The sequence below is a fragment of the Podarcis pityusensis genome (assembly GCF_964106645.2).
Source record: "Podarcis pityusensis genome assembly, chromosome: 1".
NCBI classification, from domain to species: domain Eukaryota; kingdom Metazoa; phylum Chordata; class Lepidosauria; order Squamata; family Lacertidae; genus Podarcis; species Podarcis pityusensis.
The window spans coordinates 132,892,372-132,964,460 of NC_138028.1; the positions used below are offsets into that span (position 1 = coordinate 132,892,372).

Genomic DNA, 72,089 nt, shown 5'->3' on the forward strand with positions numbered 1-72,089 from the left:
TCTGTCCTTCCAGTGAGCACTCAGGGCTGATTTCCTTCAGAATGGATAGGTTTGATCTTCTTGCAGTCCATGGGACTCTCAAGAGTCTCCTCCAGCACCATAATTCAAAAGCATCAATTCTTTGGCAATCAGCCTTTTTTATGGTCCAGCTTTCACTTCCATACATCACTACTGGGAAAACCATAGCTTGAACTATACGGAGCTTTGTTGGCAAGGTGATGTCTCTACTTTTTAAGATATTTTTATCTTAAATCATTGAAGGCAATGAACACAACAAAGTGGTTGCCGTCATTAGGCACCCTTGAAGGCGAACAGTGCTGGTGACAGCAGGTGGGGAGGAGGACCTTTGGGGATCCGGGAGGGGCTTCTGAATGGAGTCAAAGTTCCCTCCACCATTTTAAAAATCTTAGAAGGTATGTTTAAATATTTTGCATGGGCAGCCCCAGGGCTGGCCCAAGACATTTTGGCACCCGAGATGGACTCCCAAATGTTGCCCTCTTCCCCACCAGAGAAGAAGGGGACAGGGAAGATTTACAACAGGAACAAGCAGGGAAGAAAGATGGACAGTGGAATCCGCTGCCCTGGTGGATCCTGCTCCTGAGGAGGCTGCCTCACCTTCCCTTGTGCTTGGGCTGGCCCTGGGCAGCCCTTTCAGAGCTTCTTCTGGAAATGTTTTGTTATATGGGGGTGGGGTGGGGGGGAATCACCTGCATTCAATTTTTATGCAGTGCACAATTTACAGTCCTAGTTTGGTAATGCACAAAGTAGAGAGCTGATTCCTGGCAATTTTTACTATCTTTCATAGCAGCATATCAGGTTTGGTCCACACAAGTCACTTGTAGAATGAGAAATTGCAGCATGTTTGTGACTTTCCAATATCATGTTGGAATATCATGTTTATAAAAGCATCCCTTGGGTTCAAAGTCTCATTATTGCACTGTGTTTCTACTTTGGCTGATGTTATGAGAACTGCATTATAAAAGGTATTCCTAAGACAGAGACTAGTGCTATGGAAAGAAACATGGCCAAAGAGATTCTACAATGAAAAACAATATGTATTTTATCGTCATCTTTCTTTTTTGAAATAATATTTAATAAAGGTTTTCATGAATTATAACAGACCGTGCGATGTCTCTCCCCCAGGTCATAAAGTCATTTGGTTACATTCAATGTGGTTTCCAGAAGGCCTGAACTTTGTCTGAATGCCATTGATACTGAGGGAAAGATTCCTGTCTGAAACTCTTAAGGGCCGTTGCAAATCAGTAAACAATGCAAAGTTCAGTGGAACTCCACCCACATTTCCCAGTGAATTTTCCTCTCATTTTCATTCCCTCAGAAAATCCAGTCTTTTGGGTTTGTTGTACAACACTTCCCAATCCGCTATTACTGTGTGACCTGAATTTTCCAGTATATGATCAAAACACAACAGTCTGGAAGCATCCTCACATCTCCTTCGCTGCAAATCTTTAATCCCCTCTCCCAACATTTACAAGTTACCAGCAAAATATGCCAATAAAAAGTATCCAAGCACTTGCTTATAAAGGAAATCTGTTAAATAATATATATCTGTAACTGTCTAGCAAGACTCCCCTTCCAAGAAAAGAAATCTTAATTATGTATCTTCACACTTTACTCCCAATAGCAAATTGTTCAATCAAGGTCAATATTTCCTGCGACTGTTTTTAAAGCAAGTTGCTTGGCCATTACAGAACCTCTTCTGCAACCTTGCTGCTTCTTCTTTCAGCAGTTCTCATTAAGAACTCTTTGCTTGTCTTCTGTTCTGTGTGCTCAGCTTCCCAATGGCCTCTAGACTTTTCTCAAAAGCTGTGCTCTGACTATTTCATCATCTTTTATCGCTCTGCTTTTTCAGCTTGCTTTCTGCATGTTGTAGAATCTTTGCTAGGTTCCTCTTGGGGTGCACATAGCCTGAGCATTTGTGTATTCCTTTAGAATGTTCTGGTCTATATTCAGAAGAGACCAGCTGACAACCTTGGTTAATGGGCAGTCATATGGAGAATATGTAAGAAAGTCTGAAGAGATTTGATGCTCTCCCAATATGGATATCTTTGCCACCTAATCCTATCTGGAACTCTTTTGTGTGTGTTATTTTCCTACTGGATAAAGACACAGTTCACACTTAACAGGGGACAGGAGTGCTTGGAAAATGAAATGCTTTCTCTGACAGAATGAATTCCAGCATGAAGTGAGTTTGTCATACATAAAGCTCTTGATGGCCTGTGTTTGTTACCATGATGCACTTGCAGATGTCGGCACAAATCCTCAGGAGGTTAGTCAAAGGCTAAAGGCATTTCAAAATAGGGAGAAGAGTCGGTGGAAGAAAAAATAGGGAGAAGAGTCGGTGGAAGAAGATTGGAAGAAATTTAAAGACTATCTACAGAAATATTGTAAAATTAATGAATGTTAGAATGATGTTGGATAGAAATTAGGTGGTTTTCAGCTGTAATACTATAAGGGAATATGAAAAACGGATTATTAATAGGTAAAAATTTAACGTTACAATATTTTAAGATTAAGGACTAGGATAAACAAAGAGGGTAAGGATTTGCTGAACCAACAAACTGAACTGGAATACAAAAAAGGGAGGCGTGAGGAGGTCCGGAAAACAAGCTAATGAAATATAAGTAATGGAAAGATTGAGTTGTTTTTAACCATTTTTATTTTGTATTTTTTCTTTTTTTATTTTTATTTTGTAACATTTTGAAAATCTCAATAAATATCTTATAAAAAAAAAACAAAATAGGGAGGTAAAACATGGATAATATTGTCCTGGCTTTGACTGCTGTCATCTCACCGATTTCTGCAGCTTTACTTAATTAAACAGCTTCATTTTTTTTTCTAAAACAACAGAAGAAATGTTCTTAATGTTGTAGAATATTTGCCCTCAATACGCACACAGAGAGATTTCCAGAGATACATTCCGTTAATGAACCAGAGTGAAAAGATATTCTGCTGAATATCACTAAATGAGTTGTTATGTATTATGAGTCACCAAAGTGTTGTTTGCTAAAAACTTGAAAAAGAAAAGAATAAGAGCAAGAAAACAGCAGGAGCCTAACAGCATTATTCAACTCCAATCTTTTTGCTAAATAAGAAAAATTACGCTATAATAGGAAAGGGGAATAGGAAGTCTCATGTATACAACGGGCTCATTCTTTGTGGAATGTACATGTGTATTTCTCAAAGGTCTCATCAAAGATCATGATGGGATCCAATCAGCAGCTGGGTTCCTAGCCATTCCATTTTTTTTTTATATAAAATATTTATTAAAGTTTAAACATTGCAAAAAAACAGAAGCAAAACAGAAGAAAAATATGAGCAATAAACAATTACAAGACCTCAAAAACAAAAATAAATACAGAAATACAAAACATCAACAATACAAAAAGAAAAAAGAAAAAAAACAAAAGCATTAAAAAGGAAAAGAAAACCCCCAAAAAGAACAAACAAATATACAAAAGAACCACATATTTTCATATCCTTATCTTTCATTTGCTTATTTCCTCGACTTCCTCACACCTCCTTTTTTGTATTCTAGTTCAATTAAATATTCCAGCAAGTCCTTTCCCTCTTTCACAAATTTAGTTCCATGGTTTAACTTAACGCAATTTTAGACTTAAATTTACCTCTTTACCCAATGTCAATCTATTCATACTTGATTCTTTATAATATTTCTACTAAAGTCATATAACTTCTTTCCAGCATCTTTCTAACATTCATTAATTTTGGAATATTTCTGTAAATAAGCTTTGAATTTTTTCCAATCTTCTTCCACCGACTCTTCTCCCTGGTCTCGGATTCTGCCAGCCATTTCCGCCAATTCCATGTAGTCCATCAGCTTCATCTGCCATTCTTCCCTGGTAGGTAAGTCTTGTGTCTTCCAGTGCTTTGCAATGAGTATTCTTGCTGCTGTTGTAGCATACATGAAAAAAACTCTGTCCTTCTTTGGCACCAATTGGCCGACTATGCCCAGGAGAAAGGCCTCTGGTTTCTTCAAGAAGGTATATTTAAATACCTTTTTCATTTCATTATAGATCATCTCCCAGAATGCCTTAATCTTTGGGCATGTCCACCAGAGGTGAAAGAAAGTACCTTCAGTTTCATTGCATTTCCAACATTTGTTATTAGGCAAATGATAAATTTTTGCAAGCTTGACTGGTGTTATGTACCACCTGTAAATCATTTTCATTAAATTCTCTTTTAAGGCATTGCATGCCGTAAAGTTCATACCAGTGGTCCATAACTGTTCCCAGTCAGCCATCATTATGTTATGTCCAACATCCTGTGCCCATTTAATCATGGCAGATTTCACCATTTCATCCTCGGGTTCCTAGCCATTCCAAGCCAGAATGGAAAGGCACAATTTTTGCAACCAGGTGTTTTATGGCAAGCCAACTGGGATCCAAAAAACCTGGTGCAGAGCCTTCCACACACGCATGAGCACTTTCCTACCTTGCCTCACTTAGGCACCTCTGTAAAGTTACTCCGGAGTCTTAGAAGACACCCTCAAATAGCCTCCAATGCAGATACAAGGGGGGGGGGAAACTTCAAGCCCAGTGAATTCATGGTAGTGGTTAGATCAGGGGTCAGCAAACTTTTTCAGCAGGGGGCCGCTCCACTGTCCCTCAGACCTTGTGGGGGGCCGGATTATATTGGGGGGGGGGATGAACGAATTCCTATGCTCCACAAATCACTCAGAGATGCATTTTAAATAAAAACCCACATTCTACTCATGTAAAAACACCAGGCAGGCCCCACAAATAACCCAGATATGCATTTTAAATAAAAGGACACATTCTACTCATGTAACAACGTACTGATTCCCGGACCATCCGTGGGCCGGATTTAGAAGGCGATTGGGCCGGATCCAGCCCCCGGGCCTTAGTAGCCTATCCGTGTGTTAGATGATGAGCATTAAGATTACATGACATTTGGCTGCCCTTTGGTAGGGAAGAGCACATTTGCTTCAGGGACTTTAAGAAATAATTTCTCTTCACTGTAGAGGGGTCAGAAAGCAAGGGTGAAGGGGTTTTGCTGGCTAGCCGTACCCACTCCAAGCCACTTTTCTGGTGTCTGGGTAAAGGGGATTGTGTACCAATGTGTACCAATATCCCTGCCTCCTCCATATGAAGCTGATGTGGTGGATTTCCTCTCGTGTGAATGAAGCGCTCACGTGGGCATAGGACTGTTTCACGCCGACACTGAACTCGCATCCAGCTGGTGTATCGGGAGCAGAGCTAGTTGCTACAACTCAAACCTCCCCCTCCAAGCTTGCTTTCAATATGTGAGGGGAATTATCTGGACCCTACTATGGGGGGGGGCAGGCCCAGGGGGTTGCAAAAAGCATGTGTCAGGGGTTCAGGGACAGAGGCACAGGGTAGGCAGGAGATGGAGAGCGATGGGGATGAATCCCAGGACAGCGAGGAAGAGGATGACAATGACTCAAGAGATTCCATGAGTCTTTCCAGCGAATCAGAGGATTCCCAGAAGGGGGCGCCGGTGGTCAAGGCCAGGGGAGCCCCAGGGGGGACGTGTCAGGAGCAGGGGGCCAGCGGGGGATCCCAAAGTGGCAGCTGGGCGTCAGGACCAGCCTCCCCGCCAGAGTGCAGCGAAGGGGGTGGAGGTTTCAGTGTATCAGGGGAAGCGGCTCCGGCAGCAGAGAAAGGAGGGAGGTCGGAGCAAGCCACCCTCCTGGAAGGGGAGGGGAGTAGTGAAGGGAGTAGCGTAGCTGTTAAAAGGAAGGTTAGAGGTTGGGCGCGCGCGCCAAGTTCAAATGTAGAGGCGCGCGGAAGTACAGGGAGCCCGGAGGAGGGGCCAGGTCCCAAAGCCCGCAGGAGGGGGCAAGAGCAGTCTGATTCCGCGTCAGAGGAATCCAGGAGGGGCGAAACCCCAGCGGGCAGAAAGACCCTGCGGAAAAGGAAAGAGAGAAAGAGGTGGAGCAGCGCAAGCCTCTTAAACTGGTGCAGGGGAGGGACGGATTCAGAGGGGACTTCAGCGGTCTAAGCCTAGCAGACGTAGGGCTGCGCGCCTCGGATGTGAAGCAAACAATGAACTGCAATAAACACTCTTGTATATAAGAAGAGATAGGCGTTGGTCTTTTGTGAGCTGAGACTTGAGGCAGCCTTGACAGCATGCTTCTCCACTCTGGCTCGGAGCGGCTAGGAGCTCACCTGCACACTCCCAGGGAAGCTCTGCTACTGCTCTAGAAGGCCTGGCGAGGCATGCCAGCTCTTCTGGGTGCCTCGGCAGAGGAATCTGGTGGCTGGCATGGGCCATCGCAGCAGCTCTCTGTGGCCCCCTCCCTAGTCAGCCAGCAGCAGTATTTGAAGTGTGTGTGGAGGGCCCAGCGGGGCTCGAAAGGAAGACAGAGCAGGATGAGTCGAGGGGGAAAAGGAAGGGAAGGAGGAAGGAGGCAGAAGGGAAGGCAGCAAGCCGTTTTTGAGTTTCTGGTCCATGGTCTCTTGTGGCTTTGGGGGGAACCAGTACAGCTTCTAGCCTACTAGAGCCACTCATTCTGCTATTATCCAGAGACAACAGGAAAGGTGGGAAGGCGATGGAAGGGCAGGCAACAGTAACCAGAGTGGCTGGGTGAGAAATCTCAAGGGTTTTCCATTTAGGACAAGATCATGTTGGATACTGTCAGGGAACTGCCATCAGTGCCGGAGGGAGAGAGCAAAATCCAGAGGGATTCCGGAGAGCGTCCCGGGATTGGGAGAGGCAGCCCATCTTCTGGGGAAGAGAATCAGCGTAGCACCAGTGGAGAAGGGGGGCAGATGGGGGAAGCGGCGAGGCGGTCCCATGACTCCTTGCCTGGGACCAGCGGGGAGAGTAGGGGTCCTCCGCTGCCTACGCCCTCCTTGCGCAGAAGGCTTTCGCGCAGAGAGAGTAGGAGGAGACTAGGCGTCAAAGAGCTTCTTTGCTGGAAGAAGTTTAAGAAATGCCCACTGACGGATTCTGCCAGCGATTGAGACAGCCACGGGTGAGTGGCTGTCTGGACAGAAAAGGTTCACTCAGGCAACCCAGCCAGGTGTTTGCACCGGCTTACGCACGAGCAACCCCTAGAACCACTACAGATACGAAAGAAAAGGCATTGAGCTGTTGGTTCCCCTTTGATGGTGGGTCCACTGGCACATATGGTAAGAAGCAGGCACAGTCTTCATGCACGGGCAAACTTGTACAATACAGTGGGCATTAGATGTCTCCAAAATAGTGGAGTATGTCAAGCACTGACTTTTTCAAGTATTTCCTAGTTGCTTTACTATGAGCACTTTCTCTTTCATACAGAAATGTGCCTGTTTTCATTTAATAAATGTTAGACACTGAAGGATACACCAGGAGTCTATCTAGGGATTTGATGGTGAACCAAAGGATTTGATTGTAAACAACAGAAATAGCTAGCAGGTGGTAAAACTGGAGGGCAAGAAATAATTTATTATGCTTCTTAGGTTCCGACTACTTTTCTGTACAGTGGTACCTCGCAAGACGAATGCCTCGCAAGACGGAAAACTCGCAAAACGAAAGGGTTTTTGGTTTTTTGAGTTGCTTCGCAAGACGATTTTCCCTATGGGCTTGCTTCGCAAGACGGAAACGTCTTGCAAGTTTGTTTCCTTTTTCTTAAAACTGTTAATACAGTTGTGACTTGACTTCGAGGAGCAACTCATAGAACGCGGTGTGGTAGCCTTTTTTGAGGTTTTTGAAGACTTTGGTGATTTTTGAAGCTTTTCCAAAACTTTTCCGACACTGTGCTTCGCTAGACGAAAAAAACCGCAAGACGAAAAAACTCGCGGAATGAATTAATTTCGTCTTGCGAGGCACCACTGTACTTCTGATGGCTTGCTAAACTGATGGATATCAGCAAACAAAGTTCAGGAGATAATGAAGCCACGTGTAATGGCATAGTGAACTAATCATTAGTGTGCATCAGCCCGTCTTATCCCTGACAGTAAACCCTACCTTTTGGCTGCTAGTAATTGATGAGCCATTAGATGTACCTTGCAGCTGTCAGCACTGCCTCCGGTGAAGTCTTGGGTAATTGCCTACATTGGTTTTTATTAAAGAATTCTCCTCTAGAAATCTATTTGTTTGCTTCCCAATTACACAAAAACACTTGTCAGCATTCTGCCAGCTTTGGGCAAATCTATAGAGGATAGCTTTGTTCAAATGTTCTGTTGCTGCTTGATCCAAAAAATGCTTTCACAGAAAAGTACAGCAGCCTCACAAAATGTCACGATTATTTAGCTATATTTATTTAAGTCACTTTATTTGGCATTACTAGCTGTTTTGTTATGTAACTGAAACCTGGTGGGATTAATTTTCCACCCACCTGTGAGCAGCAGAAGTTTATATTGGAGGGGAAAGTTTTCTTTGAGATGGCTTCAAAACACTCACTTGAAAGTAATGCCAATTATAATGCTATTGAATATAAATAAGATCTATTTGTGCATTCTCTGTCACTGAAGAAGATTTAAAAAGCAATATATCCAAGGCTTCTTAACATACTACAAAACCATTTTCCAAGTGAAAAAATGCTGAATAACAATCAACCAACAAATGTGGCAGATGAAACAGCATGCTGTCGTGCAACTACCAAAAGTAAATTACAGCTCCTAAAGAGCTGCCTAAAATAATTGCTACTTTCCTGTCATAAAGTGTTGTTTCTCTTGGTGTAATTATGTTCTTGTTAAACACAGCGATTTATTTGTTCTGCTTATAGATGGCATCTAATTAACCGAGAACCATTTTATATCACACACCTTTGGTGAGTAAGGGTTTTCCCCTGCTTACGAAGACAAGCTCTGGCACATTCAGCGGGTGAGACTAAGAGTGGGTCCAGCGGTCAAGAGGGCGGTTTCTGCACATTCTGTAGAGGGAAATGAGGGACAAATGGGAAAGTAGCCCATCCAAGAAAAGAAAAACTCTGAACTTAAAGCTCTGCTGCCTGGTGGCCATACACATTTGTGAGAAAGGCTTCGGGTCTGTGATAGCTACTGAAACATCAGTGGGGACTATGGAAAGTTGAGTTGAAATAACCTTATTAGTGGATTCAAGACAATGTCAAGCTCTTGAATTGTTTGTACTCTGACTGACCGTGTTGGGAAAGTCCCAGGTTGTTATGTACTGAGTTGAATAGGATCCAAACTGCAGCAGTCTGATTGGTCCTAGAACAATAGGATCCAAATTGTAGCAGTTTGATTGGTCCTAGAACAATAGGATTCAGAATGCAGCAGTCTGATTGGTCCTAGAACAATGCAGCAGTATGATTGGTTGGCAGGAACCACCCAATCATGCTCCAGATATAAGTGAATCCACAACCTGATTGGATTCCAGAGTTCCAGAATTAGCCGATCATGTGCAGCCCATTGTGTAAATAATGTATATAAAGCAGATACTTTGAGGGGACTTTCATTCATTCCTCCTCACCACTATGAGCTGAATAAAGAGCATGAAATCACTTTGCGACTCTGAGTATATTTCTCCCTGATCGAGCGAAGAAGAGCTGCGTGAAGAATTAGGTTTTCTACAAGTGCATCTCTTGGCTGAATCGAAATATGCACTCCAAACAGGGTACTGCATGAAATTCTCAATCCTACAGGATTGGAATTGGGCTCACAGTCTGTAGTGCAGGGTGGGATATGAAGACACAGTCGTAGGAATGGGATCCCCAGTGCCATTGCGGAGTATGGATGGAGATATTCCTTCTTCCATCTTGTGATGTGAATGGGGCAGACGTTCCCGATAAAAGCAAACCAGCCCATTCACACTTGGGAAGTTTGTGGCGGGATCTGCTGCATTCTGAATCCTATTGTTCTAGGACCAATCAGACTGCTGCAATTTGGATCCTATTGTTCTAGGACCAATCAGACAGCTGCAGTTTGGATCCTATTCAACTCAGTACATAACACAGGGCAAGTCTAAGAATCTCCACGGTGCTCTATAGTAGATCTGCCTTGCCTGAATCCTGCTTGCTCCTCAGCGAGGATAACCTCGGCGTCAATCCAGTTGGTTAGTTTGTTATGGAGATGCTTTGCGTTTAGTTTGCTAATAATAGGTAAGAGACTGATAGGTCTACAGCTAGCCAGATCCAATGTAGGGCCCTTTTTGAATATTGGGATGATTACTGCAGTGGCCCAGATGTTGGGGAGTAGGCCAGATGAATCAATATGAGAGAATATTGCCGCAAGCAGGGGGCAAATGATCAATGCCCGGGGCTTTATTGTTTTTTAGCTGCGTAATGAGGTTTTTGACCTCAGTTATAGATACTGGGAGCCAAGCTGGTAAATTTTCTGGAGATACTGTTGGGTGATTAGGCTGAGCATCCTGATCATAGCTGTCAACTTTTCCCTTTTCTTGCGAGGAATCCTATTCGGAATAAGGGAATTTCCCTTAAAAAAAGAGAAACGTTGACAGCTATGATCCTAATCTTGGTAAAGTGAGCGATAGTACTGCATCCATTCTTGGGTTCAATAGTGCAAATTGATTGTTGATTCAGGACCCTAAACTGTGCTTTTATACTAAATTTCCTTTTTCTGTGTATATTGTAATGTTTTATTGTTGCTATGGCCATCGGCTGATGCGAATAAAGTTTGTTTCTAGCTAGCTAGCTATCTATCTCCACGGTACTCTCCTGCCATCTTGTGGACCATCTCAGAATTTACAGTTTGCATCTTCATCCGGAGCAGCAGTTTTCTTGCACAACAATTGCTCTTAGCCCCACCCCTCCTCTTTGTGTTCCCTATTATTTAACAGAGGATTTGGCAGCAAAGTAAAACAAATGTCTCAGCTAGTGCAGGATTCATGTTTGTGCCCAATTTAAGCCTCACATGGGAAAAAGTTTCAGAGATGACTGATTAGGCATACCCCCCGACATTTTGGGAGGGCAAATTGAGGGCCCCCCCTCCCACCACCCCACTGACCCCACATGCCCCCTTCCTCACCCATCTGCCCCCTCACCATGACCTGCTCAGTTGTCTCCTCCCGCCTTTGTCCATTGGCCGCCTCCTCCTCTGCAACCTCAGGAGATGCTGTGCTGACTGATGTGTCCTGGGGAGGGGAGGCTGCATGGTGGGACATGGAAAGCAGCTTCCAGAAGTGCTGCAATGGAAGGAGAAGAAGAGTGGTGACACTCGGTTTTTCTGGTCCTGTGCTGGGCCGGAATGATTTTGGTTCGGTTTTCCAGCTCCCAGCTCTTGATGGGACGCAATAGTCACCTGTACCCACCATCAGGAGTCCCGGTGTGATCCTGGATGCTTCTGTCTCTATGGAGGCACTGGTCACAAATGTAGCTAAAGTGGCATTTTTTAATCTATGCCAGGTTAGGCGATTGGTACCGTATCTGTCCCTTTCCAGCCTAGCCATGGCGATCCATGCAGCAGTCACCTGCAGACTAGACTACTTTAACTTGTTCTACATCTGAGCCAGGGAGGGCAGGGTATAAATGCAATAGATAGATAGATAGATAGATAGATAGATAGATAGATAGATGATAGATAGGTAGGGAGAGAGAGAGAGAGAGAGAGAGAGAGAGAGAGAGAGAGAGAGAGAGAGAGAGATGATAGATACATAGATAGATAGATGATAGATAGATAGATTGATAGATGATAGATGATAGATAGATGATAGATAGATAGATAGATAGATAGATAGAGATAGATGATAGATAGATAGATAGATAGATAGATAGATAGATAGATGATAGATAGATGATAGATAGATAGATAGATAGATAGATAGATGATAGATAGATAGATGATAGATGATAGATGATAGATAGATATAGATAGATAGATAGATAGATAGATAGATAGAAAGATAGACAGATAGATAGATTGATAGATATAGATAGATAGATAGATAGATAGATAGATAGATAGATAGATAGAGATAGATGATAGATAGATAGATAGATAGATAGATAGAGATAGATGATAGATAGATAGATAGATAGATAGATAGATGATAGATAGGTAGGGAGAGAGAGAGAGAGAGAGAGAGAGAGAGAGAGAGAGAGAGATGATAGATACATAGATAGATAGATGATAGATAGATAGATTGATAGATGATAGATGATAGATAGATGATAGATAGATAGATAGATAGATAGATAGAGATAGATGATAGATAGATAGATAGATAGATAGATAGATAGATAGATGATAGATAGATGATAGATAGATAGATAGATAGATAGATAGATGATAGATAGATAGATGATAGATGATAGATGATAGATAGATATAGATAGATAGATAGATAGATAGATAGATAGAAAGATAGACAGATAGATAGATTGATAGATATAGATAGATAGATAGATAGATAGATAGATAGATAGATAGATGATAGATAGAAGATAGATAGATAGATAGATAGATAGATAGATAGATAGACAGATGATAGATAGATGATAGACAGACAGATATAGATAGATAGATAGATAGATAGATAGATAGATAGATAGATGATAGATAGATAGATAAAAACGCAGGGCTACCCTTGAGACTGCTCCAGAAACTCCAAATGGTCTAAAATGCAGGTGCATGAGTTCTTACTGGGACTTTGTGGAGAGCCCACATTCAGTTGGTTGTTCATCAGCTGGATTGGCTCCAGGTGGAGTATAGAATCAGGTTCAAGGTTTTGGTGCTAACCTTTAAAGCCCTAAACAGTCTGTGACCTTTCTTATCTGTGGGAATTATCTTCCAATACACCCCCCCTCCCAAAGAGCATGACGCTCATCTAACAGCAACCTACTGGTGGGGCCTGGCCCAAAACATATCCACCTGTCCTCAACCAGAGCCAGAGCCTTTTTGGTGGAATGCTTTGTCTAATGAGACCAGGGCTCAGTGCAATCTATCTCAGTTCTCTCACTCGCTGGATCATCACCTTGTCATGGTGAGTGGGCTTGCACATTCCTATGACCCTTGTGAGCGAAGCCGTCGGGAATCTCGTACTCCCAGCAGGGTCACCCAAGGCGGTAAGGTCAAAGGGAATGAAATATACTCGGAGTCCTGCAGTGATTTCATGCTCTTTATTGCAGCTTGTAAAACAGTGATTGAATTGCCCCCCCAAACCTCAGGCTTTTGTATACATTATTTACACAATGAGTCCCGTCTGATTGGCTGATTCTTCTTCCATTCTGGAGCCTGATTGGTCTTTTCCTGCAGGCCAATCAGTTGTTGCATTCTACGATCCTACTAGCCTAATAGGCTGATTAACTTCCTCCTGGAGCCTGATTGGTCTTTTCCTGCAAGCCAATCAGTTGTTGCATTCTACGATCCTACTTGCCTATTGTTCAAGGATCCAAACTTAGTACATAACACCCCTCCCCTCTAAGTTCCCGTTGTACCCAGAAGGTTAGCATTCATAGTCGTTGAAGTATGCTGGTCGCCTACGTATGCGTTGTGGTCTCGGGTGTCTCTCGTTAGGGGTTCCTGCTTCTGGCTCTTGTTCTGGGGCTGCCAGCTGTGATGGGGCCATTGGGTCGGGCGCCGCTGGTCCACTTGGTCATGGCTCTGGTTCCTGTGGCTGCTCGGCCTCGGGGGTCACTTCTGGACTTCCTAGTTCTGCCTCCCTTACCCGTTCCTCTGTAGCACCCTGCTTGTGGTTAACGCTTAGCTGGAATGAAATATTCAACGCAGCAATAGAGAAATTAAAATAATAATTTATTTGTCAGACAAATAAATGAGAGGCACAGTGGTATATGGTTACCAAGCTCTGGCCTGGTCTCCTGCCATTATGGCCAGCACTTATATTCCCTCAGCCCAGCTCCCTTGCTCCTCCTTTGGCTGCCTCTGTCCAATCAGCCTGGTTGAATTTCCTATTGGCTGATTGCTAGAACCAATCATATAAGATACTCCCATTTCCTATTACCTTTTATGGGAGACAAAGAGCTATATTTCCTTCTATTTATAATTGGCAAACAAGTAGCCATTAACCTCTACAAGGCACCTTAATTAACGATCACCTTTGCCCCCTTACCATTAACCTCTACAAGGCACCTTAATTACCAGATAACCCTTTGCCCTAGACAAGGCGCCTTAACTAACATTTCACCTTTTGCCCTATTGCCCTATTCACTCCAGAACAGATGGTGGCTAATGGTTCTATTTTTATCTGAACAGAGATCTTGGGTTCACCAGCTATGAAAGATCGCCTTCTTTGGAGCCATATGTCAGGAGTGCTCTGATGGTTTCCTGCCTGGCAGGGGGCTGGGCTCAATGGCCCTTGTGGTCTATTCCAACTCTAGGATTCTATGATTCTATGAAATAAGAATCTAACATAAGAATCTAAATTTCTAAATCCTTTGCATAATTACATTTAAGCCAATATATTTAATACATAACATATATAGTTTTTTTATAAGCAAAGACGTTCACAATAAGAAAAAACTTAAAAACACTTTCTTCAGAGAGAAGCCCCCCTTTCCCTAGCCAGCTGCTGTTTCCATTAGCTCTTGCCGTTTGTCCTATTTGTGGCACAATATTCTTACTATTTACCAGCTTACCATTGTGTTTTTGCAACTTGATTATTTGTAAGGTCAGTGACCTCGCTTCCCAGCCTTTTTATGACCGCAATAAACCAATAAACCAAAGGGGCCCTCTGCCTAAGAGGATGAACATCTGCCAAAATCTTAGCCAGCCTAGTTCCTGCCTGGCATGAAACATTTGTGAATTTAAGCTCATTTTTAGAATTATAGGAACCTGATCAAAATATAAGCCTTGATTATAATGCAGGCTCAGATGCCTCATTCCCCCCTTTCAAGCTCAAGGACCTTCATCCCAAGTGTCCTTGATAGCTTGACCTTCATCATATTCCTGAGGTAAAGCTCTATATAGGGCCATGATATGAGGTAGAGTTTCATTCGAAATCATCTTGCTAATTGTACTTCTAAAACATGAAATGATACATGGCACAATACATAAAACCATTATTACTACCGTCAAGAAAAACAAACAAGACAATAGTATTCCTTTGAGTCCCGCAACATTAGGTAACCAGTTGGTGAGCCATCCCATATCCCATCCTTCCCATGTTTGTACTGGGACATGTGCTATACTCTCCATCTTTGTGGCCAACACACGGATTGCCTCACCATTATCAGAAATGTTAAAGCAACAGGCATTCCCTGTCAAGTTCAAGACTCCACATAGGCCTCCCTGCCTGGCAAGTACATAATCCATTCCCATTTTCAGCTGCAAAATGGCGGCTCTACTTTCATCCAGCTGTTGTGCAATAAGTCTCAAACTCTGGGCTGTTGCATTGGTTACAAGTTCCACTACTGCTTGCAATCGAATTATTCTGTTTAGATTATAAATAGGATCCCGTGCCCCTTGTATGAGCTCACCAGGATTCCAGGAGGCAGGATCATAATAGGCTATAATGCGCTCTGGTGGCCAATCATCAGTATCGCTCCAACTTTGGGTACTTCCTCCTGCTATATGAGAAATATCAGCGTTTCTTCGTGTACGCTTGGCCGAATTAGTGGGCATAATCCACATTGGTGGTAATACCCATCCCAGGAAACAAGTCCCACTCCATTTGGAAGGGAGTTGCTTGTATGCCCATTCTCCACATATCCACCACAACCATCGGGTCTGAGGTTTTTGGTACGTGGAGTGCAGAAGGCGAAATATCAAAAGGGGTAGAGAGTTCACAGTGCAGTATGTTAGATTGCCTTTTTCTGTCACAGTTATGTTCCATACCACTTTCCATGCATCAATAAAAGGAGGTGCACAGGGCAAGGTATTCCGAGTTCGATAGGTAGTACCGTTTACCCAGGTTTGACTATTCTTAATATAATCCCAAGTATAGTGACAATGAGAAGAGCCTACCATGGTAGGATCAGCTGCCTCTGATGATTTATGTACACAGAATTCCCCTTGTACAGGTATAACTCGTATTGGTTTAGTTGAGTTCCATCCGGGGAAATTCTGTACCTCTGTTTGGTGTGGCATTTCGCTTACCATACCAATGGCATTTAATGGTATCGGTAATAAGGGCATACCTCCCTCTGAATCATCTGGCCCAAGAGAGCAAACAAGACAATTGGTCCTATTTGTAACATTGGCTACCATCTCAGCTAAGCCTACCCACATATTGTGGTCATGGCGGAATCCATATTTAGCAAATTTGGTCAGATTCAAGGACCCTTCCCCTTCCCAAGGGATCAGGATTAATAATAAAATCATGTTGATGTGTAGTATATGCATTCCTTCCACAAAAGATTACCTTATTGTGATAGCATAAAAATATTAGCCCCAATATAATTCCCCCAGTGACAGAAATGGGGAACCACCAAGACCAAAACATATATCCCAAGGATCCCCAATGAGTAATATCCTTGATAATTGTTCCACAAGGGGGGGCAGTCAATTAATTGTATTAGAGAATCTTCCCGTTCACAATCGCTGGTTTAGACGCTCCTCAAGCTTCAGGCGTGCGCAGGTCAGCCAGCTTCCAGGTTGTGGCTGCAGCAGGCCGGTCGTCTAATGTTGCCCGTGACCTAGCCCGTTCCCCGTAGGGCTAGATACAGGGGTTTTTGGAGAGAGTCAGTTTTAAAGGATTAGAGGGGTCACCTTTGCATGTCCAACTGCCTTCAGACTTCTTCAAACGGGAGTGATGAATCCAGGGGGTCACCTCAGCTACCTTCACCGCTGTTGGAGTAGAGAGCAAGACGGTGTAAGGTCCACGCCACTTAGGTGCAAGTGGATCACGTTTCCACTCTTTCACCCATACGCTATCGCCAGCCTGGAACTGATGAATCGGCTCGGCAATGCTGCACGGCGTGCGCTCGAGGGCCCACCTGTTAAGAGAAACAAAAACACGGGAGAGAGATTGCACTTGTCCCTGTGTCACATAGTCTCCTATTTGTTTGAGGTCAGCTAGAATATCCTGAACAAAGGAGGGCGGCCTCCCATACAGGAGCTCAAAAGGTGACAACTTAAGTCTTTTTGTCGGTGCACACCGAACACGAAACAGTGTTATGGGTAACACATCTACCCATCCCAATCCCGTTTCCTGGGTTAATTTTGCCAATTGGGTTTTCAGAGTCCGATTCATTCTTTCAGTTTTCCCTGAACTCTGAGGCCTATATGCTGCATGCAGTCTCCATTTCACTTGTAGGACTCGACATACTTCTTGTACTACTTGATCAATGAACGCTGGCCCATTATCACTTCCAATGCATCTAGGTAATCCAAACCTCGGGATCAATTCAGTGAGGAGTCTCTTAGTTACCTCTCGTGCCTTTTCAGTTCGGGTGGGAAAAGCTTCAACCCATCCGGTAAGAGTATCTACAAACACAAGGAGATACTTGAATCCCTTAGAAGGGACCAGCTCTGTGAAGTCCACAATTAGGCTTTCCATGGGGACATATCCCACATGTTGGATTCCAGGAGGTTGTACCGGTCCCTGCCTGGGATTATTTTTAGCACAAAGAACACATTTCTGTGAAATGCAAGTTGCTAATTGTGATAGGTTAATAATATACAACTTCCGACTGAGACTCTCTCTGGTTGCAGTACCGCCAAGGTGAGTAGATTCATGATAATTTCTTACAATTGTGCCTGCTAGGTGATGAGGTACATAAATCCTATTGTCCGGCAGGATCATCCAACCGTCCTTCACAACCGCTCCTTCCTGTTCAGCCCACTTCCTCTCTTCTGGGGTATAGTGAGGTTTAACTTCTCCTGGAACTACCTCTGGTATGAGGGCTGCTATAAATCCTCCCACAGGCTTTTGGGCTGCCTCTCGGGCTGCTTTATCAGCAGCATGATTTCCTCTGGTTATTGGATCCCTTCCTCGTCCATGACCTTTGCAGTGCATTACAGCAATCTGTTCTGGAGCCCATACTGCTTCCAACAGGATTTCTACTTCAGGTCCATATTTCAAGGCCTTCCCGTGGGCTCCTATTAGACCTCTTTCTTTCCATAGAGCTCCATGTGCATGCAGGGTTAAGAAGGCATATTTAGAATCAGTATAGATGTTTGCCTTACATCCGGCTGCCAATTGCAGAGCTCTAGTTAAACCTATAAGTTCAGCTTTTTGTGCTGAGGTGCCAGCAGGCAAAGCTTCAGCTTCCACAACTTCCTCATTGGTGACCACAGCATATCCTGCTCGTCTGGCACCTTCATGCAGGTAACTGCTACCATCAGTATAATATACAACATCTGGATTTTTCAATGGTTCATCTTTCAGATCGGGTCTACTGGAATAAACTTCATCCATTATTTGGAGACAATCATGTGATTCTTCATCATCTACCTCTGGTAGGGGCAGCAAAGTTGCTGGATTGAGCATATTCACTACTCGTAGATGAATCCTGGGATTTTCACACAATAGGCCTTGGTATCTAGCCATCCTTGGGTTCGTTAGCCAATAACTACCCTTATATTCCATGAGTGTCAGAACAGCATGAGGTACATTCACATACATCGTCTGGCCGAAGGTAAATTTATCAGCTTCTTTGACAAGGCTTGCAGTGGCCGCTACTGCCCTTAGGCATGGAGGCCATCCTTTTGCTACTGAGTCCAATTGTTTTGACAAATAAGCTACTGGACGATTCCAACTTCCTAATCTCTGGGTCAGGACTGCTGCTGCAATCCCATTCTGTTCATGTACATACAGCTGAAAGGGTTTTTCCGAATTAGGCAGTCCAAGGGCTGGGGCCTCCATAAGTCGTTGTTTGATAACTAAAAAGGCTTGTTGCTGCTCAGGTCCCCATACGAATGGGTCCTTTTCTGCACCTCGAGTGCTTTCATGTAAGGGCTTGGCCAGACTGCTGAAATCAGGTATCCATAGTCTACAAAACCCTGCTGTTCCCAGGAATCCTCTGAGTTGTTTCCTTGTGGTAGGTTCCTTGATAAGGCAAATAGCTTCTTTCCTCTCTGGTCTCAATGCTCGTTGTTGGTGTGAGATGTCAAAGCCCAAATATTTGACCTTTTCTAAACATAACTGTGCCTTTTTCTGGGAAACTCGGTAGCCAGCTTCCCAGAGCAAGTGGAGCAGTTCCTCTGTCCCTTCTTTACAAGTATCAAAATCCTTTGCTGCTAATATAAGGTCATCTACATATTGCAGAACCACCTTTTCTCCAGGTATTGAGGGGTAACTTGTTAGATCCTTCGCCAAGGCAGTGCCAAATAAAGTTGGGGAATTTTTGAATCCCTGGGGCAATCTCGTCCAGGTTAGCTGGCCTTTTGTTCCTGTTAAAGGGTCTTCCCACTGGAAGGCAAATATAGGTTGGCTCTGTGGTGCCAGCCGGCAACAGAAGAATGCATCTTTCAAGTCCAATACAGTAAAAAATGTTGCTTCTGGTGGGATCAAACTCAGCAGGGTATATGGGTTTGGTACATTTGGGTGCAAGGTCTCGATAGCCTGGTTTATGAGCCTCAAGTCCTGTACTGGCCTGTATTCATCTGTCCCAGGTTTCCGAACAGGCAAAAGGGGTGTGTTCCATTCTGATTGGCAGGGCTTAAGCAGACCATATTTTAATAGGCGGTCCAAATGTTTCTGGATGCCCTCTGCTGCTCGCCGGGGTAAAGGATATTGCTTTACAGATACAGGGGTAGCCATAGGTTTTAAGGTTACTACAATTGGAGCTATATTCTTAGCCATTCCTGGTGGGCTATTTTCGGCCCATACTCCTGGTGGCACCCGTAGGGTTCGGAGGAGCTTGTTTAACTCTGTATCCAATGTGGGTTGGACTTGCAGGGCTGACATTAGGCGCCATGATTGTTCCTTAGGTACTGAGAGGGAAATTATTCCTGCTGCCTTTGATGGCAGTTTCATTTCTGGACCTCGAGGAGTGAAGGTGATTTGGGCCTGCAATTTGGACAGCATATCTCTACCTAAGAGAGGTATTGGACACTCAGGTATATACAAAAACTGATGGGTTAAACGATGTCCCCCAATCTGGCATTCCAAAGGTTGGAGGAAAGACCTCTTAGCTGACTGACCAGTGGCACTTTTAATGACTACACTTTTGGATGCCTTTTTCTGCAATAGTTCTGGGAGTACTGAGTATTCAGCCCCAGTATCAATCATAAAGTCTATTAAATGGCTCCCTAATTGAATCGTGACCGTGGGCTCCTGGAAGCCTAACTTTATGGAGTCCGGTCGTTCCTAGTCTTGGGTAAAATCCTCCTCTGCCAGTCCAATGAAATTGTCCCTACTCCGTCCTTGTCCAGGTCTCTGATATCTTCCATCTCGGATCATTCCCCGTCCCCGTCCCTGGTTTCTTGGGCCGGAGCCTGGGCCTGGGCCTGGGCCTGGGCGTACTTCTTCCAACCTCAGGGGTTCAGGACACTCCCGCTTCCAATGACCCTCCTTCTTGCAATTTGCACATTGATTCCTTCCCAGTGGTGGATTCCTTCCCCGCCCTCTCCCTCCATTTAAGGGGCGGTAGTCTTGCTTCACTGCTGTGGCTAACATCACCATCTTTTCCTTCTGCCACTTCTTCTTCTCTTGCTTCTCAGCCTCATCCCTATTCCGATAAACTCGGCGTGCAATGGCCATAATTTGGCTCATCAGCATCCCTTCCCATCCTTCTGATTTCTGAATTTTCTTACGAATGTCAGAAGCGCACTGGGCCACAAAAGTAGCAGTAATCATTCTGCTGTTTTCAGGGGCTTCAGGGTCAAAAGGAGTCCATATACGATAGGCTTCCTGCAGCCTCTCTAAAAAGTCTCCTGGACTCTCATTTGGTTTCTGTCCTACTTCTGAGACTTTAGACATATTAGTGGGCTTCTGGCATGCCCTGCGGATACCTTGCACAAGCGTTTGGCGGTAGGTGGTAAGCCTGGCCAGGTGAATTACATTGTTTGGATCCCAATTAGGATCTTCCAAGGGAAAGTTGTCCCGGAGATGACGGTCAACATTTAAAATATTTCCCACTCTGGCCTGCTCACGCAAATATATCTGTGCCTTTTCAATTATGTCTCTCCTTTCCTCAGTGGTGAACAGAGTATTCAGGAGCTGGCGGCAATCTGTCCAAGTAGGACTATGAGTATTTATTATTGAAGTCACCAAGTCCATCATAGCCTGAGGTTTTTCTGCAAAAGATGGGGTGTGTGTTTTCCAATTCATCAGATCCGTAGTTGTGAATGGAATGTACTGGAGGGTTGAAGTTCGAGGTGGCCGTGGTCCGAGTTGCCCGTTAACCAGCACAGGCTCCTCAAGTGCATCAAATACTCTTCTGAGAGGGGCTACTACGTGATCTTTCTCTTCGCTTTGCTCTAGGGGCCTCAAATCATAGGGGATTGTATCTGTCCCAAGGCGTTCTTTTAGCAGCTTTATACGCCTGGCTGTATTGCTTGCTGACCGATTAAGGTCTCCCTGTAACTTCTGTAATAATTCTCTAGGACTTGGATGTACAGGGGTTTGGGGTAGGCAATCAGTTGTTCCACTAAAAGAGACTGTAGATGGAGTTCTACTGGGACTCACAGGTGGAATAACCACTTCTGCTTGGGCTTTATTATAGGCCTCCAATGCCTCCTGAAGATATTTATCATAATCTATCAAGGAATCAAGTTCTGTGACTCCAGCCCCATTATTCATTCCACTTTCTTGCCTTGGGGTTACAACTGGTGGAGTGTTTGGATTAGGCTCCCTTCGATGTGGAGCATAGGGTGGAGGTGGAAGCACCTCTTCCTCTGGTCCCTCAAAAATGGGTTTGAGTTTATTTGGCAATATTCCTTTCCTAGCTTCGGCTTTTACAGCCAATAATTTGCATCGTTTGACTTTGCATTCCCTTATCCATGGAGGATTTTTATTTAATGTGCTCAGCCAAGAATCTATATATGAAAATTGTTCTGGGCACCCTCCAGTTTCTTTGGCGATATTAGACCAAAGTTTGCTTACTAAATTTATATCAAAGGTTCCCTGAGATGGCCATTCAGTATTTTGTTTCGGCCACTCTAATTCACATAACGTTCTCAAGCGCTCTGGCGTCATTTTGACTCCATATGCCCCTGAGAAGGCTTTCTTAAAATTATTTAACATACATTCAAGAGGTGTATTTTCCCCCTTTGAACCCCCAACTCCCATTGTATGGCCCTGTGAAGTATCCACTCAGTCACTCACACACACGCTTCGTGAGATTCCTTGCCCGGGTGAAGTCACCTTACCGGGAACCGAAGTACTACCCACTCCACACTCAGGTCAGCTACAAATTGTACTTTCTCACACATACAATGCGCTGGATACTTCACCATACTCTACCTCCCAACCTTTCCCTTTCCCTACACCAGATCACCATCTGATGTACCCAACCACCTAGCGTACTCAGTTCCCCTTTACTGAGACGCAGAAGTTTGATCAAGACTTCTCTTCCTCCCAATTAATTGGAGGGCCAAAAACCCCTTAGTGCACTTACCCTTAGTTGGTTGCCTGTTTATTTCTCTGGTTCCCCCCGGTCCGTCGCCGTCGGTGGGCAGGGTATCAGACAGACGAGACTTCTGCGTTCCCCTGGAAAAAAACTTTCCAGTGCGCGCTGGGTAAGCAGTGAGTGGTCCTCTCTCTTGTACCCTGCCCAGTAAGGCGAAGGGGCTGCGTTCCAGCAGACCACTTATCCGAGTCACAGGCACCATAAAATGTAGCACCCTGCTTGTGGTTAACGCTTAGCTGGAATGAAATATTCAACGCAGCAATAGAGAAATTAAAATAATAATTTATTTGTCAGACAAATAAATGAGAGGCACAGTGGTATATGGTTACCAAGCTCTGGCCTGGTCTCCTGCCATTATGGCCAGCACTTATATTCCCTCAGCCCAGCTCCCTTGCTCCTCCTTTGGCTGCCTCTGTCCAATCAGCCTGGTTGAATTTCCTATTGGCTGATTGCTAGAACCAATCATATAAGATACTCCCATTTCCTATTACCTTTTATGGGAGACAAAGAGCTATATTTCCTTCTATTTATAATTGGCAAACAAGTAGCCATTAACCTCTACAAGGCACCTTAATTAACGATCACCTTTGCCCCCTTACCATTAACCTCTACAAGGCACCTTAATTACCAGATAACCCTTTGCCCTAGACAAGGCGCCTTAACTAACATTTCACCTTTTGCCCTATTGCCCTATTCACTCCAGAACAGATGGTGGCTAATGGTTCTATTTTTATCTGAACAGAGATCTTGGGTTCACCAGCTATGAAAGATCGCCTTCTTTGGAGCCATATGTCAGGAGTGCTCTGATGGTTTCCTGCCTGGCAGGGGGCTGGGCTCAATGGCCCTTGTGGTCTATTCCAACTCTAGGATTCTATGATTCTATGAAATAAGAATCTAACATAAGAATCTAAATTTCTAAATCCTTTGCATAATTACATTTAAGCCAATATATTTAATACATAACATATATAGTTTTTTTATAAGCAAAGACGTTCACAATAAGAAAAAACTTAAAAACACTTTCTTCAGAGAGAAGCCCCCCTTTCCCTAGCCAGCTGCTGTTTCCATTAGCTCTTGCCGTTTGTCCTATTTGTGGCACAATATTCTTACTATTTACCAGCTTACCATTGTGTTTTTGCAACTTGATTATTTGTAAGGTCAGTGACCTCGCTTCCCAGCCTTTTTATGACCGCAATAAACCAATAAACCAAAGGGGCCCTCTGCCTAAGAGGATGAACATCTGCCAAAATCTTAGCCAGCCTAGTTCCTGCCTGGCATGAAACATTTGTGAATTTAAGCTCATTTTTAGAATTATAGGAACCTGATCAAAATATAAGCCTTGATTATAATGCAGGCTCAGATGCCTCACCTCCTCCTCTATGGGCCTTACCCTTCTGCTGTCCCCTTGGGATTCCTCTGTCCAGCCCTTCTCACAGTTTCCCCCTGGGAATCGTCGCCCTGGGAATCGTTCCCCCACAACTTAAGCATTTAACCTGCCCATTTTGTGGTCTCTCCTTCCTGGGAAGTTTTGAAGCAGAGGTCGGACGGCCATCTGTCTTGGATGCTGAGATTCCTGCATTGCGGGGTCAGACTAGATGACCCACGGGACCCTATTCTAGGATTCTATTATACGTTTTTCCTTTTCACATTTTCATTTTACTCTGTTTAAATCAATGGCTCTGTTGTAAAATGTAGCAATCCTACCAAACTTGTGTGTTTCATACCCGCCGTTTCAACCCTGATCCTACTCTTTGCGTGTCTCCTAGGATGGCACCACTGGGCCCAGCATGGTGGCAGCGCCATTTCCGCCGGTGGCTTCTGCCTCTGCCCGCCCTCAGGATATCACACCAGAGGGCACATTTGGCATCACGCTGTGCCCTCACCCACCATGGCGGCGTTACGTCCCCAGCAGCGTCTGCTCTGTTCAGAACGGGCAGAATCTTGACTGGCCACAAATGCCGGGCACAGTGCAAGGAAACGTGTGGACGGAGAGGCGAGGCTGAGCCAGGACAAACAGCAGTTCAGCAGTAACAACAACAACAACAACAACAACAACAACAACAATAACAATAATAATAATTTATTATTTGTACCCCGCCCATCTGGCTGGGTTTCTCCAGCCACTCTGGGCAGCTTCCAACAAAGATGAAAAATACATTAAAATGTCACACATGAAAAACTTCCCTGAACAGGGCTGCCTTCAGATGTCTTCTGAATGTCAGGTAGTTGTTTATCTCTTTGACATCTGGTGGGAGGGCGTTCCACAGGGCGGGCACCACTACCGAGAAGGCCCTCTGCCTGGTTCCCCATAGCTTTGCTTCTCTCAATAAGGGAACCGCCAGAAGGCCCTTGGCGCTGGACCTCAGAACAATGGGGGTAGAGCAAATGGGCCCTGGAGGAATTGCCAGGGGACGAAGAGTCGGACATGACTAAACAACTAAACAACAACAAATTTGCCAAGTCAGGGCAGCGTCGCAGGGGCACCTGAAATGGCCGAATGGCCAAGTCAGCTCCTTCTTGCCTATCCTTCTCTTTCGCAGCTGCTGCGAAACCCAGGAACCCAGTGGATCCAGGAGGACCCAGGATCCTCAGTGCCCAGTCTCGGGCTGCATGTCATGCGGTTAGGCTGGTGCTGCCAACATGTCTGAATGAGAGTGGGTGTTTCCATCTTGTTTTGTATGTGAGCTACTTGGGGAGCCCTTTGGGGGTCACCAAATGCTGTAAACAAACAAACAGAACCTTTTTCTGGCTGCTTTGTTCATATCAAACTGCTGTGAGAAGTATTCCAAACAGATCCGGCTGGAGATTCCAGGTTATAGGGCAGCTCTGGAGAGGACGTGAGCCTCTCCCAATCCTCCGGATGTGTCTCTGGGTTTATAACTCTGGTGAGCCTTCTCTTAGGGCAAGGCTCTAAGAGAAAACTTAATGAAAATGATTTATAGGTGGTACGTGACACCAGTCAAGCTTGCAAAAATTTACCATTTGCCCGATAATAAATGTTGGAAATGTAATGAGATTGAAGGTACATTCTTTCACCTTTGGTGGACGTGCCCAAGGATTAAGACATTCTGGGAGATGATTTATAATGAAATGAAAAAGGTATTTAAATATACCTTCTTGAAGAAACCAGAGGCCTTTCTCCTGGGCATGGTGGGCCAATTGGTGCCAAAGAAGGATAGAACTTTTTTTATGTATGCAACAACAGCAGCAAGAATACTCATCGTGAAGTATTGGAAGACACAAGATTTACCCACCCAGGAAGAATGGCAGATGAAGTTGATGGACTTTATGGAATTGGCGGAAATGACTGGCAGAATCCGAGACCAGGGAGAAGAGTTGGTGGAAGAAGACTGGAAAAAGTTTAAAGACTATTTACAGAAATACTGTAAAATCAATGAATGTTAGAAAAATGTTGGAATGAAGTTATATGGCTTTAGTAGAAATGTTATAAGGAATTAAGTATAAATAGATTAATGGAGTATTAAAGGAAAAAATAAGGTTAGAATGTGTTAAGATAATTATAGGATAGAAAACAGAGGAAGATGGAAAGGAATTGCTGAAACAATTAATAGAAGTGGAATACAAAAAGGGAGGTGTGAGGAGGTCGCTGGAAATAAGTGAATGAAAGATAAGATATTGAAATTGTTTGAGGTGTTTTAAACTGTTTTTGTTTTGTTCTGTTAGTTTAGTGTGTTGTGTAGTGTTTTTGTATTGTATTGTGTTGTTCTTTTTTATTTTTATTTTTGTGTGTGTTCGAATTGTTGGAAAAGTAATATATATATATATATATATATATAACTCTGGTGAGCCTTGTGGTGAAACCTGAACTCAAGACCGCTGATGCCCCGGAAGAGTCTCTGCTGTGGCTTACACACACAAAGGGCTCAGAGGTATCTGCAGCCACTGGCACCTAGTTTATGCAAACTGGCCTCCAATGCACCCAGACAGCGGACGGTACCCCCCCCCCATCACAGTGGCTTTCAGCTCGTGAAGCTCCGCAGCATCTCTGGGTCTGCACCAAGTTGGTGCCCTCAGGACCACAACTCCCCAGAGAACTAGGAAACCCGGGGGGGGGGGCGAGTAAGCAGGGTGAAGACTGGCCGCCCCCACCCCACCCCACCCTGGTCCAGGGAGAACCATTCTTTCAGTACAGGGAGGTTGGGGGAAATCACATAGGAAGCCCTCCAGCAGGGCTATTTTGTGGGGAGGGGTGTGGGCAGCCCTGTCTCCCGCCCCCCAGGGCAACCTGACCAGCTTCCAACCAGGTGGAAAGAGAGGGCCCTTTGTGAACTTCACAAGCACCCCCCCAACTCCACCCCATGGAAGGCAATTCTTGCTTGACGCTGCTCAAGCCAGTAGCTAAAGTGGGCAGCCCCCACTTCCAGGAATTCAAGTGCCACTTCCAAGTCACTTCCACAGAAATAGGCATGCTTTTTCAATAATAAAAGACATGAAGAACACACACCCCGAACCCGCCTCCTCAAGGGTGCTTTCAGTGTGCAAGAGTTAAAAAGAAGAATAGTGGATATATTTTCCTTTGTCTTCTGTTTCTTTATTATGAACCGTTAAGAGCACACCATCCAGGCAACGGTGAGGATCCTCTGGGGTTCTTTTCCTTGGCAACAGAATATATTTCCCAGCCTTGTGACACCAGGCAGTTGGTGTAGTGGTTAAGAGCCAGTGTGGTGTAATGGTTAAGAGCGGTAGACTCGTAATCTGGTGAACCGGGTTCGCGTCTCCGCTCCTCCACATGCAGCTGCTGGGTGACCTTGGGCTAGTCACACTTCTCTGAAGTCTCTCAGCCCCACTCACCTCACAGAGTGTTTGTTGTGGGGGAGGAAGGGAAAGGAGAGAGTTAGCCGCTTTGAGACTCCTTCAGGTAGTGATAAAGCGGGATATCAAATCCAAACTCTTCTCTTCTTCTTCTTGGTGTGTGGCCCCCTGCCCTCCACAAAGCAGCCACGTCCCACAGACGGCCACCCTACTTTCAAGTGACACTAGGAAGCCTTTGCAGTGGCAAAGGAGGAGGAAGAGAGAGACCGGGCACCAAATATGGGGAGCTGAGGCTGAGTGGCGCTGCCAATGGAGGCTCAAGGGCACAGCTGCTTTGGCCCACAAAGCTTTCTTTGGTGTGAGAGTCCTAGGAATGTTCTGTCACCTCATGCCCAGAAAGGCAACCACAGCAGCTCCTTTCACTTCGGATAAGGGAAGAACAGAGCAGAAAGCTCATGGGAATGTGGAAAAAACGAGTCTGTGCTGGAGAGGAAGAGAGGAGGCGGAAGGGGAGGCAGAGTCCCCCTCGAAGCAGCTGATTTGGCCCATAACGAAAGGGAACCCTGGCGACCAGTTGCCCCAGACCAGCCTTTCCACAGGTTTGGGGTTTGGCAACCTCTGCCTCCAAAGGACTGAGGTGATGGGTGCTCTTACAAAGCACTAGAGGGCCCAATTTTGGCCCCAAGGCCCTCAATTCTGGCACCCAAGTAGCCAGCAACTCCCTGCCTCCCCATCCACCTGACCCACCTCCAGTTCAGAGACGCAGAAGAAAAAGGGGTCCAGGGAGAGCTCCTGCCCCACTCTGCGCCCTCAAGTGTGCCTGCAGAGAGACACCTGGAGAGCAGACTGGGAGCAACCCCCAGTGAACGCCGGCAGAGTTAGGAGATGACGCAGGCGCATTTCCTGCAGCAGCAGGGGCAGCATTTTCTGAAACAGGAGCAGCAGCAGCAGCCCTCCTGCTGGCTCTTCCAGTGGAAGGGTTGTGGAGAGCCCTGGTGGGGCATCTTGAGGCTGGCATAGGGGTTGTAGGGCTGGGCCCACGATTCCTGCGTCGAGATCCTCTGCGTGCCCCAGGGGGCGTTGGGTGGCACCCCCTGCGGAGCAGCCTCCCTCTCCTTCTCCTGCGCCGAGTAAGTGCAGCAGCTGCTGGGGTCGGAGAGTACCGTGTCTGGGGTGCAGCCCTCGCCCAGGTAATACTTCAGGAAGCTGCCTGGGAGCTGGGCACGAGGGAGGCTCACGCTGGCGTAGGGGTTTTCGACAGTCAGCCCGCGATCCATGGGAATCCAGCAGGAAGATCCTGGGAGCCACAGGATCAATGGGAGAGATGCCTTTCAGGCTAGCAGCAGATCACCCCAGCTCTATAGAAGAAAGAGCGTGGGGAGAAATGGTTGAAAAATCATCAGTTGTATTTTTCATTTATATGTAAGAAATTATATATCACTGTTACAGACATTACAAAGACACGGGGATAAGTGCTTTCACACATACCCCAAACCCCACACATAACAGCAGCTAAGGCAATAGGAGCTCTTCTGTCAAATGGCCTAACAATATAACTCTCAGACCCTGCTTTTCCGGGGACAATTCCAGAACTACAAAAGCCATCCCAGTTGTTGTTTTTTTGACACTGGAATGTCCTGCTTGTCCTTTTTCTCCGTGTCTCACAGAACCATTAAAAGTGGTGCAAAAAAGAGAGTCCTGCTTCCATGGAAAATACAGTCCCTGCACTCAAGGAAGGAAACAGGAAAGTTGGCATACGAAGGCCTTCAAAGTCACCACTTCCAGTCCTTTCATTGAAATGCTTTCTTGCAGGTTTGGAAGCAAAGCTTGGATGGCCATCTGTCCTGAATGCTTGGTGCGGGGATTCCTGCCTTGCAGAGGGTTAGACTAGATGACCCCTGAGGTCCCTTCCAGCTCTACAATTCTATGATTCTAGGATTGAAGGCAGCGGGGAAAATAGGTCCTCTCTCTGACCAGGAAGGGCAGTATTTCCTCCTAAACTCAGCCAACTCTGTAGAGCTTTTCTTAGGAGTTGGGCAGGTGGCCAAAACCAATATTTTGCCATCTCTCTCCCTGCTTTTAACCAGTTGTCTGGCTGCCGCTCCCCCTTGGAAGAAGAGTGTCAACGAATGTGGCAGACAGAAGGGAGAGAAAGGCTGGGAGGGAGCAGCCGCCTGTTTTTCCCTGGCTTGCTCATGCGCACCAATACAGTAAGGCCAAAGTTCAACTGGGGGTGCTTTCCTCCCTGCACACAAGCAATGCCCTTTCCAGGGGACAGGAGCATAGCGGTCAACTTTCAGATTTGAAAATAAGCGATCAGCAGCCTCAACTGTCCCGGAGACAGTCTATGGGATATCTAACAATCTGGGATAGCAGCGGGAAGCAGTGGGAAACGGCGCTGGAATAAGGGAATTTCCCGCAAAAAAAGGGAAGGTTGACAGCTATGGACAGGAGGCTTCCTGCTCCAAGCTGCGAGGCAAGGGGATTATTAAGATTGTGTTGATTGTCTAAAGTGCTTGCTATGCAGTTTAGGGAGAGTGAGTCCAAGGGAGGGTGGGAATGGGGAAAGTGTTAACCCTAACCGCACACTCCAGAGGTGAAGGCTTAAAGGTAAAGGGACTCCTGACCATTAGGTCCAGTCTTGACCGACTCTGGGGTTGCGGCGCTCATCTCGCTTTATTGGCCGAGAGAGCCGGCGTACAGCTTCTAGGTCATGTGGCCAGCATGACTAAGCCGCTTCTGGAGAACCAGAGCAGCGCATGGAAACGCCGTTTGCCTTCCCACCAGAGCGGTATCTATTTATCTACTTGCACTTTGACGTGCTTTCGAACTGCTAGGTTGGCAGGAGCAGGGACCGAACAACGGGAGCTCACCTCATCGCAGGGATTTGAACCACCGACCTTCTGATCGGCAAGTCCTAGGCTCTGTGGTTTAACCCACAGCTCCACTTACAGCATCAGATTTCCTCTGTGTCAGGCATCATAGAAGTGTAGCCTTCAATGCAGGAATCTTGTTCAGCATGGAACTTGAACCCATAACCCTGAGATTCAGAGGCTTCCCATACCTGTTAAGGGGTGGAGTAGCTATACAATGCACAGGAGCAGGGCCAGGGGAAAAAAATGTGGCAACCCAGTTTGGACAACTGCCTGCAGTGCTAATCTAAACATTCAAATGTCAATGTGGCTGCTGCAGACCCTGACAGGACAGCTGAGTCCCTGGCGTGTATCAGTCAAGGGATAAGCTACTTGTGGGGTCAGGACATTTGTGGGGTGAGATCCTTGGTGAAGCCCCAGAAATGGGGGGGGGGGCTATAGAATTAGGGAGAATTAAAATACCCCCAGTGCTGAAAGGCTGGGAGATAAGAGACTGAAAACTGCACCAGTTGAACTTTGGGGCGGGGGGGGGGGGAGAGGAAATCAGGATATATAAAAAATCAGGGTTAATCATTCCTTTCATTTTTAACTTGCCTTCTGTGCCTATTTCTTATTTGTAAGATGCAAATCTTACATACCGGAGGGTGGACTCTATGCTGAGCAGGAACCCATAATCAGTTGGGAGGAAACTTTGGCTTCAGTGACAGCCTGCCTGCAGTATTGACCAAACTGGGGTTCAGATGTTGATTTTTTTTGTAGAGTTGGAAAGGACCACTCTGCAATACAGGGATCTTTTGCCCATGACCAGGAGGTTGTGTCTCATGTTCTCCCAACTGAGCTAGAAGTTGCTGTTGTCATTTCAAATGCTGCTGCATGTAAACCATGAAATTGGTTTGTTGCAGTTTATTATTATAATACAGGGACGCGGGTGGCGCTGTGGGTTAAACCACAGAGCCTAGGACTTGCTGATCAGAAGGTCGGCGGTTTGAATCCCCGTGACGGAGTGAGCTTCCGTTGCTCGGTCCCTGCTCCTGCCAACTTAGCAGTTCGAAAGCATGAAGTACAAGTAGATAAATAGGTACCACTCCGGTGGGAAGGTAAACGGCGTTTCGGTGTGCTGCTCTGGTTCGCCAGAAGCGGCTTAGTCATGCTGGCCACATGACCTGGAAGCTGTACGCCGGCTCCCTCGGCCAGTAAAGCGAGATGAGCGCCGCAACCCCAGAGTCGGTCACGACTGGACCTAATGGTCAGGGGTCCCTTTACCTTATTATTATAATAATACTATAATAATAATTTATTATATTTATACCCCACCCATCTGTCTGGGTTTCTCCAGCCACTCTGCTCCATCGCACCTGTGTTTTTTAAGATTGTTGTCATTTTTAAAACATATTGAAAAATGCCTCTGAGCAGTCTTTTTCTGGAAAAATGTCCATCAGATAAACAAGCCATACAATAAAATAAGAAACACTCCCGAAAATAAAATCACACGGAAATGCTGACAGCCTTTACACACACGGAACAAGATGAAGATTTCAGGAGAGGGTTTTCCCTGCTAAGTCTCCTTCCAGGAACTGCCTCAGATCCAGGGAGTCCCTGCAGGGTATTGAGCCAGTGCCGTTTCCCCCGGCAGACCTACCTCGCATCCCTGCACCCAGAAGGGCAGCCCAGGTGGGTTCTAAGGGCAGGTATCCAGACACTCACCTGGCGCTGGGCTTGTTCCTCCTCGCTGGCACTTGCCGCCCTCTGGGAGACCCCAAAGTGGCTGCCTGGCTGATTTTCAGCCAGCCACACCCTTGGGACGCCTGACCAGCTGCTCCGGCCCCTCCTTCCCCCATGAGGTCACTGTTGGCTCACAGGCCCCTCCCAGAGCACACCTTGAGCACACAGACGACACAAGCAACCTGAGTCCCCCTTGCGGAAAGGAATGTGGCCGCCCGACTCAAACCGGTTCATGTTTTCTTTTGACAGGCCCAAAGCTGGAGAGTCAGTAGCGCAGGAACTGCCTCAGTGGAAGAGTTTCCATTCTTTCCGCATCTCATCTCCAGAAAAGGACCTGGTGAGGATGTTGCTAGAAAAACCAGGAAAAAGAATGATAGAATGGTTGGGATGGGTCACGAGGGTCATCTAGTTCTACCTGCTACAAGGCAGGCGTCTTTTGCCCAAGGCGGGGTGCAGAAACTATAGGCGTCAGGCATGTTTCTTTGCCCCAGGGACTCGGACAGCAAGAAAAGCCAGCACAGCCCTTTTAATCCACATCTGAGATGTTATTTCTTTTTTTAAAAAAAAGGTGGTTATCTGTCATGGAGCAGAAGTCCCCCAAACAGGGGAGTCACCTGTGCCCTTTTCGGTGCTCTTTGCCTGGGCCGCTGACCACCTGTCCAACGCACTCCCCCTGCCCCCCTTCGGGAAAAGGGGGTTCTTGTCTGTGGCTTCCTTTGTCCTCATTCGGCAGAGATCTTTCGGCAGGTCTCAGCTACTGCTTGATGGACCGTCCAGTGCCAGAGGCAGTTTATCTGCGATCCTCGCTGAAGCTTCCTATGTGATGTCGTCATGTCTCCTCTTGCGCCCCAAGGGAGCCTGCAGGTGCAAAGGCTGTCTAACGTGGGTCCTGGCTCCATGGGCTCCCAGAGCATGTCCCAACTAATAAATCTGGGTTTTTCTTGATGATTGTTTGAAAATTTGAAAATGAAATAAAAATAACTAACTAACTAACTAACTAAATAAATAAATAAATAAATTTGGGCTTCTCAGGACAGGATCTGGATTGCAGAGCTGCTTGTGCTGGATGGACTGGAATCTCTCAAGGGAAGGAGAATAGTGGAAGAAAAATTGCACAAATAATTTTATTATTTGTACCCTGCCCATCTGACACGAACCCCGTTCACCAGATTTCGAGTCCACCGCGCTTAACACCATGCTGAAGCATCTTGTCTTGTCTGGCCCCAGGAAAGCGGAAAACACAAAGCAAAGCACAACAAAGGCTCGACTGGGATTCCAATAGGTTTTCCCCTCGCGCTCCTTGCAGTTTCTTGGCCGGGAGGGGAAACGGAGGAAGGCAGGGGCGGAGGGGAGGAGCAGTGGCGAAGCTGCATGCTCTGCTACCGGGGGCGGAGCAAGGAGGGCGTGGCTGGCACGCCTGCCAGGGGGCATGGCGCGCATCCCCGGGGCATGGGACGCTGCCCATGAGGGTGTGATGTGCTACCCACAGGGACGTGGCGTGGCACGTGTTCTGGTGGCGTGATGCACCACCTGTGGGGGCACAACGCCTGGCGTGCGGGGGTGGGGGGGTGTGCGGTGCGCATCCAGGGGCGCCGCGATGGCACCCTACCGGAATAGTGGTGCCGGGGGGCGGTACGCTCCCTCCGCACCCCCGTTTCCCCGCCGCTGGGGAGGAGACCGTCAGATGGGAGGATTTTTGCAGGCGAGGCATGCATCTCCCAGTACCTTCAGCACCCTTTACGCAAACACCCTCCCTCCAAAATAACGCCACCACCAAACCCCCAACACAAACTCTACTCCGGCTAAGAAAGCGGGTGAAAGTAGAAACCGGGACTTCTGCTCGCGCCAAGTCCGCCCTGGGGAGGGGAAGGCGGCCCCGATTCGGAGCGACTCCGGATTGCATTCGGATCAAAGCAGTATGGGGGGTGGTGAGGAGGAAAGCAGGGAGAGGGGATCCCGGCAGAAAGGACGGAGCCAAGCCATCGACTGCGAGTAGCTTGTTGCCTGCGCCACGAGTGGCACCAGCGCCTGCTCCACGGAGCACAAGCGGATTTGCTGCCTCGGAAGCGGCTGCCAGCCCAGAGCTGTGGCAAGAGCCGCGCCGGGCGGTGAGCTCGGCCACGACACTCCGCTGCCGCTGGGAAAAGCAGCCACTGCTCCAGAGCCGAGCAGCGGTTGGCGCCAGCAAGGATGTGTCAGCAACGCCCTAGAGCCAGTGCGCCAACTGGACTCATGCACCTCAACCCTGACTGGGCTAGGCGAGCTGGGTAGCACCGCCAGAGACCTCCTTCTCACAGGAAACGGTCACAGTGCTGTGGACTCACAGCTCAGAGCTGAGAGCACCGGATTCACTGTCTCAATAATACAGTCGTTGCGCAGCAGAGTTTTGCAGAGTCTTGCAGAGTATAAACCACTCGGAGAGCAGCTCTGTAGAATATCTTCCTTTTATTCTATAACTACAACTATGATACAAAACTATATACAGAGCTGAATATTCTAAGCATAAATCAATGCTACACTGAGAGTCTGCAGCTGCTCTAACAGCAATCTTATCTCTAGGATCTCTAACACTCTCACTCTCTCCGATACACTGACTGACTGTCTCTCACTCACACAGACAGACTGATATGTTGCTGGGCAGAATAAGTAGATAGGCAGGACACGCCTCCTTCTCTCTGGAGAGTCAGCAGAGACCATCAGGAGATGATCAGGAGATTCTTGTGTATGGGAGGGGTGAAATCTCCTCAGGATGGCCCTCTGAGCAGCTGCTTCGCCCGCTCACCTCCTTCTGAGAGCGGGGCTGGCGCGGCAATGCAGGGGGCAGCTGGAGCCAGGGAGCCCAAAGAGCCGCGTGCCTGCCATCCCATTTGCCTGCACCTGCCCCGCTGTGGGAAGGAGGCAGGCGGGTGAAGCAGCCGCTCGGAGGGCCATCCTTGCGGGCACCGACCGCAGCTACAAGCCCTGCTGCTCTGGGCTGGAGGCGGCTCCCTCATTCGCCGCCGCCAGAGGGCTGAGCTCCGCGCTCACTCGCTCTCCAGCTGGTGCTTTGTGAGTCGAGGCAGCGCGTAGCGTAGGTTGTCAGCACCCGGGGCAAGGCAAGTAATTTGCGCCCCCTAACCCCTAACCTGCCGCCGCTGCCAGCTTCTTCTTGCTGCTGCCTGGTCTGGTCTGGTGTGGTTCTCTCCCGCGCTCAGCGCTGCGCTGGGCGGCCGCTGCACTGTCCCTCCCCCAGATAGTCCCTCGCTGTCTCTCCGCACCGCACGCCTGGCACCCACCCCCTCCACAGTGGGCGGCGACCCAGCGGCTCGGATCGGATTCGCACAGCCAGCACTGCAGTGAGAGAGAGTGAGTGAGCCAGGTAGGGGCAGAGAGCTGCGAGTGCGAGCGCCCCCCCCCCAGATGTTGCGCCCGGTGCGGCCGGCCCCCCCTGCACCCCCCATTGGTCATATTGGCCGGGTCCAAATACAGTGGTGCCTCAGGTTACGAACAGTCCTGCTTATGAATGCTTCGGGTTACGAACTCCACATACCTGGAAGTGGGTGTTCTGGGTTGTGAATTTTGCCCCGGGATTCGAACACAATCCACTTCTGGGGCCACGGGAAGCCTATGTAAGGAATGCGCCCCTCGGGTTAAGAATGCTTTGGGTTAAGAACGAATTAAGAACGAATTAACTTCGTAACCTGAAGTACCACTGTATGTTTTTTTAAGAAGCAGTTTAATAACTGCCTCTTTCAGTGCGTCTGGGAAGGCTCCCTCATAGAGGAAAGCATTCACCACCCCGCAGAGCCCATCACCCAGCCCTTCCCAGCTCACATTTATCAAGGAGACAGGTGTTCGGTTTCACTCACCCAAGCAGCCTGTCCACATCCTCGGAGGTAATGGATTGGAACTGATCCCATGCAGCTTGAGTAGGCAGGACTCTAGCACTCTCCCGTCCTGGCCCTGCTCCCATGGTGGAGTCTACCTCAAGTCATTGCTGCAGCCCTAGCCCTAGTCCTAGCTTTAAATGTATCTCCAGCCCTACCCCTTAGGGAACCACAAGGCTATCCCTAACCCTACACTAACCCTAATGCTAACCCAAACCTAATGCTAACCCTGACCCAACCCAACCCTAACCCTATGGCATCCCGCCTCCACAGGCACCCTGGTCACCCCAGCTAGGGTTGTGCAGACGGGGCTCCTGGCAAGATCTCACAGAGCTCTCAAGATCTTGTGAGATCTCCCCGGAAGCCATCACCACTGCCACCACGCAGCCCTGGAAAGCAAGGCTTTGATGCGGGGGCAGGGGGAAGCAGCTTCCCATTTTGCTTCAGGCAGTGAAACAGGATGGGCCATCCCTGGTAAGTATCCTGGAGATATAGTTTAGGGCCAGTGGGGCAATGGGATAAATTATTCCCCATACCATCATAAAAATTTCAACACATTAGTTAGAATGAATATCTTCTTTTAAACAGACTTAGAGGAATTCTTCTGAATATATTTCCCTTGCCTGATGAAAAGACAAGGTGACTTACCCACTGATAATAATTAGGTTTTTTAAAAAGGTCCTGGCTGTCTTTACAGCTCCTAGCATTCCAAAGGGAGGAACCAGGAGGTTGGAGACAGCAAGTCATCAAATCCTGACAGCTGAGACACTCCTGATTATTATTATTTTTTAAAAAATAATATTTATTAAGATTTAAAAGATTACAAAAAGAAAAAATAGAAAACAGCATATTGAACAGAAAAACAGAGCATCATATCACAATAAAGAAAAAAAAAAGAAAAAAGAAAAAAGAAAATATATATATATATACAATAAATCTTCCCATAATTTATCTTTCATTTGCTTGTTTCCTTGACCTCCTCACACCTCCCTTTTTTTGTATTCTAGTTCAGTTAGCTATTTCAGCAAGTCCTTTCCATCTTTTCCAGTTTTTGTCCTCTATTTTATCTTAATATATTGTAACTTTACTTTCCCTCCTTTCACCATTTAACAATCTATTTTTTCTTAATCCTTTATAGCATTTCTGCTAAAACCACATTACTTCATTCCAACATCCTTCTAACATTCCTTAATTTTACAATGTTTCTGTAAATAAACTTTAAATTTCTTCCAATCTTCTTCCACTGACTCTTCTCCCTGGTCTCGGATTCTGCCAGTCATTTCCGCCAGTTCCATGTAGTCCATCACCTTCATCTGCCATTCTTCCCGGGTGGGTAGATCTTGTGTCTTCCAATATTTTGTGATGAGTATTCTTGCTGCTGTTGTAGCATACATAAAGAAAGTTCTGTCCTTTTTTGGCACCAATTGGCCGACCATGCCCAGGAGAAAGGCCTCTGGTTTCTTCAGGAAGGTATATTTGAATATCTTTTTCATTTTGTTATAAATCATCTCCCAGAATGTCTTAATCCTTGGGCACGTCCACCAAAGGTGAAAAAATGTACCTTCAATCTCATTACATTTCCAACATTTATTATCGGGCAAGTGATATATTTTTGCAAGCTTGACTGGTGTCATGTACCACCTGTAGATCATTTTCGGAGACAGTCCTGATTAAACACAGTGATGAATTTCTCCTGAGCACAACAACTTGTTAAAATTGAAAGTGGAATCACATTTGGCAGGTTGCTGGCCTCAGAGTTCCCAAGAAGCATCACAGAAGTATTTTCGCAAGTGAAGCAGAGAATATTTTTAAAGCACATCGAAATTGAATAAGAAAACTACAACTGGATTCAAACTGGACCTCTTTTGCTTTTTATAGCATAGTAACATTTGTATTTGAGATGAAAAGGCATATGTAAATCTAGTGGCTACTCAGGTCCCCCTGTTAAAGAACTAACTGCTTAATGGGAAGCTACCCCAATATAATAAATCAACAGTGTGAAGCTGATTTCATGATACACACACACAAACAGCAATAAGCTGTAATTTTATTTTCTCATCAGTGAAAGAGAATAGGAAAACATAATATTCACAATGTATGAAGTGGATTCCCTGAAGGATCTGGACTGTGACCAGTGCTTTTTAACTTATTCATAAGTGATCTGGAGTTAGTGTTGATGATACCAAAGATTTCAGAATGAGAAAAACAAAAATGGGATTGCAGGATTGCGTCCTGGAAGACAATTGGAGAATAAGACTAGAAGAGGCTACTATTCATAATGGCATTGTGCTATGTGCTTTCACAGTCTCTCATTTTCAGTTAGACAGAAGGTACATACAATCCAGGCAGCAAATTAGCACAGCAGCCGCAAGCAGGAGGGCATCCTCATTTATTGCTCCACAACTTTGCAACAGCAGTAACATGAAATACACAAGCTTGCCAAAATCTGGAGGATCTGCTATAAGCACCAAAGAGGTGGTAAAAACACAGGTGGATTAGGTGCTTTATATTTTGGATAAAGTTCCCCCAAAGCTTAGAAGCCAAAGGTAGCCACGAGCCATGGCTCTGGTAGTCAGAAGGTGGGATTTTTTCTGTACAACTGCTTTCCCCTCTGACACCAGTCTGCTTCACCCTCCTAGATGTTACTCGTTTTCTTCCTTGTTTTATGCTACGTGGAAAAATCCAAGTAATTCAAACAATTCGGTTTAAGCACCATCCCCCCTTTCCATTCTAGAATATAGGTGGCCCTAAGTCTACTAAAACACGGTAACTTATTGTAAGCTTTGAAAAGGTTCTTAATTCTACTAAAAGGTGTTGACTGTTTTGATTGAATTGACTGTTTTGACCCAATGTGCACTACATTAGCTCTAGAGGGTTGCTGTGTTTCTATTGTTAGCACCATTCTTTTGTTACTCACTTCCTCCTGTAGCTGTGTGGGTTTGGGATTCTTAAAAACTTGGCAGCTCACAGAGAAGCCAGTTGCCAGCTTTCCCTGCTGAAAGTGCCTGTTGTTGCGCAGAGCAGTCGGTTTGCAAACATGCTGCCTACACCTTGGGTTCATTCCTTCAGTAGTGCGGTTCTCTTCTGCTGGACTGGATCTGAGCTATGGATGCTGGCTGGTTTCAGCATACTCCACTAGCCTCAGAAGGGCTTGCAAAGGAACTTTAAACATAAACATACATTTTGACTTCCAGAGAAGCACCTGCGAGTGGGGACTTATTGGAGTAACATACCCATAACAGCTCTCAACCAGAGCTGACCCAAGACATTTTGACACTTGAGGTGAAGCACAAAATGCCCCCTGTCCAGGGAATAAGGGGTGAGTGAAGATCTATATTGGCAGGGGGAGTATTTATTAACCTTACTCAACAGTTGAAATGGGAATCAAAGACAGTCACAGGACAGAAAGGGGCTTGTTCTGAATCAGGCTGGGTGCGTGCAGAACCCAGGAAACCCCAAAGGCAGCCTCTGCCATTCCTCCCCAAGGGTTGAAGGAGACCAGCAGCAACCTCCTATTTGCATAGGTGTCAAGTGTCCCTTATTTGAAGGGACAGTCCCTTATTCCAGCGCCATGTCCCGCTGCTGTCCCTTATTGATGGATGTCCCTTAAATGTCCCTTAAATGATGTCCCTTAAATTTCAAAGGAAGCAGCTCCTCTCCCTGCTGGCCAGGGAGGAGGGAGGCTCCAACTGTGTTGCTTGGCTGTGTTGCTCACCCAATAAGAAGTCTAAGAACGACTGGGGGGTGGAGCTTGCATGCCTTGTGTGTGGCTAGTTAATGCAAGCTGAGGGGTTTTTTGAATGCTGGACGCCATTTTGTTGCACATGCTGCCGCAAACTTTGCAGTGCAAAGCCAGGCCAGGGAGCCATCTTAAGTTGAGGCTGCATAGGCCTTGTGGTGCATGTGATTCAGATTCTAGTCAGTTGAACCTCTGGTTATAAAGTTGGTTGGACAGTGTTCTCGAAGCTACCAGCATGAGTTTGACCAGACTGCAGGAGGACAGGAATTGAGTGCATTGGAACAGGTGAGGCTGCAGGTCCCTTATTTTGGCTGCTGGTCCCTTATTTTCAAGGCTGCTGGTCCCTTATTTTCAAATCTGTAAGTTGACAGCTATGCCTATTTGCCAAGAGGCCACTGTAGAAGTGGCATGAGGAGGACTGCCAAGGAAGTGGCAGATCTGGCCTCAAAGGAGCCAGAGCTCTTGCCAGCACTAAGGCAGCAGTGGGTGATGCATTCCTTGGAGGCTGGATCTGCTGCCCATGGGGATCCTGTCGCTTGAGGTGGCTGCCTTGCCTTGCCTCAGGGATGGGCCAGGCCTGCTCTCAACATAGTATGAAGTGGTGACGTCTTAAAAGAAGTTGCAGAAAAGGTACTTTTAACAAAGGAGAAAATGGACCACAGTTGGCATGGCAGGCAGCCAGCCATGTTTGTTAATGAGTCTGCTCCTTTTACATATACATCAGGGGCAGGGTGAAGATTTAATATTTCAGCATAAAATATGTACAGGTGAGGGGAACTGAACGCTTGCTCCTCCCTTGCCTTACCACCCCACTCTCCATAGAAAGTGCTACAGCATTTCTCTAATTGTTTATCTTTAAAGCTCAACATGGCAAGAAAATATGCCTATGTGAGTTGTGTGTTTTTAACATTTGCTCTTTATGCATAAACTTCAGGCTGGTGGCTGATGCAAATAAAATATCTGTCTCCCAGCCCAGCCCACTTCCTGTTGGGGATGGGTTGGGGGAAAGTTGAGGCAACTGACCTTGGGGAGCAGGAGTGTTTGAGAGGAATCAATTCCCTTGCACCTTTTGATGTTAACATTAGACACCCACCCACAGCCAAGTCACATGTGGCATGTACATGATTAAGCAAATGTAATTGCGCTTGTCCTGTCTAGTTTTCCTCTCTGCCTTGTACAGTGAAAAATCAGGGAAGAAAGGAGAAGCTGGCCTCTCTCACGACCTAATTGTCACATTACCTTAGGAATATTATTTGTGTCTGCCACAGACAGGGCATGAACAGAAACACACACACACACACACACACACACACACACACGTTTGCTACAATCAGCTCTGTGGGCAACTTGGTTTTTGACATCCTGAGATGAAGGAAGAGAGCTTTGATATGAACTCATCAGTTCTTATAGCTCCCCATGCCAGGGACAGCTGGGAAAAGCTGTATGACAGTGGGATAGTCTCAGAAGGTTGTGGAGGTTTTTAAGCCGATGTTGGATGGCCATCTGTCATGTATGATCTACTTGAGATTCCTCAAGTAGGGGGTTGGACTAGATGACCCTCAGGGTCCCTTTAAACTTTACAATTCTCGGAATCTATGATTCTATGCTTTTACCACCAAGGGTGTGAGGGAACCATGGTGGAATGCGGAAGTCACCGTCCTTTCTGGAGTTAACCCAGGAAATAGAAGCATCTGTGTAGAAGTGAAAGCAGAACACCAGGACAAACTTTTGAAGTTGCCCAAGTGTAGGGTTTGCTGTGGCCACCACAGTTAGGATGTAAATTGTCCCCAGTATACAACACAGCAGGGACGTGGGTGGCACTGTGGGTTAAACCACAGAGCCTAGGGCTTGCCGATCAGAAGGCTGACGGTTTGAATCCCCGCGACAGGGTGAGCTCCCGTTGCTCGGTCCCTGCTCCTGTCAACCTAGCAGTTCGAAAGCACACCAAAAAGTGCAAGTAGATGAATAGGTACCACTCTGGTGGGAAGGTAAACGGCGTTTCCGTGCGCTGCTCTGGTTCGCCAGAAGCAGCTTAGTTATGCTGGCCACATGACCCAGAAGCTGTATGCCGTCTCCCTCAGCCAATAAAGCAAGATGAGCACCGCAGCCCCAGAGTCGGTCACGACTGGACCTAATGGTCAGGGGTCCCTTTACCTTTATACAACACAGCTGTCTGCTAACACTTGAGAACAGGGCTTTTTTTCCAACCAGAACTTGCTGGAACTGAGTTCCAGACGCTCTCAGGTGGGTGCCATTGCCATTATAAGCGAACAAGAGAGACAGTCATGGTGAGTTCTGGCCCCTCTTTTTCTAGAAAAATATCACTGCTTGGGAGGTGCATGGAAAGAGGAAAAAACATTTTATTTTATTTTATTTTATTTATTTATTTATCTTATTAAAGATTTTCTTAGTTTACAAAAGCACGTGCATTGTCTCTTTTTTCAGGTGTTTTCTACAGATCAGTTACATTTGTTTTGAGACATTAGTGTTGCTGAGGGGGTGCAGTTATTCTAAGCTATGTTGCTGCTGGAATCTTTATTTCCATCTTCTGGATCTTTCGCAAACTGAACCAGAGTTTTCCCCACTTTGTAACAAGCTGATCATTCTCCAGTGTCTATTTCCACAGGATAAATGAATAAGATATCTTGGGATGTTTTCCCACCACAGTATAATAGTGGTCAATGATTATTCATATCTTATTATTTCAATACTTAAATTGAGGGTGGAAACAGGTCATTTATGCTTAATTGCTACAACAGACCTTTACTGTTTGGTACAGCAATTTTAGTTTTTGAGTGAGTAGAAAGCATTGCTCTCTCTTGGCCTGACGTGAGGGGTGAAGATCTATCATCTGTTCAGAAATTTGCATGGCTGATCTGCATTGTTCAAACGTGAATTTCAATAGTACTAGTGAAGACAAAGTGTCACTTCAAAATCCTTTATTTTTGTATTGTTTTTAGCTTCCCTTATGTGATTCTCTAGATTCAGGTAAGCAAAACACAATTTTAAAAGGAATTTGTATATATAGGACTGAAATTCTAGCAAGAAACTCAGTCCCAACTCACTAAAACCTAACAGCAACAGCAAATAGGTTCCCTCTCCTAAAAGAAATCCAGACTGACAATTTGATGAGCTAAAGCAGGCAGGACTTTCCAAGAGCATTAGTGGGGGGAGGTAAGACTTAGAGAAACTCACAAACATCACCCTCTGACTCGTCATCCCCCCCAAATTAGGGGAATTATTAAAAAAAGGATTGGGTCGTCACTGCTTCCCCTATAATTTGAACAGTGCCCCGAAGCAAAGGCAAAGGCCCTGGCACCAGTTCCACGGCTGCGTAAGGTGAAAGTAAGATGGGATAGGGAGAAATTTGATTCAGGTCTGCCTGAATCAAATTGCTCTCTGAAACAACATGCAAACTAAAACACAGCCATCCTAAATAGACACTTATCTGAATTTTGCAGTGCTGTTCTCCAGCTAATTAATGCGTACACAGTGCAAAAACAAGGGTAAAGTGTAATACAATAATGCATAGTGAAGAGTGAAAATAACATACAAGAAGACATCATGTTAGAGAAAGCTGCTTTGCAAAAATCTGTATATCCAGCAAAATTGCACACAAATGTGTGTATATGAGGATGAATCTTCACTGAAACGCTGTTGAATTTTCAAGAAGATATTAAAAGAATAATAATAATAATCACAGACTGATGTAGAAATGTAGAGAAATGCACTTAAGACTGAGGAAGAAAAGAAACTCTGAGAAACCATAATTGAGCACCAAAGCCTTAGGTAAAGGTAAAGGGACCTCTGACCATTAGGTCCAGTCGTGGCTGACTCTGGGGTTGCAGCGCTCTTCTCGCTTTATTGGCCGAGGGAGCCGGCATACAGCTTCTGGGTCATGTGGCCAGCAGGACTAAGCCGCTTCTGGCGAACCAGAGCAGCGCACGGAAACGCCGTTTACCTTCCCGCCGGAGCGGTACCTATTTATCTACTTGCATTTTGACGTGCTTTCGAACTGCTAGGTGGGCAGGAGCAGGGACCGAACAATGGAAGCTCACTCCGTCGCAGGGATTTGAACCACTGACCTTCTGATCAGCAAGTCCTAGGCTCTGTGGTTTAACCCACAGCACCACCCGCGTCCCAACCAAAGCCTTACATGCGCTTAAATGTAAGATGCATTCAGAGGTGCCCTTCTGTAAGTGGAAGGTTCTTCCTCATGCAGAAAGACTTGCTCCAGTTAGCACAAGATCCTTATGTGAGAAGTGGGGAAACCAAGAACTGAAATCCAGAAATTTGTTACTGTTTGTTATTAAAAACCAAAAAAAGAACCGCAGACTCTCTCATCTGGCAGGCCCTCATAAAAGCGTCAATAGAAAAAGACAATTCCAACTTCTGGAAAATTATCTCCAGTCAAACCAAAGCTCCTAATGAGGGCACAATAATCCCTGCAAATTCATGGGAAGAGCACTATAAAGTGCTGTTTGGGGAACATCGTCCTTCTGCGCCGCTTAACATCCCCTTAGATAATGATACACCATGGCCCCCAACATCTGAAACTGAAATCACTTCGCTAATTCTACAAATGAAATCTGGCAAAGCCCCAGGAAGTGATTTCATTGTCGCTGAACTTCTGAAAGCGCAAATAAACTGGTGGGCCCCGGTCCTTGCAAATCTATTTTCATATATAGATAAGACAACTGAAATCCCTAAAGATTGGGCCGCAGTTCCCTATCCTCCTTGGCTTATGCAAATAACTAACAAGATCAAACAAATTGACCTAAACCCTGAAAATCTTTTTATTGGAACTCTGAACAAGGCAAAAGCTACTATCACTCGGAGACTTTATGATATCGAATTACAACAAGAAGGCGCCCTACTCCCAGAGACGCATAGATGTTTAAAAGCTTGGCCTAATTTTGCAGCTGCCCCTTACTTAACTAACATCACTAACGAAGCCTATAGATGGGCTTTCTCTAGAGCCCGCTTTGAGACAATGCCCTCAGCAGTGCTGTACGGCAAATTCACGCGGGTTCCAATGCATGCGCGTCTCTGCCCTTGTATGTCTAATAAGGTAGAATCTGTCACACACATTCTTCTATCTTGCGAATTCTATAGTGAAGAACGAGTTCAACTTATTTTACCGCTTCTATCAAAATTTATACCCCTTCAATATTATTTGGAATCCTCCCCTGAAATTCTTCGAAAATACCTCCTGGAAGATTCCTCAAGCTCAATATCATATGAGGTGGCTAAATTTTGCACTTTAGTAATTAAGAAGCGTAAATCTCTTCTGTTGAATGGCACACTGCGAAGTTCCCTTGTGTAACCTTTTTTCTTTTTTCTTTTCTGAAGTTGTTGCTGATTTCTTGTTGTCTGATCTTGTGGTGTTTAGTGTCACTGGCTTTGGCCGCAATAAACTTGAACTTGAACTTGAACTGTTTGTGCAAAGCACAAACACAGAATATCCTCTGCTAGCTCTGAGTTTACAACAGTTCATAGAACAGTGTCACTGCTAAAATTACTTTATTATTGCACTAGTGCATCTCTGAATCCAGCCCCCGTGGGCAAATGCATCCGCCCCTCTGAGGTCCGCTTTGGATCACAGATAATCAGATGAGATGTCCAAAGGAACAAGGATAGAGCTTCCTGCATTAAACCCAATCTGCTGTAGTGCACAGAGGGAAGAGACTGGCAGCAAACCAGAAAGGAAAGGGCAGTTGCATACTCCACTAGCCCAAGGCTCCTGGTTTTCATCTAGAATAGCACCAGTCAGAAAGGTATACAATAAGGCCAGTCTAAGACGACAAAGGCAATTGTCACAAATTACGGAATATCCAAGGCAGGAAACCCCTGTCTAGAAACATGCTTTGCTCATTCTTCAGTTCTTCAGAGTACTTCACCACATGACTCTCCAAAGTGCAAAATCCCCTTTGTGCTATGAAATCTGCCTGTCCCTTCTGAAGCCTTTGATGTTGCCATAGCAATGCAGGAAAAACATAGCTGCAAGAAATTGCAAGGTATTTGGAGTCAGTGTCAGACTGAGCAATGGTACTGAGAATTTCAAAAGCCTAACAATCTGGCATATCTAAAGTGCCTTAAACAATATCCCTATTAATGGAGGCAGAGGTCAACAGCATTAGAGAAATACCCACAGAGTGTTTTATGACCTGTATGAACGAACTGATTAATGTAAAGGATAAATGTACATGCAGACTCATTCCCACAGCAAATGGATTCCAAAGAAAATAATTAAAAGCCCTTGTGCTTTTCAGCCTGTGGGAAAGCAGATCCAATGATCAAGCTAGTTTCAAGCATTGCATACACACATCAATTTATCCACAACTAACCACCTTCTTGGTGGTTCCTAAACACAATCATTTGCATAGATTAGAATCTACCACCCACAGGAATGGGAGGAGGGTTATAATCCCTTTGTCCCTTTGAGTTCAGAAGGGCAATTAGAGATAAAAAGAGCTAAACTAGCATAGAGGAATGTCAAAAGGCTCAGCTGTAGATGGAGATGGTCATGGTTAAGATCGTGCCTCTAGCCTTGTATATGCCATTGGGTGGCACCATCATTCTCTTGTCCTCCCTCCAACATCGCCAAAGAATTGATGCTTTTGAATTATGGTGCTGGAGGAGACTCTTGAGAGTCCCATGGACTGCAAGAAGATCAAACCTATCCATTCTGAAGGAAATCAGCCCTGAGTGCTCACTGGAAGGACAGATCCTGAAGCTGAGGCTCCAATACTTTGGCCGCCTCATGAGAAGAGAAGACTCCCTGGAAAAGACCCTGATGTTGGGAAAGATGGAGGGCACAAGGAGAAGGGGACGACAGAGGACGAGATGGTTGGACAGTGTTCTCGAAGCTACCAACTTGAGTTTGACCAAACTGCGGGAGGTAGTGGAAGACAGGAGGGCCTGACGTGCTCTGGTCCATGGCGTCATGAAGAGGCAGACACGACTAAACAACAACAATGGGACCAGGCAAAGGGACCTCAACAAAGCAATTTTGCATCCTAAAGTAAATGCCACTCAAAATATTGCCTGTGTTAGAAAACTGCACTTTCCAAATGCTTATTTCCTATAAGGAACAGTGTTAATTGAATGCAGATTAACCATCACTATTAAATGTAATTTGCAATCACAAAGAGCCGACACTATAAAGCTATTCCATCCACAGCCAATCTCATCTGCATCTGTTGCGTGCACATTTGCTGTAATTTTGCATTTCACTAGTAATTTTGCATTTCACTAGGAAAATAACGTACTTGAGAGTACCAGACTGATTTGGGGGGGGGGGGATAGAGGGAGATGTCAACATGCTGTTACTATGGCAGCATTCTCTATGGAATGAGGAAGCAATGTCTGCTGGATCCATGTGGGCAAACACATGTGTGCGCGCTTGTACATACACATTTAAATGCTAATGTGCAATTCAACCTTCTCTGCTTAGCCGTCAAGCAGCAGGAATATCCAGCTTCAGAAAAGAATTATGTGTCCCCATAAATCTGTAGCTCAAAGTGTTATCCCCGACTTCCATGCTGCAGCTAAGCCGGAAGGTTATTTCTGTGTTTATTATCCAGTAAAGTATTAATCACTTACAGATGAGTGACATTTCCTGAGTTGCTTTTACCACGTCTTTATTTGCTTCCTTTGGCTTCCAATCTTTTACTAGGTCACCCCACAAGCAAGCATATTTTACAGAAAAAAACATTACAAATAGTTGATATGATACCTAGCATTGCCTACAGCAATGCAGAAATGAAAAATATGCTTTGGATGCTGCCTGACTGAACTAGAGATATTTCTGAATAAATTCCTGAATTTTTAATACATTTTACTTATTTGTGAAAATCCACACATCTGTTTTTAATTCCTACATCATTTACTGGGTGTATTTCTGCCATAATAAAGGTAAAATGGTAAAGGACTGCGGACGATTAAGTCCAGTCGAAGGCGACTATGGGGTGCGACATTCATCTCGCTTTCAGGCCTTGTGAATTCAAGGTTTTCTCCCAGCTTTATGATTTTATTGTTATTCTTTGTTTGGTTCTGTATTGCAGTTTCACTGTTGGGAAAGATGCAATATTTCCACCATTTTAAAAGGTGCAGCATTTTAACCATTTATCCACTGCAGATTGCACAGGTATTTGGGGTGATTCCAGGAATTGTTTTACTAATCTGAATAGTTTCTGAAACAACGAGTTCCTGAAACTGGGGGAAAAAATATACACAATGTTTCTTAACACCCTGTGGGCTCCTCAATTATCTAGCAGCAGGTGTTTCAACACTATAAAAATGCTAATCCATTCTAATTTGATTGTAGGGCAATGTTTGCTCTTCAGCAACATGGTGATGGGGGGGGTTCTATCACCCTTCCCTTTGTGCTTCCTATTTGACATTTTACATAATAGGGAGGGAATTAAGACACGTCCTTTGGAAAAATGGGAAATCCTGCTGCTTACACAGGAGGCTCAGCAGAGGGCGCTGTGGTGTTACACTGATATTGGCACAGCCTCCACCTGCCAAATGATTTCACTTTGTAAATGTATATACTGTACCATAGTTGACCAGTGGAAAGTTTGGCATCTTCTAACTGGGAGGAGAAATGCTCTTTTAAAAGCACCTTTGATGCTTCCCATGGCATATTAGCACTGTGTTTTCAGTTTGTTTTCAGTTGGGCAAAGAGTTGTGAAAACTGTGTATAAGACTCTGGCAATATAAAAAGCAAAGTTAGCTGTGCTGCTTTTGAAAGGCAAGGCAAAGCTTCGTGTAACATGAATAGTACCTTTAAGTTTATTTAAAACAGATTTACTCCACCTCCCTGCATCTTCAAGGCAGCTTACAATAATTTTAAATTTTCCAGTCACAAAATCTAAAACAAATGCAGTGTATACATATAAATATTAGTAAGGGGCTTACACACACACACACACACACACACACACACACACTTTCCCCAGCCATCAGACAAAAGTGTACACTGTCCTTCAGTGGAAGCTACTCAGAAACCTATTCCTAAGCATCACACACACACACATACACACATTGATTACCAAACTGGTATTTGCATTTATTTTGTTAGCAAAAGTCATAGTGCAGGCATGTGCTTGCCATATGTAACTGATTTTATCTGCCTGGATTTTGTGCTAATGACAAATCCATTTATGAATGCAAAAAGTAATACATGACACATAATAGGATCTTTTGAACCTTGAGATTCCTTCTGTTTCAGTGACTTTTCTTGTTCACTTGTTCATATGCTTAACGCTCATACATTCTCATTCCAGGCATTAAGGCGTACAATGAACCAGCCCTGTGCACTGAAAGACTCCCACAGGCAGAATCGCACATGCGGGTGGCAGGAATAGGACCTGCTGCCACCCACCTCCTCATTATATGCATGGAAAAGAGCCCTAGTAGCTGAAAATGGCCTGACAAGCAACTACTGAGTTAAATAAAATAAAATAAAATAAAATAAAATAAAATAAAATAAAATAAAATAAAATAAAATAAAATAAAATAAAATAAAATAAAATAAAATAAAATAAAATAAAATAAAATAAAATAAATAAATAGTACTTTACACAAGTACATAGTTGAACTATGGAATTTGCAGCAATCCTCACCAACTTGGATGGCTTTAAAAGAGTTCTTCTAGGAAAACCAGTTAAGAGGGGTGAGGGAATCCCTTGGGTCTGTTATACTAATTCAGATACCTCAGGAGTGGGATTGCTAAGAGAGCAGGTAACTGACAGAAAGTGGCCCTTGCTCATGAACCAAATGAGTTAATTGTGAAGGAGGCTTTGCTGTGTTAAGCTGCCATAACTAAGCAAAAGGACCCAGAGAGAAGTCACAACTGATTTCTGAGTAACTGAAACACATATACTACATATACTATGCCTGTGACATTTTTACACTTAGTTTAAGTAATAATTTAACTTCTACCTGAAAGAACACATCTCCTGACCCAACTTTGTTACACCAAGTCTTTTTTGTAAACAAAACCTTTCTTGTTTGAACAACTCCTGACTGAGATCCCCTGAATCACACAAGACCCCCACAAGTTAGCCTGTGGTAAATTGGAGAAATTGGTTTAATTGGCATATACTTAATTAGGGGCGGTTATAAGGGTGGGTCTGCTACAGGTGGTTCCCAGATCTGATAACTTGGGATTTTGTCTTGTCCAGATGAGGTCCTATTCCTTCTGAAAGAACAACCAGGCGGTTTAGGAGTGCTCTGGGAACTACCTTTTGCCCACCAAAGCCCAGGTGGCCTCTATCTACTTCTTAGCAAATACAACTTCCATCTTCCAATCTGCAAGGGCATTAAGGTCATCAAACCATTACATAATAGATGATGAATATTTATCCTTCCATGCCTGGAGCGGAGGGGGTGTGTGATCCTACACATGTGCACAAATGGGCATTAGGATGCCATATTGGCTCTGGCTTCCCAAACTAAGCACACTGCATGGGCATACAAGGATTGACATACCGTATTTTTCGCTCTATAAGACGCACCAGACCACAAGACGCACCTAGTTTTTGGAGGAGGAAAAGAAGAAAAAAAATATTCTGAATCTCAGAAGCTAGAACAGCAAGAGGGATCACTACGCAGTGAAAGCAGCAATCCCTCTTGCTGTTTTGGCTTCTGGGATAGCTGCGCAGCCTGCATTCACTCCATAAGACGCACACACATTTCCCCTTACTTTTTAGGAGGGAAAAGGTGAGTCTTATAGAGCAAAAAATACGGTATGTACAGGGTCATCACACACAATGCTCTTTAAACTAGCAATACTTTTAATTCCAGTTCCTACACAGAGGAGCAAATTGGCTTTAAGCTCTGGTCCTCTTTTAAATTGGACCCTACATTCAGCCATATATGAGTCTTATTATGGGGTGCATTTCTGATACAGCTGGGGACAGTTGTTGAGAAGCTGCCTGGAGGGTGGGATGGAGGAAAGGCTTATTCTAGATCTTTGCCACAAAGTAGCTGAAAGGCAAGCAATACCATCCCAGAAATCCAGGATTTTGCAGGTTGCATATCTTACACCAAGGGATGTGGGTGGCGCTGTGGGTTAAACCACAGAGCCTAGGACTTGCTGATCAGAAGGTCGGCGGTTCGAATCCCCGCGACGGGGTGAGCTCCTGTTGCTCGGTCCCAGCTCCTGCCCACCTAGCAGTTGGAAAGCACTTAAAAGTGCAAGTAGATAAATAGGTACCGCTCCTGCGGGAAGGTAAACGGCGTTTCCGTGCGCTGCTCTAGTTCACCAGAAGCGGCTTAGTTATGCTGGCCACATGACCCGGAAGCTGTACGCCGGCTCCCTCGGCCAGTAAAGCGAGATGAGCGCCGCAACCCCAGAGTCAGCCACAACTGGACCTAATGGTCAGGGGTCCCTTTACCTTTACCTTATCTTACACTAACAACCACCACCACCAACTGTTTGAAACCTGACAGTAATGCTGAACTTTAGTTTGCTGTGTTCCAGGACTATAAGGGTGAGTCATATGGGCAACACTCCTTCTTGGGGTCCCAAAATCCCAGGATGTAATGATAGCATGGCCTGCTCATGTTCTTGTAGTGCCTTAGACTTGAGCCTTCATACATATAGCAGCCCGCAGTTATCCACTAGGCATAATAGTACAATGCCATACATACTCTTTGTTGACTCACCAGTAGATCCTGTTACACCTTAGAGGCTTTTGATGGGAAGCTCTACACAAGCCACACTATTTTGAGGAAATGTCTTACATTTGCTCTTGCAGCAGTGGAGTGGAAACTATGTCCCTTTCAATCTCTCTTCTGTAATATAGCTGAATTCAGGGTAGAACATTTCACCACTTTGCAGTAATGACAACTAGCAGCCCAGTGGGTGACATTCTATGGCTCATGAAACACAGTGGAGCAAGATAATAGTTCTTGTTGCCCATAACCCTCATAGGATTTCTTATGGTGCATGTTGTTCTCCTAAAATAACAGCTCCGTTGCCAAAATCTCTCAGGTTTATCCAAGCTTAAGCAGAGTGAAATGAGTTGAAAGCAGTGGTTTTTTCCCTGGGGGGAGGATGCAGGGGTACACATACCCCTAAACATTTTGTGAATCTAAGTTTGGCCTCATTGAGGGGCAGTATTTCAATATGAGCGGGAAAATGGGAGTACCCCTAAACATTTTTTTAGAAAAAAAGCACTGGTTGAAAGGAAGATAAGAAGTCCCAAGCCAGTTAAAACTCCTTTACCGATACAGTGGTACCTCTGGTTACGTACTTAATTCATTCTGGAGGTCCGTACTTAACCTGAAACTGTTCTTAACTTGAAGCACCACTTTAGCTAATGGGGCCTCCTGCTGCTGCCGTGCCACCGGAGCACGATTTCTGTTCTCATCCTGAAGCAAAGTTCTTAACCCAAGGTACTATTTCTGGGTTAGCAGAATCTGTAACCTGAAGTGTATGTAACTCGAGGTACCACTGTATCTAGATAGGCCACCACTGACCTGGTGCCCTCCAGGTGCCTTGGTCTATAACTCTTGCCAGCATGGCTGCGATGAAGGGGGGAAACAGTGGTGCCCTTCTGCTGGTGGCATCACCACACTCATTAGGTGGGGAGAGGGCAGGGCAAGGTGGCAGCAGAGAAGTGGGAGGAATCTGTGGTCTTAACCCTGCAGCTATACAAACATCTGTGAGATGCCATCACCTACCGGGAGCTCCTCCAACCTCCCCCACACCAACTACTCTGGGTTCCTTCCACAGTAGTTCCTTTATCTGGTCACTGGGTTTTTACAGGGAGCCCACACAATACTGCTAACAGATTGTTCCACTCTGTCTGGCTGTGTTTTTGCAGAAGTAATTTGTGTTGCTTTGGAGTAATAAAACACAAATGATGCATCAGCCTGTGTAATATGGACAAGCAAAATCCTTTTGAGGATTTTAAAGGTTACTGTACTTTTTGCTGAAAGTTGTATATCCACAAGGCTACTCCATTTTATTGTTTGCTGCTTGGAGTGGTTGTGTGTGACCTTTAAATGGGCAGGATTCAAGTCTTGTCAGCAGAAGGATGTCTGCATGAGCAATGCGGCTTTCTGCCTCTCCTCCACAACTGGCTCGGGGTGTGTGTGTCAAGAGAGCCCCCTGGAACAGCACAAAGGAGAGGGGGATTATTCCATCTGGCAAAGGAAAATGCTTCCCTGACAAAACGATCCCCTTATGGATTCTCCCTATGAATTTATTTAGAGGCATTTATACCCTTTGCCACGCGGTCTTGACTCCCAAGACGGGTTACATACAGCTCAATACAATTAAACCATAAATTAATACCCCACCTTTCGAGAAAGTTTCTCCTCAAAGCAGCTTACAACAATACTTAAAATCACAACATTATTACAATATGTAAAATATTCATTCCATGACTATTCTAAAAATAAAGCCAATAGCCAACTATAAATCAATTTAAAAACCAAGGCCCGGCATTGAACAACAATGTACATTAACTCCCAAAGGTTCTCAAGAGGAAAACAGTTTTCAAGGATCTAGTAAACGTTGATGATGATGAGGCCTGCCTCATCTCAGAAGAAAGTCACTGCAGAAACGGCTCAATTGTGCATGCCTTTTTGGGTGGGCCTTTAGGCAAGATCTCAAGGTACAGACAGTTTGGTATGGGTATAGGTGATCTCCACTAACCTGCTCCCAAACTGCCCAGGGCTTTGAAGATCAGAACCAGCACTTTGAATTGAGCTGGAAGGGCACTGACAACCTGCACAACTAGCACATTATAAGCATAAAATGTTCTGACCACCTAGTCCCTAAAGGAAGTCAGCTGCCTAATTTTGCATCAGCTGAGTGCATCAAATAATCTTGAAAGGCAGGCCTATTTAAAGTTTATTTCAGTAATCTATTCTGGATGTGACAATTAAAAACAAAAGAATTGCCTCCTGGATCCAGACAGTGGCCCACTAGCATACTGGTCTCACTGTGGCCAGCCGGATGCCTAGATGTGCACAGGTAAGCCTACTTCCATTCAAAGGCCAAAAAGAGCAATCGCTCAGCAGCACTAAATGCTCTAGCAAGCAAGGTCTCTTGAATGTTGTTAGCAAAGTTTGCTTTAAGACAAAGGGACAGCTGTTTGTTACAAAAGGTTGTTCTCTGACTTCCAGGAGCCTTTTGTCACAGCTTACAGATGGTGTTGTGATGGGTGTGCAACCGAGACATTTTCTGGAAAATCCCTGAATATAGAAATTGCTACTGATACAGAACTGTGTATGGGCAATCCATGTGGAATATAAATTGGAATCTGTATGTAGCCAGTCAGGCAAGCCACACAGGCTAGCAGGCTAGCTATCTATAAATCAGATAATTTTGGGCATGGTTTATGAGAAGCTCGTGCACCAACTGATCCAGCCATGGGCAAACTGAGGCTACCTGGGGAGTCACTTTGCCACTTCTTGAGGACTTCCAAGTGGCAGATTGAGGTACTTGCTTGGCATGTATAGATTGCTTGCTGTTTAGAATAAAATCTTCTCATTCACTTGTGTTTTGTATTACGTCTGAATCTCGTTTTAAAAGAACCACCTTGCATTTGGCAAGATAATGTTTTCCTGAACTTCTGAACTGTTTTGATGGTTAGTCAGTATGGGGTGTGTACATTCCTCGTTCAAGAATGTCCTAGTCAGTCAGAAGTATTTGAAGGATCTGCTAATCATTATCCTTTGTACTGTTTGTTTTCTTGAAGCTCACCTATATATTTTAATATGGAACCTGAAACTTGACTCCAAACTGGTTTTAGAAATATGGGGAAATATCCAGTCTTTCTTTGCAATGCAACCCTCTGGATAAACCAACTGAGCTTTACAAATAAGTTGGTGTTTGGTAAATTCAAAACACAATCCTTTACCCAGTAAGAGCAAGAGTTTCTCTCTGCATCTCTATGAAATAGTGAATGAATGGTTGTGTGTTGTGTATCAGTTATGTATGAGAGAGAATATACTGTTGGTATAGTGGCCCCTGAAGGTTATCCTCAAGGTCCCTGCCTTCCCACACTGGGAAGCAGCAGGAGATGTGATGACAGGTGTGGCAAGACTGAATGATGGGAGAAGTCTGGCAGGAACCTGTCCTTGTCTGTTCTGAAGCAAATATAACCCCCAAGCAAGCAGTTGCTCCATTTGCGCTCTCCAACTCTGTCATTTTTGTGAACAAATTGACTTCTAAAGGGTATTTCTTTCCTCCATGCCCTCAGACCAAACCTTCTTTGGACATGCAACTGCCCAACACACACAGTGTATGAACTTGATGACCCAACAGCAGCATGGCCAACCCACCAATTCCCACAGTGATGGCAACACATTTCCCACCTGCTGCAATCTCTGGAACTGCCGCAGGGCATAGCCATGTTTGCCTGGCTAAAGGGCTCATCAGGGAATGGTATTTGAGTACTGGTGAACGGCCTCTCAGCACTGCACTGTGCTCTTTTGCCTTGCTTTAGAGACTTGGAGCCAGATCTTTAATCCAGCCAAGGGGTGGGTAGGGCCAGCAGCCCACCCACAAGGCAAGGCAACCGCCTCAGGTGGCAGGATCCATAGGGGCAGCACATCCAGGCTCACAGAAGCCAACTCCTAGGGCTCAATGTCCCTTTGGGCTTCCCAGTAAAATATTTGAGGGGACCGCACCACATGTTAATGAGCATTGCCATTCAAATGGTGGGGAGTATCGTGTCAGGTGATCAATTCTATGGGGCAGAGCTTACCTCTGTCTGGGCTCCAAGGGATTGCTCACTGCTGCTGCTGCTGCAGTGACAGAGCGCAGCAGCACGCGCCTCGGAGACTGGATCTGCTGTCCCCTTGGCAGCCCCCCCCCCATGCTGCCTCTACAGTAGTCTCTTGGTGAATAGGACTCACTGCTGGTCTCCTCCCTCCCTTGTTCCCTTCACTCACGCCTTCTCCCTAAGCCGAGGGGTGAGGGGGGGGGGGAGAGCAGCACCATTTGTGGTTTGCCTCCAGGGCCAAAATGTCATGGGCTGGCCCAAGCAAATGCTTCAGAAGGATTTTCGTCAGGTCTGCAGCAGGAGAGGCACTCTATGTCTCCACCACTGTGAAGATGAAAAGGGACGAACCAGAGATACCACTGTATACCCCCCAAAAGCAAAATATCCCCCTGAAGTAGCTACCCTGTGCCTGCCCCATAACCACTTCTGATGATTTAATGTTTCTCTGGAGGCTCACACGAAATTTGTGGACATATTTAACTAGCTATCAGGAAGAAGGAGCCTATCTGAGAGACTGCATTCTTTCATGCAAACCTGCCTGGGCTTGGAGATCTTTTGGGGAGGCCCTTCTCTTGGTCCCACCACTTTGGACCTTCCTCTCTCGAGAGGCTAGACGGGCTTCCTCCTTGTTCTCCTTCAAGGGGCAGCTGAGGACTTTCTTGCCCCAAGGGGCTTTTGGGAAGTGACCGCCTTGCAGTTTTCATTGTAATGATTTTATGTGTTCTTTTATGTGTATGTATTTTAATTCCACTAATGTTTAACTGCGTTTCGGTTACTGCGTTTCTTTCTGTATGTTTTCAGCTGCTTCGATTTTAGTTGTAAGCAGCCTTGAGTCCCCTTATGATGCTAACAGTCCTCCCTCATATCAAGATCCACGCTTCCTCCTTAGTCACAGGGTTTTGTTCCATCTACTTCGGATACGACGGCGGCTCCATTCGGGAAGCGCTCACCTCCAATTGGAAAGTGGTACAGCCCAGACGCAGACCGGCCACCTTCTCCTCGGATGGGGAAGGGAAGGAGAAAGGCCCATTCGGCGAGGCGAAGGGGCGGGGAGCCCGAGGGAAGAGGAAGCCGGGGAGCGACGGGCGCGGGGAAGGGAGGCTGTGTCGGGGGCGCGCGCGCTGCCTGCCCGCCCCTCCCTTCGCCGCTCTCCGGCTGGGCGTGGGACTGCGCGCTACGGAGGGCGGGAGGAGGGCTTTGATGGATTGAACTGCAGTTGCGGGGCTGGAGGCTGGCAAGGAGCCGCTGGGAGCGCGCGCGGTCGGGGCTTCCTCCCGGGCGCCTCGTCGGGGAAGGAGACCTCTTCCCTCGGGAAGGTGGGCAGAACCCAGCAGGAAGAGGAGGAGGAGGGCGCCGCCGCCGCCGCCGCTTCCCGCCTGAAAAATGAATGAATGGGCCGGGAGGCGCAGCTGAGCCGCCGCCGCCGCCGCCGCCGGAGCCCCGAGTCTCTCCGCCTCCCTCGCGGGTGGAAGAAGGTCTCGCCGGCGAGCCGCCTTTGTTCGGCGCTCGGCAGGGCTGCGGAGTCATGAGCGCCGCCGGCGGCCGCCGCTCGGAGCCGGGCGCGTGGTGAGAAGGCGCCGCCGGAGCGAGGCCAGGCTCGCCTCCCCGCCAGATCCGGGAGGAAGCTGCGCCCGGCGCAGGAGGCTCTTTGGGCGAGCCGGCGCTCCGTCCCCCGGCCGGCGCGTCCGCGGCGCCATGGGGAACATCTCCTCCAACATCTCCGCCTTCCAGTCGCTGCACATCGTCATGCTGGGCTTGGACTCGGCGGGCAAAACCACGGTGCTGTACCGGCTCAAATTCAACGAGTTCGTCAACACGGTGCCCACCATCGGCTTCAACACGGAGAAGATCAAGCTGAGCAACGGCTCGGCCAAGGGCATCAGCTGCCACTTCTGGGACGTGGGCGGCCAGGAGAAGCTGCGCCCGCTCTGGAAGTCCTACAGCCGCTGCACCGACGGCATCATCTACGTGGTGGACTCGGTGGACGTGGACCGGCTGGAGGAAGCCAAGACGGAGCTGCACAAAGTCACCAAGTTCGCCGAGAACCAAGGCACCCCCTTGCTGGTCATCGCCAACAAGCAGGACCTGCCCAAGTCGCTGCCGGTGGCGGAGATCGAGAAGCAGCTGGCGCTGCACGAGCTGACCCCGGCCACCACCTACCACGTCCAGCCCGCCTGCGCCATCATCGGCGAGGGGCTCACCGAGGGCATGGACAAACTCTACGAGATGATCCTCAAGCGCAGAAAGTCCCTCAAGCAGAAGAAAAAGCAACGGTAGACCAGAGAGCCCGAAAGGAAGCTGCGGCGACACGTCCCTTACGGAGCATCAGATGAATGCCTGGGCCCATCCACCTCTCCATGCTGACCCAGACCCCTTCCGTTGCTTCCCCATTAAGAGGCAGGGTATCGTTTTCGTGCTGGCTGGCACTCGGGATGCAGGTCAGATCTGCGCATGTCCGCTTCCCCCTCCCGCTGCGAAGCCGCCATGAGCCCGAGGCAGAGGAGGGATCCCGCCTCGCCTGAGTTTTCCCATTCTAGCAGGACTAGAATACAGGCGAGGACCACATGGTTTTATCAGCTGCTTCCGTCCCTGTGGACTAACCTACACAACGCATACCCTTGTTTAAATTCCTCTGGAAGGTGTCTTTTTAACTAGATATGGATCTATGTAATGGGAAGAAAGGACTTCGGGAGATGAAAGCCAGAAGGCTGGATAGCGCAGGGCAGGACCCTGTTTCATCTGGATTAAAGTTTGTGCTGCCATCTCAGGATCTCGGTAGAAGCCCAAGGTGATGTGTGCATGAAGAACTAGACTTAAGAAATATTGCTTGATAGGGAAAAGATGCTGTGGTTGGGAGGGAAAAAACTGATGCAGATCAGAGTACATCTTCAGTGTATATTGCTTCAATGGCTCATTGAAGCCAGCCTTTGTGGAAACTGTTTTCGGTCCTAAGATAAGATAGACATCGCCAAGGTATTTATGGTCTGGCATTGTGTTGGGTTCTTATTACCACAGTCCACATGATGTGGTGCTACTTCCTGGAGTGACGTGTGTTCTGAGAAAAGTGTCCCTGCCATTTCAGTTGGGTGTGCAGCAGTGCCTGAAAGCGGGGGGGGGGGGGGGCAAGGAGGACAGCCCTTTAGGCTTCGTTCAGAACGCAACACCCATGTACTGCTGTGTTAAAAGAGAATTCTGTATGTTGATTGTGTGTTGATGCACTTGAATTGTAAAATCTTGAGCTGCCTGGATCCTTTGTGACCTGCGGCTGCTGCCCGGTGCTGTGTCTAAGCATTATGCTAACAGATTTTATTATCTTTTCATAACCAGTCTATACACTGTAGCAATAACCAGGAAAACATTTTCTCAATCATACTTTCTTACTGTAACATTTGACTGCAGACATCCCACCCCTTCTTCACTAAATCCAATCAGACTTAAATACTCTTGACTGGCCTTTCAATCTATTAGTGCTTCATTCTAATGATTTTCATGAACCAGAGGCCCAGCTCACTGCAGCAATGAGAAGCAATGGGTTTTGGGAGGAAGCCCAAATACACTTTGACTAAGCTGATGAAGTACAAAGACGGATTCCGTACCAAGTGGATATTCTGAAGAGAACAAATATTTTGTGTAAGCGAGAGAACTGCCCCCCCCCCCCCGGGCTGACAAGTCACCTCAATGGGTGGAATTCTGAGTTCCATCAGTGAAAGCATTTGAGTTTGCTGGACCCTCCCTTCACTGTTCTGAGGGGGTTCTCTCAATCCTCCAGATGGATTTACAGGGAGGGGGAAGGGGGAAATCCCAATTCCTCTAGTGTGAGAACCTGTGCAGGGCTCCCAAACAAGAGACAGGTTAGATGAATCCTGCCCATTTTTTCTTTTTCAATCCATGGTTAGTTATGCTGCTAAGCATAAAGAAAATGGCAAGAATACTCCCCCATTGTAGGATTCCTATGGATTTCTGCAGTCCAGGAGAAATTGGTATTGTTTACATGGGTTCTCATCCTGCAAAACTAACAGTGCCATCCTATACGTGTCTGTACAGAAGTAAGACCCATGAAATAAATGGGATTTTCTCCACGGTATTGCAGGTAACAGGATTGCAGACTCTTGGAATTCCATGGGACTCACTTCTAAATAGGCATGTATAGGATTGCACTGTAGGGCTGCAGCTATAGTCATACAGTTGTACCTCTTGTTACGTCAGTCTCCGGCTGCATTTTTTCAGGATACGAATGCGGCAAACTCGGAAGTGTATACTTCCAGGTTTTGCCGCATGCGCATGCACAGAAGCGCTCTGTGCACCTCGCACATGCGCAGAAGCGGCACTCTAGTTGCAGACTTTTCTGGGTGCGAACAGCACCCCGGAACAGATCGAGTCCGTAACTAGAGGTACCACTGTACTTAACCTCAGAGCAAGTTCATTTAGTTCAGTGGTATTTACATCTGAGCAAACATGCATAGACTCAGGTATGCGCACTTACTTGGGACCAAGGACCATTGAGCATGGACCTCTGAGTGAACATGCCTAGGATCAGTTGCACAGCCAGAGATGATACAGTAAGACTATCAGGAAAACAGATTCATGAGAAGTTGGGAAGGGAGTTTGATCATCTTTCCTAGAATGGTTATTATAAAGGCTTTGCGTGACAAGCCCCTTCGTGTATTAAAAAGCCTGTAAAAAAGAAAGCTTACATGCCACATGAGAGAGTTACACCTGTGGTTCACTGATTTTAGCTTACTTAACTTCTGGAGCTATGATTATCTGTTTTCTGCTTTAAAATGTCCCTTCCAGAAACAGCAACAGAAGAAGCCTAAATTGCCAAAGGAAGAGGAGAAAGGGGATCTAATAAATGATTTTCCCCTTTCACAGCAAGCTTACTTAAAAGGTCTTTGTAGGAATCCATGTAGGAATTGCCGACTTTTTTTCTTGCAGGGCTTCTGAACCTTTTTACAGCTGCATATTAGGTAAATATTCAGAAAGCCAAGTTCTTGGGTTTGTTCCCACTGTTGTAATTTCATGTTAGAAAAAGTTTTACCTGCTGAATGTTTGCCTATTGTGCAACTGTTTAGGGTACAAGAGCCCTGTTAGATAAGAGGTTAGCTGGTAACCTCTGCAGTCAAGTATTACTTACATGCCTGGAGAATTCTAGTTACATGCATAGAAACTTGTTCATTGATCTACAGAGCGGGCTGGTCCCATTGTTTTAGAACACCATAGAACTGTGGTTGTTGTTTTTTTAAATTGTTTTTATCTTCTTCCACTCACAGCTCTCTCAAGCACATTTGTTACCTCATTACTGAGAGAGACACAGAGAGAATATATTTATTTTGAAACAATATTAAAAGCCAAATGCTGTAATTTTGTAAACACTGTTTAGGAATTAGAAAATACTGCTCAGATCAAACTCCACTGTGCCATAAAAGCCAGTGAGTATGGGTTCTTTTGTCATTGGCACAAAATGTTTCTTACAAGCCTTAGAAACAATTTCTAAAAGCTAAGTTATCACATAATCTGCTCCTGCAGACCAAGTTGCACAGGTGCTAAGTGACTGGTGCTTAGGCCTTTATCACCCCAGTTCAGCAATACAAAGTATTAGATATGCCAATCTCTCTGTTGGACCAACTTCAGTTGGCACAGGAGTATGCAGACTTGCGAGTTATACAGAGATCTTCATCCAGCAGAATGGAAAGGATGTGGATGGATAACACCCATAAACATTTAAACACTTCTGTTTGGTGAAAACAACAAGCCTGAAAGATCTTACACATTTTCTGTGACCCATAAGGCACCTATATTGTCTTTGAAGCAAAGCATTTAAACATATTCCTGGCCTGGTGGAAGCATATGCACCTCTTAGGCAGAAATCCTGTAGACCTTTACCTGGGAGTAAGTCCTACTAAGCTTTGAGGAACTCATTTCTGAGTAGACGAATGTAGGATTGCACTGTCAGGCACTTACTTCCTTAACTGAGACCAGTAAATGGGAGTTTGAATGCCCAGTTGGTGCCCCTAGCGTGCAGACTGCTTTTTACTGCCAGTTGTTTTCTTGTTATGAATAGCCAGCACAGCCTTTCCTCTAGCCAAAAACAGTCCTGACAGGCATCTTCATCAGTAAATTGCCTGAACTAAGGTGGCAAAAACACCTTGCCATTAAAGCTTTATATTTGACCCTCCTTTGAGAACAAATTCTTCCCACTCCCAGTTATTTTGTCCTCTTCAAATAATGTTGGCAGATTTTTAACAGATGTTACAAGATGCTAGTCACATTTCAGATGTTTTCTTCACCATGCACCAATTAAAGTATTCTAGCAAAAAACTTCTCTGACCAATGTTATGTTTTCATTTCATGTTATCTCTTTCCCGGCTTGCTATCTCTGTTTTTATGATACAGATGTGAAATTATTCATTCAATGGGGCGGGGGAGAAAAGTAATCCTCATTAGGAAAGGAAAGGCCTCCCCCTAAGAGCTCTGGAAACATGGAAGGGACTCCATTGGAGCTGCTTGCACATACTAAAATAATCTGCAGAACCTTCAGACAGTTCTTCTGATAAAAGGTTGTGCACTTCAGAGGTTACAGGGTTTCTAGACAGGAAGCAGTGTGCAATCTGCAAGCAGGCCATACATGCTTTGAGGGCACAAACAGGTTTCTGCAACATGGATGCTTTATATGAGCCAGGAAACCTCTGCCTCACCTTTGCTCGCCCGCTCATGTCTATATGCAATGGAACCCACATGTGCAGTTATCACAGGTTGCATGCTAATTCTTACACAGATACTGGGTAGTATCTAACTCAGTCCATTGATGCAAGGTTTTACACCTGAGCAAAATTTCCTCCCTTGCCTCCTCCCACACTCCTTTCCCAATCTGCTCTGGGATTTTCCTCAATCCTCTGAAGCAGATTTGGACAAGGATTCAGGGTGCACATCCAGAGAGAAGCGGGGCAGTTCTGTTGCACAAGCATAAATCTTTGCACTGATGGGCTCAGTTTGATACTGTCCATAAATTTTACAATGTGTAAAGCAGCCTTCACTTGAATTCTTGTTTAGTTAATTTTCTCTGTACTGTTAGGCAACAAAATATTTCAAAGCAGGCACCAGTTCCACCTCAACTTGCATGTAAATATGCAATGGAGCTCTGATGTTATTTTTCTTAAAGAAGAAACTTACAATAAATCACACAAATGGAGCTTGATCATAAGAAATCCCATCCTATCGTGCAATTTGCTAATAAAATAATGCTGTTTTAAGACATTTTGCTGTTTAACTGATAGTAACAGGATGATCAGACTTCACAATCTCATTAGTGTTTATAATTGAGTTGACTACAACTTGAGATGGAGCGTATAGACCTAGCAAGAGCTTGCAGTCTGATGAATTAATGCAAAGCTCAGTCTCAGATGCAAGGAACTAACAAAGAGTGAATGTTTTCTATCTGAAAACCAAGAGTCACAAAGACCAGATTAAAACAGTATTTTAAAACCTTAAACACATATAAATAAAGGTGAAATAATGTAAGAAGCATTTGAATTTTTAACATAAGCAAATGAGCACCTGCTACAGACAATAATACTCCCTGGCTTACTGAACAGGGAGAGCAATGCTCTATATTCAATTTAAATAATCAAAACCAATATGTGAAGTTACAGAAATATTTAAAATAAAATTAATGGATTTCCAATTTTATACAGTTTTCTTAATTTACTTTTGGACATTTTGTTTCCTAATAAAACTTATTAAGTTTAGTAGTCCTTAACCCATTAAGATGATTTTTTTTATCAGAACATCTATGTAGCATAAACAAAAAGTTCAATACAGTGGTACCTCGGGTTAGGAACTTAATTCGTTCTGGAGGTTCGTTCTTAACCTGAAACTGTTCTTAACCTGAAGCACCACTTTAGCTAATGGGGCCTCCCGCTGCCGCTGCACGATTTCTGTTCTCATCCTGAAGCAAAGTTCTTAACCTGAGGTATTATTTCTGGGTTAGCGGAGTCTGTAACCTGAAGCCTCTGTAACCCGAGGTACCACTGTACAGTCAAACCTCGGTTGTCGAATGCAATCTGTTCCAGAAGCTCGTTTGGCTTCCGAAATGTTTGACAACCGAGGCGCAACTTCCGATTGGCTGCAGGAGCTTCCTGCACTCAAGCAGAAGCAGCGTTGGACGTTCGGCTTCCAAAAAAGTTCGAAAACCGGAACACTTACTTCTGGGTTTTCGGTGTTCGGGAGCCGAAACGTTCCAAAAGAGGAGTTTGGGAACCGAGGTTTGACTACAGTCTCTAAAATCCTAGCCTTATTTAATTATGAAAGATAAAGTTTGGCATTTTCATAAGAATGGTTTCACACCTGGTTTCATTCGAGTAAATGGTCATGCCTGAAAGTCATTTGACCCTTTCATGTGTTGTTTAGTCACTTAATTTATCTTATTTATTTAGGCTTCAATGTACAGAACTTTGTAATGATTTCACATGACAGTAAGATCAATAAAGCTTTGCTTCTAGAAAGCATTCTGTAAAAAAAAGCGTGCACACATTTCAAAGGGATGAAATACCCAAGTTCTGTAGGTGTGGAGGAAAGCATGAAAACTGGACCACTGTTTGGTGTGTGTGTGTGTGTGTGTGTGTGTGTGTTATAATGGGGAACAGAAAGGAAATGCAAAGCAGCCCAAAATGCTATAGTCAAGCCTTTAAAAGTGTCACATGATTTGGGAATGTGACTTTTGTCTGGTCGCTTTCTTCATTGCCTTGAAAAGGACTAACCTCTTCCCTATTCTGTGTACTGTCTGACTTGGATTTGCTTTTATGCTTTCAATGAGAGATATCCTGAGCAAACGTAATGCCCTTCTTATCTTTGCTTTCTTACTAAGCTAAATCCCTTTTGCCTTTTAAATGGGATTTTGTTCTCAAGAAAGCATCCTGTTTAAATGGATCATCCAGCTAATACCAAGATACACTATAGTGAGGGGGAAACCTTCATTGCTCAATTATCCCACATAGAATGATTTGTTTCATTACAACTGCATTTATTATAATCACTTCGCCACATGAATTTTGGTTTTGGTTGCTTCTTAGCTTTGGGCAGAGGTAGCCAATGCAATGCGACAAGAAGTTTCAGGGGTTTTTTTAGCTTTCTCCACCTCAGGGTCTCCAGTGGGCAGAGTCCGGGGACCAGAATCAAAGGGGCAGGCTATTTTTTGCTTGGCTTCTTGAGACCTTTAGCTATTTTCATCAGGCCATGACCAGACAGTTGGGCTCTTCTTCTGGCCTGCCAGAAGCTGTCCCATCCCATAATTGTGTGCCACCAGGTTTTGCCAGGCTAGGTAGCACCCCTCATTTTCCAGGATCCACATTCTGAATCGGATCTTATCCTCAAAAGACTTGTAAACCTGCCATCTGGGAGGCAGATAAGTCCCTTACAGTATAATAGAAGACAATGCCAATGATTAAGGTCAACAGTGGTTAATTATCAATTGGATGGACAAACACATGGAACAGTTACTCTTTGTTCATTTCCTGGCTCACTGATGGGCCTTTCAGAATACAGAATACAGGAATGGGGCTCATGTGAGAAATTAAAGACCCACTTTAGAGAACAACATTAGTTAGATCGCCTTTAGATGCATCCTTGATTTCAAGCAGAACCATTTCAGGAAAAGGAGGGGATCTATAAATAAGATAAATAAGGGCTAGAGGAGAAGTAACATGAGGAAAATCGGAAAAAATAATTCTTCCAGTAGCACCTTAGAGACCAACTAAGTTTGTTGTTGGCATGAGCTTTCGTGTGCGCTTGCTCAGTTGGGCCTCCCATTGGTAACATGGCAAAAGTAATACTGGCCTACCTTGCCAGGTTGTTGGAAAAAGTACAAGAAGATAATGTATTTGAATCCTTTAGAACATTTGAAAATGCCATAGATATGCTGTGTTATTATGATTTTATTTATTTGGGAGGTTATACATTGCCTGTTGAACTGAAATAACTAATCACTGCTAACAATAAAATATCCTTAAAACGAAACAGAAATTACCCAACAGCCAACAAAGATTACCAAAGGAAATAAACAATAGATGGAGCAGAATACACTAAAATGGGGGTTTCTAAGTGGCTCAGCTGGACACCTGCAAAGTTCTACATGAGAAAATGGCGCAACAAAACTCCCCTGGCCTATTTCTCTAGGAAGGGTATGAGCGTCCCTGCTGAGAAACTGCCCCAGTTTTATATGGGGAATGTGGTTTGATCGTGCATTATAGCTTCTGTGGTCATTTTATTTCCCCCTACTGCCTTGTTGACTAATGAAAATGCAATGTCCCAAATTTGTGGCTGATATAATTTCAGTGTAGTTCTCAGTGGCGTAGCGTGGGGGGTGCCAGGGGGGCCGGCCGCACCGGGCGCAACATGGGCGGGGGGCGCGCTCGCACTAGCAGCTCTCTGCCCCTACTAAAATCCACGGGTTAGGGAGCCCGCGCTCGCTCGGCTTGGCGAGGAGGTCGCGGAAGGGGGAGAGCGAAGCCTTCTGCCGCGGGCAAAAAAAGGAGAGGAAGCCGGGTGGGCGGGCGGGCGGGCTGGCTGGCGGGGGTCTGGCTGCGCCTGCTGCTGCCGGTGCAGGGCAAGGCAAGCAGAGCGAGGAGGAGAGAGAGGGGAAGGGGGGGGAGCAGCTAGGAAACGCTGCGGTGTGGAGGAGGAATCAATTAAGGAGAGAAAGCGAAAAGCCTTGGAGAAAGGGAAAAAAGGAAAGAAAAGAGGCAGCTCCAGGAGAGCGCGGGGGAAAGAGAAGCCTCGCTGCTGCTGCTGCTTGGGAGAGTAAATTACTGTACTTGCCTTGCCCCGGGTTAGGGGGCGCAAATTACTTGCCTTGCCCCGGGTGCTGATAACCCACGCTACGCCGCTGGTAGTTCTGCCAAGGATCACTCAAAGGCAGTTCACAAAATCTGGTCTGATTCATACCTTCCTTCATGATAATAAATAGTCATGATGACAGGTTTGATCATGTTCTGTGGCTGATAGCATTTTTGGCATGTTGCCTCTTCAGTCTTAAGCAATGAGCTTCTAGGTGCCCTATGGGAACAAGGAATTTGCCAGCTCATAAGCAGGCAGGCAAGAGCAAGGAGTGGCACAAACTAAAACAAAAATTCCTTCCTTTAGGACATGCTATGGATCTGAGGTATGCTGGAGACCTGGAAGGTTTTTTAAAATCCAAGCGCTCACATGCTTTAATGGCACCACAGCTTTCTGTGGCTTATTCTGTTGCACTGCATATAGGCATGTATGCTTAAACAAAATGGGTGGAAAACCACGTACTTTGTAATGCATTTTGCAGATCACCAAATATGCTGCAGACAGTTCTGAGAAAAATCTGATTTCAAAAGGCTGCCAATTCTGCACTCACAGAAAGTGCTGCAACAATTAGAAAGAAGTGGATTCTGCAGGGCTACTCCAGCTCTGCATAGAAGATTATAGTCATATATGCAGTCATAAAATGCACTGCAAAAAAGAGGGCTTGAGCTTCATTTTTTAAATACAAAAGTAAACATTGCCCTTTATAAGGCCAAAAAACAGCACTCTAGTTAAATGCCTATCACTGATACAAGCACTAAGCCCCTTTTTGCAGTGCATTTTATGACTCCTATGGGACGCGGGTGGCACTGTGGTCTAAACCACTGAGCCTAGGGCTTGCTGATCAGAAGGTCGGCAGTTCGAATCCCCGCGACGGGGTGAGCTCCCATTGCTCGGTCCCTGCTCCTGCCAACCTAGCAGTTCAAAAGCACATCAAAGTGCAAGTAGATAAATAGGTGTTTCCGTGCGCTGCTCTGGTTTGCCAGAAGCAGCTTAGTCATGCTGGCCACATGACCCGGAAAACTCTGCGGACAAACGTCGGCTCCCTCGGCCAGTAAAGCGAGATGAGCGCCACAACCCCAGAGTCGTTCGCGACTGGACTTAACTGTCAGGGGTCCCTTTATCTTTACTTTATGATTCCTGTATCTTCACAACAGCTTTGTCAGACAGAGAGTTGGTGACTGGTCCAAGAAATTGAACAAAAACAATGATGAGTTAAGGTGGTTTTAAATGAGAAGCTTACACCCAACATTTCTCTGGTGAAAATAGGGACATCCCATTCAACAACAACAATAACAACAACTATAATAATATTTTTATTATTTATACCCCGCCCATCTGACTGGATTGCCCTAGCCACTCTGAGTGGCTTCCACCATATATTAAAATATTATTTAACATGAAACAACATCCCTATCCAGGGCTGCCTTCAGATGTCTTCTAAAGGTTGTATAGTTACTTACCGTATTTTTCACTCTATAAGACGCACCAGACCACAAGACGCACCTAGTTTTTGGAGGAGGAAAACAACAACAAAAATATTCTGAATCTCAGAAGCCAGAACAGCAAGAGGGATCGCTGCGCAGTGAAAGCAGCAATCCCTCTTGCTGTTCTGGCTTCTGGGATAGCTGTGCAGCCTGCATTCGCTCCATAAGACGCACACACATTTCCCCTTACTTTTTAGGAGGGAAAAAGTGAGTCTTATTGAGCAAAAAATACAGTATCTCCGGGGGGGGGGGGGTCACATAACTCCATACCCTCAAACATTTCTCGGATGAAAATAGGGACATCTTTAGGAAAAGTGGGACATTCCGGGATCAAATCAGAAAATGGGACGGCTTCTGTAAATCTGGGTCTGTTCCTGGAAAATAGAGACACTTGGCGCGGTGTGAGATGCTCAGAGTTTATTGTTCTTGATCAAAGTTGGCAAGATGTTTTTTGTTTGTGTTTTGCTGGGAGCTGTAAAACTCCGCATGCTCAGAGTATTTTTTGTAGACAACAGAAGTTTATGTCATAGTAACTTTGTTAGTCTTTAAGATACCACAACACTTATTTTCTGGTGCCTTATTTCATGACTTATTTTGGGGAAATGGGGGCCCTGTTTTGCAAGCTAGACCAAGGGGCCGAATCACCTTTAATCTTGCCTTGTGCACACCATTTTGGCATGATCTGTTCCAGCAGACACCACCCTGAATCCCATGTCTTGTCTAGGGAGTGCTCCATTTCCAATGCTAAATAAAGTTAGCAACACCTCACAACATTAATTTTTGGCAGCTACATATCTACCCTACCCCTCCCCTTTGCTATAAAGTTTCTTTTTGTAATCCTGAAGGGTTGCATGGAATGAATGTTTTTTCGACTGAAATGTCTTTTTTATTATTTGTTCCCGATAAATGTTTGCCCATCCAAGGCAACTCAGTAAACACAACAATGAATTTAGGGAAGTGAAACTGTTTATTAATTCTTACTGTCATCATTTCATCTGGCAGTTACGCAGCACAATAGGAAAGAAGGCTTGCTCAGTTCCAGTGAAAGAATGTTTATTAGGAGCGGTACAAGTGTGCCAGAGGAAGTAGGCCGCTTCTTAAGGTCAGGAAGCACAAGAAAACCAACCATCTGTCTTCTGAAACATTGTCATCTCTGCAAATGCTGGTGTGGATTTCAGATTAAGAAGATCTTTATTGGGTTAAGGAGGCTGCAATACAGGTTATTCCCCACCATCACCTCAAAAAAGTAAAAAAACACAGCACCCTAAAATGCCTTTGTAAGGCTGCTGGGGGGGGGGGGGGACAAGATTTCTCAGCAGTTGCAGAAGTCCCTGGCCTAAAGAATTGCAACGTGAAATTTCTTTTTGTGTTTGTGTGTAATGCTTTTTATTGATTTCATTAGATTTTACAAGTATTCCATTCATCTTTGAAGCAACACAAGATACACAAAATACATTAAAAAAAAAACCATGAACAAACACCCATACTTGAAAAAAGTTTCAACTCTATATGTCTTCAGGATCTTAAATCTAGATTAGTTAGTCTTTTACTTTTTAAAGGTGACTTCCGTCTACCTCAATGCAGGTCTTCCCCCCTTTCTCCCCCCTTTTTATTGCATCCTTTATCACCTTTACCATCTTTGTTATGTCCAATACTGTACAATATTTATCAATCCTGCAATTTGCAAAAAATAATCCAGGCATACTAAATATTTTAGTTGGGGAAAATGTTTCTTTAAATACCCTCTATAACATTTCCACTCCTTTATAAATTTTTGGTTTGTTTAGTTCCTGATTGTTTCTGTCATTTTTGCAAGTTCCAAATACTCAAACATTTTTATCTGCCATTCCTCCTTCATTGGGATTTTCTCTCCCTTGCAGTCTCTGGCAACCAACATTCTCGCTGCTGTTGTTGCATATAAAAATATCCTTTTCTTATCACCTGGGATATCTGTTGACAAAATGCCTAGAAGGTAGGTTTCTGGGTGTTTTTTGTTTTGTTTTTGTTTTGTTTTTTACAAATGTCTGCTTGAACATTTTCTTTAATTCTTCATAAATGATATTCCCAAAGCTTTTAATTTTTGTGCAACCCCACTACATATGAAACTGTGTCCTCCACCTGCTTGCACCTCCAGAGTAAGTTTGAATTTGTTTTGTACATTTTTGCCAATGTGCTGGGGGTCATATACCACCTGTAAAACATTTTCATGAAATTTTCCTTTAATGTGCAAATTTGAAATCTTTAGTCCACAATTTTTCCCATGCATCTGAACGCTATAACCAAAGTCCTTTGACCATTTAATCATTGCTTCTTTAACCTCTTCCTCCTTTACCTCCCAATCTAGCAGGAGTCTATACATTTTCGACAGCAATTTCCTTTTGTTTTGTATTAGATCTTTTTCCAGGCTTGATGTTTCCATCTCAAACCTTCTTCTTTTATCTAATTTAAATATTTCATTTATTTGGTGGTACTACAACCAACCCATAAAATAATGTCTGACTTCGTCAAACTTTCTTAGCTTCAATTGGTTTTCTTCTTCCAACATTTCTCTATAGGTTGCCCAATATTTTCCCATATTTTTCCTCTTTACTGAAGTAGCCTCTAGGGGGGATACCCTAGGTGTTTTTTGCACTAATAATTTTTTCTACTTATCCCACACTGTGTATAATGATTTCCTCATTATGTGATTCAAAAAACTCCTGTGTACTTTAACTTTTTCGTATCCCAAATAAGCATGCCACCCAAATGTTGTCCCATCCCTCCGAATCCAGTAAGTCTGTGTTCTGCAGTGTTGTCAACTCTTTTATCCAACATAGGCAGGATGCTTCATAATAAAGTTTCAAATCTGGTAGTGCAAAGCCCCCTCTTTCTTTAATGTCTATTAGTAAAGGTAAAGGTACCCCTGACAGTTAAGTCCAGTTGCAGACGACTCTGGGGTTGCAGCGCTCATCTCATTCTATAGGCTGAGGGAGCCGGCGTTTGTCCGCAGACAGCTTCCGGGTCATGTGGCCAGCATGACTAAGCTGCTTCTGGCGAACCAGAGCAGCGCACGGAAACGCCTTTTACCTTCCCGCTGGAGCGGTACCTATTTATCTACTTGCACTTGACATGCTTTTGAACAGCTAGGTGGGCAGGAGCTTCGACTGAACAACGGGAGCTCACCCCGTTGCGGGGATTCGAACCACCGACCTTCTGATCGCAAGCCCTAGGCTCAGTGGTTTAGACCACAGCGCCACCTGCATCCCTTCCCAATTTATTAGGTATAGCCAAAGGAAGGGAAACAGATACAATTCTCTCCAAAAATTTTGGTATGCTTTCTTGTGGATTTTCTGTAGTTATTATGAGGTCATCTGTGAAAGCTTTTAACTTATAGGATTTGTTCCCCAGTGTTACTCCTTTTATTTCTGCGTCTGTTCTTATTACCATTGCCAGTGTTTCAAGGACCTTAATAAACAATAATGGGGAAAGTGGGCAACCTTGTCATTATTCTACAGCTCTCTGATATTTCAGTTTATGATCAATTTAGTGTTTTGGTTTTGAAGAAGGTTTCCCCTAGGCCCATTGTCTCTAGAGTTCTAAGAATGAAAGAGCAAAGTGAAATTTCTTACTGCTAAGGTAGGACATAAAAAACTAATCTATTTTAAGAGTGAACATGTTTTATGAACATAGTGACTGATGTGTAAACTTGGAGATATTTTACACCCACTAGTGTGAATGTAACATGTTAGATTGTATGCACCCTCCCAAAAATGCAGTAGGCCCCAAGACATGGAAATTTCACTGTATTTCTGCATGTAGCAGGGTGGCGCTGTGGTCTAAACCACTGAGCCTCTTGTGCTTGCCAATCAGAAGGTCAGTGGTTCGAATCCCCACAACAGGGTGAAGTCCCGTTACTCTGTCCTAGCTCCTGCCAACCTATCAGTTCAAAAGCACGCCAGTGCAAGTAGATAAATAGGTACCACTGTGGAGGGAAGGTAAATGGTGTTTCTGTGCCCTCTGGCTTCTGTCATGGTGCCCCGTTGCATCAGAAGCGGTTTAGTCCTGCTGGCCACATGACCCAGAAAGCTGTCTGTGGACAAACACCAACTCCCTCAGCCTGAAAAGCAAGATGAGCGCCACAACCCCATAGTCACCTTTGACTGGTCCTTTACCTTTACCTGTGCAGTGGAAGAACAGAATTAAGCCTTCTAGTTTCTGAGGAAGCAGATGAAGTAGTAGTTGGCGCTGTCTCAGGGTGGCCAAGCAAAAGTGGGACTTTGGAGATGGGACAAGCAGGTTGGAACAGGATCAAGTAGCTGAGTAACTATCACTAGGTTATCCACAGTGAATGGAGAATGGAGGGTATATTGGAATATCTCTGGCTATGTCCTGAGTTTCCTTGAAGCAGTACAATGAGCTTGGAAGCAAGGGTTGTGCAGGTTGGGGAAATGCAAAGTTTACATCATCATCTATGGGATAACAGGCCCATTGAGGGGTACCTAAATAAATAAGCATAGGGCAAGAATAGGATGAAGGCTGCGTTTGTCTCTGGGTTATAGGGTGTACTTTGGATTATTGCCTTTTGAGCTACTGTGCTGATGTGAATTTATGCTAAGGCCACTCTGTCCTATGGCACTCCAGTTACTTTAAAGTGTCTGTTAGGTACAACCCA

General features: G+C 45.3%; 2 protein-coding genes across 2 annotated transcripts; one reads left to right on the top strand and one right to left on the bottom strand.

Moving 5' to 3' along the window:
- Window positions 1–13,027: 13,027 nt before the first annotated feature.
- CYSRT1 (cysteine rich tail 1) lies at window positions 13,028–31,890 on the bottom strand. Its single transcript, XM_081019834.1, has 4 exons — window positions 31,747–31,890; window positions 26,206–28,527; window positions 23,766–25,287; window positions 13,028–13,596 (listed from the first exon to the last, which is right to left on the bottom strand). The coding sequence occupies exon 2, from the start codon at window positions 28,444–28,446 to the stop codon at window positions 28,048–28,050; it is 399 nt and encodes a 132-aa protein (XP_080875960.1). The 5' UTR covers window positions 28,447–28,527; window positions 31,747–31,890; the 3' UTR covers window positions 13,028–13,596; window positions 23,766–25,287; window positions 26,206–28,047.
- A 24,386-nt stretch (window positions 31,891–56,276) lies between these two features.
- ARL4C (ARF like GTPase 4C) lies at window positions 56,277–62,880 on the top strand. The gene has a single exon (XM_081019547.1). The coding sequence runs from the start codon at window positions 56,820–56,822 to the stop codon at window positions 57,399–57,401; it is 582 nt and encodes a 193-aa protein (XP_080875673.1). The 5' UTR covers window positions 56,277–56,819; the 3' UTR covers window positions 57,402–62,880.
- Window positions 62,881–72,089: the final 9,209 nt, after the last annotated feature.

Excerpts from the sequence above, each read along its gene's own strand:
- CYSRT1 (XM_081019834.1), bottom strand. The coding sequence starts at position 28,446 with ATGGATCGCGGGCTGACTGTCGAAAACCCCTACGCCAGCGTGAGCCTC.
- ARL4C (XM_081019547.1), top strand. The coding sequence starts at position 56,820 with ATGGGGAACATCTCCTCCAACATCTCCGCCTTCCAGTCGCTGCACATC.